The sequence below is a fragment of the Ambystoma mexicanum genome, chromosome 7q (assembly GCF_040938575.1).
Source record: "Ambystoma mexicanum isolate Mex_15411 chromosome 7q, UKY_AmexF1_1, whole genome shotgun sequence".
Lineage (NCBI taxonomy): Eukaryota > Metazoa > Chordata > Amphibia > Caudata > Ambystomatidae > Ambystoma > Ambystoma mexicanum.
Genome location: NC_090941.1, coordinates 352,069,031 through 352,141,119, shown reverse-complemented (window position 1 = coordinate 352,141,119; position 72,089 = coordinate 352,069,031).

Below are 72,089 nucleotides of genomic sequence, written 5' to 3'. Positions count from 1 at the left end.
TCAAGCATCACCAGTATACGTCACAGAAAGCTGAAATGCAGGAAAAGCAGGAGCCCCAGCTAAACAGATAGCCAGAATGCAGCAAACTCAAAATGTGGTAGTCAGGTTAATTGTACAGCTGAACAGAAGGGTTCACATATCTGCCTTTCGAAGATCCCTACATTGGCTGAAGGTAGAGGACAGAATCAAATACAAAGTGTCATGTCTTGTATACAAGTGTTTGAACGGACTTGCTCCGGGATACCTTATGGACAGGATATTCGCTACTGCCCACGCATAGACCTCCGCTCTAGAGACCAATCTAATCTGTGTGCCAAGGTCTAAGTTGGTCTTTGGGGGAAATTGAAGATTTGGTGTGTTTGGTCTGAAATTATGGAACCAACTACCATTAGAGATCAGGTCCTCTAAATCTCTAACACTATTCAGAAAGAGCCTGAAAACCTTTCTTTTTAGATAGGCTGCATTCATATTTGCATAATACACTCTGAATCGATACTCTGAAATAGCATCTAATAGTTTACATCTGCACCCGTATATAGTTTATTCTGTCTGGTGCACACTAGAAAAATTCAAAATCAAAATCAAATGACGTTTTCATAAAAGAGATGCAGAGACCAGATGACGCAAATATTCTACAAGACATCAAGAAAGTATTAAGGTTAAGTGAGATATTGTGATCAAGGTGAAGAAACTTATGCCAAAGAAACAGATGAAGATATTGAGTCATTTTACACATGTACAGATGCAAAAGAAATGCAAGTAGACAAAATAATCATAAGGATATCTTATAGTGAATAGATTGCGGCAAGCGCCAATACATATATATATATATATATATATATATATATATATATATATATATATACCTATGGACAAATAAAGGATGGATGTTTCCACTATGCATTATAGCAGTGCTGGGCATTAACAAGAAGGGCTCATTTCTAGTGTGTCACAGTTAAAAATCAAATTGAATTACAAAGTGAATCTCAGCAGACGAGGCGTGATGGGCGAAGAAGCCAAGGTCTTATCAAGCAGGAGTAAACTGACATTGGATACAAATCATCTGAAAGAACAAAGCCACTGTTCAGAAGACATGAATATAACAAGGAAGATATCAGAGGTTTATTAAACAAAATAGTATTACATGCACAAAAAGGTACAATTTGATGGTCTCCAGTCACATGGAAGCATGACGTTGGACGAACGAGGTGGTCACACCTACGCACGAGGGCAGACTGTGCTTTTCACTCCCTATATTTCTCAGAGCTAAGAACACTCTCAAGGATGAGCTTCAAAGCCTAATTGACAGTAGACCACTGAGGTGATGAAGATTGATATGCTAATTGGTGAGAAGCAATAGTTAAGTCAAGCTCACCAACACCTGTATGGCCAGCCTGCAGGCTGATAGATGTAGGTGGAAAAGTACTGGCGGGGGTTAGAGTACCAACCAATTGTAGAGGACTATGTATTTAGGGGTCCTATAGTTGTGTAAACCAATGGGACATTGTGTATTTAGTGACGTTCATAGTGGTCATTAGTAGGGGAGGGTTTATTTGCCTTACCCGATATTAAGTACCCAATCACATATTCACACTTTTTTAGACTACTATGGTTCGTATACTTAGATATTCACTCTGAGCCAATCACCCATCCGTTTTTGTAGTTTTCCATAGGATGACGTTGGTTCATACGCAGGTTGGACATCATTGGTGACGTGTTTTGCTTATAAGATCTCAGTTTTTACTGAGAACATTGGAGTAAGAGGATCGATCGAGTTTATTGATGTTCGTTATGCTCTCTGTTTTAGATAATTGACATTAAAACAGTCTTCCTTTTGCCAACTACCTGAGTCATCTCTATTATTGATGTATGAATAAAATCTGTATTCCCATCCATCTCCAGGGTAATTGCTACTCATCAGAGGGGTTGCGATAGGCAGTTCAAAATGTTCTGTCATTAAGGGGAGGGATGTTGTGGTAGTTTAGGTCTAAGCAATGCACTTGTGGTAGTGGTGGCATGGAGGATTTACCACATTTTCTGTTTATCTGGACACGATTATTAGATTTAAGATGCCAGTGTCTCAAAAGGTATTCTAGCTGTAATAATATTAGATCTGTTTTGGAGGCAATGGATTTTGTTCTGTCTTGTGTTGAGGCATTTTTTGATAATGATTTATGCAAGTATATTGTTGCCTCTTTTAAGTGTCTGGAAAGGACATTTGAATTCCACTTTTCCCCCCATTATATATGGTTAGAAATGCACATTGTTTTTCCTTTTATTAGCTTTCCTTTTCATAGGGTTTATCTTTTTATTTTGTATTGTACTGCAACTTTCTTTGTAAATAGTGCAAACCGAAATAAAGTATCTATCTTCCAAATGTATTGTTATTGAGTGTGGACCACCCTGATTATATGTGTAATGTATGTAGAGAAATTTTCTATTCGTAGTCAATTATAAACAGTGCTTTAAATACAAATAAAGAAGTGCAGGTACTCACCACGAGTCCTGTTTAGCCATATAAATGTGACAGCCTTTTGAAGAAAATGGCGTGTTTCGCAAAGCTACCACTGTCTGAACCAGTGGATAGCAACATGTCTAGGTTTTCAGGGTGACATTTTTTGGACCTGTGTAAGTGCACTTGTCTGTGCATACAGACTTTTTATTTATCCATAAGTGCTGTAATTTGCACCAGTGTAAAATGAGGTGTACACATTTGTAATTCAAATACTATAAACAAAGGCTCCCCCACATTGAAATATATTCACCTTAAATAGTGTCATATTTAAGTATGTACATTTATCTACAATTTGAATGGCATCTTAAGGACTTTCTTTAGATGTTCAAGGTATTTGATATGGGATCTGTAATGTTACTTCACAAAAACATAGGTGTTACTTATGGTTCTGAAATCAGCAAAAAGTAAATCTTTTAACAAGAAAACAGTTCCTTGTACAGGAAATGGGCAGATTAAGTCAGAAAAGTGTCCACATTGACTCATATGGTGAAAGCTGCACATCTTGTTTGTTTGTGAGAGCGGCAGGCTATCTCATCAGTACATCTTCACCACTTCTGTAACCATATTTTAACATAAGGTAGGGGATCATATCTCGGGATTGGTGGGCCCACACATTTCAAAAATATAACAGAGGACAATTGGCATGTGCCAAGGGAATTTCTTTTTGCAGTTAGATCATTTATGCAAATAAAACTATGTTCATATTCACTGGTAGATAGAGCTTTGGTTTTTACAGCCTTCATTAGTGGCATGGAATCCGCTAGGATGTAGGAAGAATTGCATTCCTAATATTCCCAAAATCCTCTTAAACTATCCATCACATTTACCCTGACAATTGGGCAAATTTGTCACACATCTTTGTCCCCATGCTGAATATAAATTTCTTCTTGCCCTTGTGGCCAATTTGCTGGGTAGAGTACTTTTACTTGTTACATGAGAGTTTTAGTCTTTTCCCTACAATCAGCATCTGACACATTGGTACTTACATGTGAAAACGTTGTGGTAGCCATTCTTGATTTTAAGTTTTCTGACAAACTCCTATAAAATTGTCCAGCATTTATTGCTGGAGATTTACTATAGTCAATGAGTACTCTAAAAGATAAATTGGTGCAGGCCTCCATGGCCTCTTCCTTGTATGGACCAGGGGTGTTTATCATGGACTCAACAACCCTGACGAATCTAGTTAACAATGTGTCTGCATCTGTATCACAGTGTTGCAGCTACTTTGAGAAATGTATTAATTCAATTAAAGCATCCACCATAATGCCAACATTCTTTAAAAAAAAGCACACAACGTTAGAATGTTATCAAGACAAACATATTTTGCTCAGCCTCTGGAATCCCGATTTTGGTCAGCTGCAGTTGTAGAAAACGGATGGTGGAGTGAAGAGAAGCTCTGCCAAACGGCTTTTACACACCTTTCACTAGAAGCTACCCAATAAGTACAATACACACCCAATAATGAGGAATCACTGCTCAATATATTTTGCACATTGCCTCAGTTCCCTTTTTAAGATGTATGACACAGAGAGGACAGCTTATTGAAGAACATTTGGAAATGACTTAGCCCTTAAATCTCTGTCATAACATCACCCACAGCTAGCTCCGAGCAAAGATTTGAGCAGTGGCACTCAAATAAACCTGGATATCGCTTCTGAAGCTGTGTTACAACCCCAACCTGCCCTCCAAACTTGAAAGATGCACCGTCAGAAGAAAGTGAAATAACGTTTGCTCAAAGAAAGTGTTAGGCAGAATCCTGTGAAGTGCCCTTAGGAACCACTACACACAATTAAGACTACAAGTGGTAATACAAGTTCACCTTGGGTACAAGCCTGTACTACACTGTTAAAGTGGTAACAGTAGTCGAGCAGCCAGACTTATTTCAAGAGTAAATGAGCAGTAGTAGAGATTACACAAAGGACCACAATTACTGTGACTGAAGCAAACACTGACTCAAGATTTCAGGTAAAAAATATAAGTACATTTATTTTTAAACCCTCTGTTATAAAACACAAAACTTCTATAAATTCAAAACCACATGTAAAATACACCACACACAACCAATTCCACTTTCTTCAGTAAATTCAAGGTAAGTACATTAGGATTTGACAGACTGGTGTGGTGATACTAACGCGTGCCTGCAGATAGAAATGCTCACAAAGTTAAAACACACTTTGTACTTAAGAATTTCAAACAAGGGAAAAGTGAATAAAAATCATAAGCAATACTTTTTCAAGGCAAGGAGACTCAATGACGTATTCAAAGATACAGATTAAAGTCAATAGGCCTGCGCCATTGTCAATGGAGCAGATGCTCAGTTGCCGAGGATCAAACGTTGAACAGTTCAAGATTCGAGATGCCAAGAATTAGTAAAGATTGTCAAATGGAAGGAAAATTTATAAGAGGGAGGGAAGAAAGAACAAATCTCTGTGGAGGAAAAGGGTTCACCCCGATTCCGGATGGTCAGACGGAGAGAATAACCAAATGTGCACTGTACCTTATTCCATTGGAAAAAAGCTGGTGCAACGGCAGTTGTTCCTGGTAGTTCCTGCAGACTCACGGTTCCTGTGGCTTCAGTCGTGGGGACAAGAAGGACGACGTCTGGAGCGATCTGCACTACCCATGGATGAGGCCAGCAGCAGCGAAAAAGACAACAATGAATAAAAGTTGCGCTCCTTTAAATCAGGAGAGGGCTCTTCTGATGGCTATCCGGACCACTACAGCACAGCAGTGATTTCGACCCAGGAGAGGGTTCTCTGACTGAAGAAAAGACGAGCTGGTTGATCCCACCAGGCTCAAGGGAAGAAGACTCCGGACTGGATCTTCTCTTAGTCGTTGAAAGGGTAGAGAGCTCAGGACTGCAGCAGGGCTTCACTGGGACTCAGGGTTGCAGCAGCCGTCTTCTTCTCTGCTTTTCTTTGGTTCCTTGTAGTTCCAGAGGAGGCAACTCCGACTTCTAGCTCAAGAGTCCTGCCTTTTATGCCGAAATCCCCCATTCACACAGTCTGGCTGTCAATCACTCAGCAGGGGGGTTGTCCAGCCGGACAACCACCTTAGCCAATCAACACAAAGTGTGACTTGGGTCTCCAAGGAGAGCCTGTACAGGGGGTGGCTACACCCCTCCCTCACATTCAGCCCATCTAGACACCCAGATGCCAAAGAAGGGCTTCTGGTCAGAAGTCCGCTAAAGGTCAGGGAACAAAAGGAGGCAAACCTGGTTTGCCATGCAAAGAACGACCCAAGAAGGATGTTAACAAAAAGAAATGGCAATTAAACCCAACTGGAGCCGAAATAAAAAGTATTTGGGCTAGCGGGTTTAAAGTTCGAGGCTACTAATATAGCCTAAAACACTACCATGTTATGTAATATAATCACAGTAGGAAAATTAGGGTAGATACCACTGCCACCAGCCAAGTCTTAATGTTAAGGGAGCAAAACAATGCTCCACAAGGTACAGATAAAAAGGGCTAAGAATTATCCCTTTCCAATACTCCATGTAAGATAGGGTGTACTGGATCTGTGGTTAAATGACTATGTAAAGTTAATGGTAACTTTACCCTTTTCTGGGGGACAGTAGTCAGCCCCAGGAATGGAGTCGGTGGGAAGTCTAAAAGACAACACTGTATCAATGCACTGAAGGTGTGGTGTTAACACACAAAAGACTGGGCTTACTGAAGGGGTGTACTCCAGAGTCCACAATCACAAAAAACAGATGCAATACACATGGCAAAACACAGGTAAGAGTGGGGGAAAAGCTCACACTCTTAGCAGGTGGAAAAAATAAACTCCAGAAATCCAGCAAAGCTGCTGAGGGACTCACTAGGTAAGGGAAATTAGCCATTGAATGAGAATTCTCCCTAACAGAAAGTTCTCATGAAAACCGTGTGAGTGCAAACATTCAATATGGGCATTAACAATGTCAGATGCTGTAGTTACCTTAATCTAAAGCAAGTCAAAATAACAAATATTCACATCAGCATTATTAGCATGCAGGAATAGTACAACTTTCCACTAAAAGTAGTGGATTCATCAATTAACAGACATATTTTTCGTTTATTTTGTAAAATGTCCTTTGCAAGTGGTTCTCTCATTTCAGCTGCAATGTGGTATATGATGTCAGCACAGGAATTGTTTGAGTGTAGCACTCTGCCTATGTTCAATCCATTTAGCTTGTGTACATTCACATCAACCATCATATCTAGATATAGCCTGCCATATTTCCTTATTTTGTAGGCAGTGCAAAAAACACGGAATGACATTTCCTGTTCAGCAACATGCATTGCAACAACATGGTTTTCAATGTTTTTTTTTTTAACATGAGTCATGTGCAACTTGTTCTGCAGTAACACAGGCAACAGAGCATGTATGCTTCTATTTTGTTTCCACAGTGATATCAACTGCTTATTGTTTTCTTCTCCATAGTGTGTGAATGATTCTACTGATACTCTTAAATATTGTGATTTGTTTGCATCCAACGACCTCATTGATATTCAGGCTTTATCAACCAAGCTTTTTGAATCTGATAATGAGACATTCATATTTGTTGCAGAAGTACTGCATTTGCTCGGTACTCCAACAGCCAGGGTTGTCCACAAGCATCTTTATAGCAGCAGATGAACTGCTTTGTAGAATTGGGCTTGCCTCTACAGAACATGCAAGGGCACTTTGGCAAACAGATATGTCAGTATCCTCTGTACATTCAGACTCCATCTGCTTCCTTTTTGTAGCCTGACCAGAGCCCTTCAGGATCCACTGCAGCAAACTCACATTGGTGCTTTTTCCTATGTAACCAACCAATGCCTGTCTTTCCTTGTTGTACTTCCTTACTTACGAGACCATGTGGGTCTCGCACTTCAATCGATCTGAGTAGGATTCTCTGACTTCTGCATTAACAATTTGAAAGATAAAATTATAAAGAAAAACGTTGCTCCGTGGTTTACAGTCATTCACACAATTTCTTGACCAAAAGGTTAGGCATCCTTACAATTTGCAAATACATGTAATAACAGAATCCAAACAAAAAGTGTGCACTGTAAACGATCATAAGGACAATAATAGATGTCAACATTTTGGCAGATGAGGAATATTGCGATTACGTGATCTGCCCAAGATTACAACCACAACCTGGGCCTCCTTGTTATAAACCTAACCTCTTCTGTAACCTGAACCCCATGTTGTAGCCAATCCTCCTCGATTTCGCCATTCTTCTAATGTTGTTAATTTTTCATACTGCACACATCACTGCTGCAGCAGCCTTAAAGTACTATGCCTTCTCTGAATAGAGATGAATTGTGATCTTGCCCAAGGTGGCAGCCAGACCATAGTCTGGAGTGCAAACAAAAGTGTGCCAAGGAGAATGGAAATGAGGAAGAATGGGAAATGTAAAAGACAAAAACATACAGACTAAAGTCACAACATGTGGTACAATACAATTAAGGAGTAATCATTTCAAATTGCAAGTTACTAGCCAGACTCATCAATGTGCATTTCCTTTAAATCAGTGGCGCTTTGGCATTGCTCTGCAGTTATCTGTAATCTCAGAAGCATTGGTGGCGATGTGATATGCAGCCCCCTGTTCTGCTTCTCATAGCAAAACAAGAAACCGATTTTGGCACTCCTCTATTGATATCATCTTTCTGCCATGTTTTCACTGCGCTCCATAGCATCTCCTTTGTACCGCACCAGGAAGAGCAACTGTTCCCTGAATGGATTTGCACTGTCACCTTAACAAAATTCCCATATCTGCAAGTTCAGGTTTAAACCTAAGCCCACTCACAATCCAGATTCAAGCAGACCAGTGGGTGATGGCATACACTGTCTTAAAGATAAACACCCTTTAAAAAAGCTGCCATCATTTAAATGACAAAGAATCCATCTTTAGGTCAACGCATTACCAACTATGTGGCAGCCCTTTTTCATTACCTTGCCTTACTTTCACACAACCTTCACATACAGTCATTGAGCCTGTTGGGTTATTTGCAAGTTAAACAAGTCTTCAACCCCAAAATGCGAACATTTCCCAAATGAAGCGTTAAATTCCCATCCGATCACCAAACAAAGAAAGGATGGCTCGCCCAGGATGGCTCGCCCTCACCCATTAAAACACTTGATAGGTAAAAAGCATATACTACACAATCCTTTCCATAAGTAAACATGAAATGGTCCCCTAATCACAAACTAAAAAAGGATGCCTCGCCCATTAAAACACATTGGTTAAGTAAAAAGCAAAGGCCACTCAATCAAATTGATGGTCATCAAACAAGGAAAGGAAAGAATGCCTCACCCATTATAACACTGCATAGGTTTAAAAAAAACAAAAACGGACGATCCACGCTAAGCACACACATACATGGCACTACGAAGTTGAAATTTAAACTTAGCTAATGCCTGGAGGAGCTACAGCTTTGCCAGCTGGGCTCATGCCAGGCTGCACAGTCCTTTGGAGTACAGTATAAATACAAAGCTCATCAAAACAAACAAAGCAATGGCTTCAGCTTACCTTTTTCTTAGGTGGATCGTAGTGGCAGCAAGCAATGAGAGACTAACTCTGCTGCACTGCTAGAACTGGACAGGTGGTTATCTTCTAACAAATGAAGCGTAGGCGAAACAAAATCTACTGTACTTGCGTTCCTGACTGTATGCATTTATTTGGAAAATTTGCGGGCAAATGCTGCAATTTCCAGGATTTAGCGAGGTCTGGGTTGGGGGCTGACTGGAAAACTATTGTCGATCTGATCCTGCAAGCTGATTGGGCACTGTCCGTTTTGCTAAACAAAGAACTAAGTGACTAATCAGCTTGCAGGAAGAGGCACAGCTGTGATTTCGCTATATAGCTCGAACCAGCCTGCAGAGAAAATCAACGGCCCTATGTACTGGTACACATTTTACTGATGGGAAGTGGCAGCCCTGTAAAGTACATATTTTGAGAAATGCTGGTACTGAGGGCCAGATAGTGCATGCCATTTAAAGTACTGATCATAAATAATTGAAAATCCCTTCAGTTTTCAGTAGCAAAAACATTTCAAGAATGAATGCGGGAAGATAATACATAAAGTCAACAACAGTAGCACTGCTGCTATACGGGTATATTTAATGTTATATAACTTATTATCCTAATTGTATTCCATACTTTTACTTTACTTTATAACATTTGTAATGCGCAGCCATAGACCCGTAGGTGTGAGGGCGCGGACAAAGGACGAACATCATGAGAAACAAGCAGTGGGTATCCTGCGGTCAAAGGATTACCAGAGAGAAGGATATCAAAACATACTCATTAAATAAGGAACGTTTTAAGACCCTATTATTGTACCCTATGATGGTGTGACTGGTTGCACACTGCTCTTTTGCTTCACAACACATGTGCACATATCCCTGATTCTGTATATTTTGTTGGCCTCTAGATGAGTTCCCTTTAAACCGATCTGCACATACAGGCCGATTCATGGAATCAAAGCGCAAGCGTGCCAAAGCCGCGCACATCAATTGATGGAAGTCAGTATGCGTGTAAATGCTGGGATGTGCGCTAAAATCGTGGGTGGTGCAGGCGGGCGCACACGTCATTAAACGGCGTGCGCTACGCGCACAGCGAATGCGCATATAGCGCAGCGCAGACAACAAAAGTGAGCGGAACATGGGGCGTAACATGCGGAATGGGCAACAACATGTGAAAATGTGGGCATTACGGGGGAAGTACAGGAGGTAAATGCTCTCAACGCCCACATGCACGCCAACAATACGTATTCATGGAATAGAACAGGGGAAAGGCGTGCGCCAAAAAGAATGCGCTAATCCGGAAACATGTACGCCATCAGGAAGCAGGTGTAAGCGGCCACGCGCAGCATACAAGTGCGCGCAAACAACGAACAAGCTCAGACGCTACGATGAATATACCGTTCCTCACAGCAGTGGTCGTGGGACACCGCAGAAGGCGGAGGATATCCAGGCCCCGCATTTTTTTTACCCAGGACCAGCCTTTTTGGGATGCCTGATGACCAGGTGTATGGGAGGTACAGGTTCCCATACAATATATAAAGGGGGAATCCCAGATTACCACATAGGTGGTAGCTCTATCTTATTCTGGGAGGTAGAGACTAATTTAATGGGAGATAGATAGCTTAGGATAACAACAGTTATAAGCATTAAACATCAACTGCTATTTATGACACATTTAATATTTTAATAAAGACATAAAAAAGTAATTATACACGTTTGTTGTAAATCACTCAATAAAACACTCTAAAACAGTGACAATATCGTACCCTAATGGGTAGGATTGACATCAATGTTAATCTGATCAATAATAATGCAGAGTATCTAGAGTTTAGTTCTCTGGTATTGTCCTTATTTCGACATTTCTCATATTACTATGGTCAAAAAATGTAACCATTGTGTAGTCTCGACATGTTTCTGTTCGATGTCAATTAATACAGAACTTTCATCAGGAGTATAGTCACTAAGCTTAAAAAACCACAATCTAAACTTTGAATCTGTTAATCCGAAGAATCTTCTGGCTGGATGTGGAAAGTGTACACGACAAATCTGACGTATTTTCAAATGGTTGTAACTGTTGGTAAAATACAATAGAAAAGAGAGAAGCTATTAGTGCTATTATCTCGATTTAGAGAAAAATCTCAAGAGGAGGCATAGGATATTAATTACTGTGTCCCCTCTGTGGAGATAATGCAGAAGCTGGCTTGGTTAAGGCATATTTAAGGCTTCTGTAGTTGAAGAGACCCTTAATAAGGGATAAACATCCTGCAAAAATAGAGGTTGCAAAAATTTAGAATCGTCCTGCGAGGTCGTATAAAAGGGAACACAGTGAAGAAGTCACCCTTAAGGCATTAAAACTAGTTATGCATTAATTAGCAAACTGTCCCCCAGAGTATTTACCTGAAGGTTTAAGATGATAATAGCTCTATAATCCTTACAAAGCGGTCAATTGGGAAAACTTGTTCTGCAGCCCTCAGAATAATTTTTGTTCGGCTGGGATAAGCTGTTAGAGAAAACAAATGAAGTACCTCATTAGGGTCTTCAGAGGTTGGGTTGTATGAATAAGATACCAGGTAAGTTAACCACCAATGGATTTAAAATCTTACCGTGGCTCGTTATAATAAGTCGCCGTATACCTTAGTGTACGCTGAAGTAGAGCCATGTTGACTACAATAGGCTTCTGTGTAGTAAAGCGTCTTTTAAATACCTGCCGGAAAAGAAATGGGGATGTTTATATGCACGGAATCCATTTTTTAGTAAATTATCCGCGTTAGTCGCGAATGCTCAATCTTATTGTAGTTCTATTCTGTGGGGGGACAGGAGTAACCCCAGTCTGTAAAATAAGAAGAAAGGTTTTACCTGAAGTTGGTATCTCAATAGGGCGAGTCTTTTTGGGGACTTCACTATAGCCGGTTGAGTTCGGTTGAGCAAAAATATAGCTAATCCAATGGCGGGGATCGTTTCGTATTAGGGGCGTTTTAACATTTTAACGTCTTGACTATCCGAGTAAAAGCACGGAGGCTTGGTCTTCAGTTAAAAGGCACCGTGAGCATTTAGCCAGCGCCATTGGATTAGCTATATTTTTGTATTTGACACTCACGCGGAGCTGACACAAACAAGGGACCATAGTCCCTATATAAATACCCACTCAAGATGGCGGCTGCCTATCTTTGAAGGAAAGAGGCCGAACTCAACCGGCTATAGCGAAGTCCCCAAAAAGACTCGCCCTATTGAGATACCAACTTCAGGTAAAACCTTTCTTCTTATTTTACAGACCGGGGTTACTCCTGTCCCCCCACAGAATAGAATTACAATAAGATTGAGCATTCGCGACTAACGCGGATAATTTACTAAAAAATAGATTCCGTGCATATAAACATCCCCATTTCTTTTCCGGTAGGTATTTAAAAGACGCTTTACTACACAGAAGCCTATTGTAGTCAACATGGCTCTACTTCAGCGTACACTAAAGAATACAGCGACTTATTATAACGAGCCACGGTAAGATTTTAAATCCATTGGTGGTTAACTTACCTGTTATCTTATTCATACAACCTAACCTCTGAAGACCCTAATGAGGTACTTCATTTGTTTTCGCTAACAGCTTATCCCAGCCGGACAAAAATTATTCTGAGGGCTGCAGAACAATTTTTCCCAATTGACCGCTTTGTAAGGATTATAGAGCTATTATCATCTTAAACCTTCAGGTAAATACTCTGGGGGACAGTTTGCTAATTAATGCATAACTAGTTTTAATGCCTTAAGGGTGACTTCTTCACTGTGTTCCCTTTTATACGACCTCGCAGGACGATTCTACATTTTTGCAACCTCTATTTTTGCAGGATGTTTATCCCTTATTAAGGGTCTCTTCACCTACAGAAGCCTCAAATATGCCTTAACCAAGCCAGCTTCTGCATTATCTCCACAGAGGGGACACGGTAATTTATATCCTATGCATCCTCTTGAGATTTTTCTCTAAATCGAGATAATAGCACTAATAGCTACTCTCTTTTCTATTGTATTTTACCAACAGTTACAACCATTTGAAAATACGTCAGATTTGTCATGTACACTTTCCACATCCAGCCAGAAGATTCTTCGGATTAACAGATTCAAAGTTTAGATTGTGGTTTTTTTAAGCTTAGTGACTATACTCCTGATGAAAGTTCTGTATTAATTGACATCAAACAGAAACATGTCGAGACTACACAATGGTTACATTTTTTGACCATAGTAATATGAGAAATGTCGAAATAAGGACAATACCAGAGAACTAAACTCTAGATACTCTGCATTATTATTGATCAGATTAACATTGATGTCAATCCTACCCATTAGGGTACAATATTGTCACTGTTTTAGAGTGTTTTATTGAGTGATTTACAACAAACTTGTATAATTACTTTTTTATGTCTTTATTAAAATATTAAATGTGTCATAAATAGCAGTTGATGTTTAATGCTTATAACTGTTGTGTTATCCTAAGCTATCTATCTCCCGTTAAATTAGGTACAGGTTCCCACCACACATAATACTCGACCTGGTGAGTGAGTAGGAGGATGACCTCACATCACCCACCCTGTGCTCCCAAGCACTGAGCACCTTGGAAAAGGTGCTCAATGTACTGCACTTCTTGGCTACTGGTTCATTTCAGCGGACAAGTGCCTTAGTGGGGGGGGGGTGTCACAGGCCACGCATTCATGCTGCCAACACAAGGTGTTGGCCATCAAGACTACACTCCCCTCAGTCCGCAGGCACATATACATGCCCGGAACACATGCAGAAAGGCAGGTTGCCGTCCGGGACTTTTACGGGGTGGCACACTTCCCCAAAGTGCTAGGTGCCATTGATTGTACCTATGTGGCTCTACGTCCTCCCAGGGCAACTGAGCACATCTATCGAAACTGCAAGCACTGGCATTCCATCAACGTGCAGGCTGTATGTGATGCCAAGGGAATCATCACCTCAGTATATGCAAACTATCCAGTGTCCACCCATGATAGTTTCATTTTCAGGATGTCACCCCTAAACCGGGATCTAGAAGCTGGGCGGCATGGCGACACATGGCTGATTGGTGAGTATAAATGCCACTGCACATGCATGCATGTCAGATACTGAGTAATGTGACAACCTCACTAATGATACCCATCATCACCTCCCCAGGGGACAGTGCCTACCCTCTGAGCACCTACATGATGACGCCAATTCGGAATCCCGCCACACCACCCAAGGTAAGATACAACACAGCCCATATTGCAACCCGGGGCATAGTGGAGCGTACATTCGGAGTGCTCAAGTCACGCTTTCGCTCCCTTGACCAGTCTGGTGGGCAGCTGCTATATGCGCCCCTAGTAGTGTGCAGGATCATAGTGGCAGCATGTGTCCTGCACAACGTTGCAACCCGCCGGGGCCTGCCGGTGGACATGGTGGTGCCCCACATTCCCAACCACATGTACCGCCGCTGTGTATGGGAGGTGAAAGGGCACGTGGTGAGGCAGCCCGTACCCAGCTGGTGGCTAATTACTTCACCTAAAATCCTACCCCTGTGGAGTGCAAACAGCCCTGGCACATACCAGATGACAATCAATGATGATGACATAAGGGACAGTCAACTGTCACAACCATACCAGCCTGAGATTGGTCACCTGGAAGTGTTACATTGTGTGCATCCCTACCTACTTAAAGACAACCAATTCTGTGTGACAAAGACACACATTCATGCAGCATGAATGACTACCCCCTTGCAAAATACCACATGAAAATAGTGCCATGTCAACCAACCCCTCTCCATCTCAGCTACCCAACACACCATGGCATGGCATGCAACGTGAAAGCAACCAAATGAATGCCCAACACATGACACAAGTGTCACAAAGTGCACTGTCCCTAATGTAAACAGGCCACGGACAATATGCTCCCAGTAATCAATAAGAAACAGCACATATGAACAAATACTTACCAGCAACACAAAAGAGCAACACAGGATGAAACAGTGGCAATATATGACAGTCAAAAATTAAAGTAGTGCAAGTCTCACAACCTGACAAAGCCAGCACATCGACCCCTTCCAACTGCATAGTGTTGCTGTCCGGCAAATGTGTCTGTTTACTGCATACAACATGAACTGCATCTGCAAAGGAGACGGGCTTGTGAAGACATGAAGAAGGTACATGTGAATAAGGAGAAATACATGGATGCACAAGCACATATCAATACATCATGCAGTGTACAATCCAAGAACAATCCCCACTAGGGATGTACACACAGTTTTGACTTCAAAATGCCCACACAGCTCATGGGAGCCCAATGTCACTGTGTAAGTTACTGTCACTTGGTCACACCCTTTTCAAGCCTGTGGAAAGGGGAAGCAGGAGGGGTGTGTGTGTCAGGAAAACAAACATCTAACCCAAAGACAGGACAAGCCTGCATTTGCCCAGCTGGAATACACAGTGGATGCCCACAGGAGCCACACAAAGCAACACACTGTAAAAAAATAAAAAATAAAATGTGCGGACCACGGGGAGGGGGGAGTCCACCCTGGAGTCACGAGGTACAGGGTGCATCCCAACACCCACATGCATGGATGTTGGAAAAAAAATATTCCTCCATGGGCTCATGGCCCGCACAGCTACACTACAGTGGGAGAACTGCCGTCACTCTCTTCACCCTCTGCTGCTACATCAGGAGGTGGCCATGATATGGGAGGCAGCCCACGCAAAGCCCTGGTATGGTCCTCCATGGCAGCAAGCATGCGGGTCTGGAAGGTTTGGTTCTGGTGGATGACAGTACGGAGATCCCATGCAGCACCTCAAGGTTGCCTGCATTTCTGCATGCATGGCCTCGCGTGATGCCCGGATGTCCGCACGGGTTGCCTGGAGCTCAGCTGAGAGCGAACGTGTCAGCTGCTCCAGCTGCTGTTCTGACCTAAAATTCCGGGAAGCCTCAAGTTCACCCAGAGTATCTTTGAGGAACGCCAGTTCCATCCTCGGGGCTTCCCTGTGGGCCTGTGACTCTACAGATATGGCTTCGCGCAGAGCCTCCAGTCCAGCCTGTCGGTCGCTGTTGGACACCAACATGTCCTCCCTGTGTGAGTGGCAAATGGAGTCTGTTGCCTGCCGCTGGAGCTCCATCTGCCTTTCAGGGGGGAGAATGGAAGTGGCCACCCTATCCATTGCCTGAGCCATCATTTAACACGATGCTCCCTGTTTTGCTGCTATACTGTACATGGAGTTCTCCCATACAGTATTGCCTGGTGGTGCACGGCCACCGCGTTGGCGGGCACCACACCTGTTTGGGACAAGGCGATTGGCACCTTGCTGTGCTGGCACTGCCTGAGGCTGCAGGACTGCATTCCCCCTTTGATCTGCTGGCCCAGGAACAGGAGCAAATGTTGTGGAGTGTGACCCTGCATCCGTAACCGCCAAAGGCGGAGTTACCAACACTGACATACCCATAGAGGGGTCTACCCCCGGTGCAGGTGGGTTGGACAGAACAGCATCCCTGCCAGAAACACTCACCTGCGATGGCACATATGTCTCACTGTCCGATTCAGCACCTTATTCATAGAGTTCAGCAGAGGTGTACCCAGAGACACCCATGGACAGCATGGTCTGTAGGACAAATGGGTTTTCACCCACCACCACCCCACGTCCTCCACTGGTGCCAGGTTGTGGCTGTGATTCCCCCTGGGTCTGCACCATCTCCACCTCAACTGCATCAAGTGCCTCATCACCTGCAAAAAAATGAAAGATAACAAATGGAAACAGGCATGAGCACCATAGCACACACATAGGCCTGACAAGCCAGAGATCCAGTACATGAATTGCACATGTCCCACATGACTATAACCCTGGCATGCATGCACTGTCAATGAGGTGGAAGGGGAGGCAAAAAGCAGACACTGAGGATTCCAAGATGGAAAAGCAACACATTTGCTGCATGCTGGATAGCACTGGCATCACACATTAGCCTGTGAGTGGCATGTCCAATACACATTCATGACACATGCCAGCACACAGATGGCACATAGCATAGCCATGGTACTTTTCAGAAGTACAGGCATATGGAAGGAAATAAGTACTGTCACCCAACCATGTGAGATGGACATCATGAGATACAACATGCAAAATAGTTTTCAAAAACACGCATGTGCTACACGCTGCAACAAATCGAGTGTTCAATTATACAGTGATGTCAGGCAGATGGATACATCCATGGTTGGTCACTTCAACATGACAGTAGACAACAGTCATGTTCTACATCCAAACAGGGCCCAAAAATGATTGTGTGCAGGCCATCACTCAATCAGCCTGAATGGTAAAAAACATACCCATAACAAGGTCATAAATGCGGGCCATTGTGGGGTGTAATCTATGACAGAAGCATGTCACATATATGGCAGTAGGACAGAAAAATGCGCTGTAAAAATGGGAAGGATTGAAACAATCAGGTTGAATGAACACAGAATATCATGAACAATGTTGTTGCAAGATGACAGTTCAAGGGCAACTGCAGTAATATGGTGCAAATTGGCTACTGTGGTCAGAAGGGATACTGTCATACCCAAACCCAAGGCTGGTAAATGGTTTGGAGGAAGCACATGGGTGACCCATACCACTCATGAGTACACACCCTCACCTGGCACTCAATCAGTACACATCACCCAAGCAACATACACATGGATTACACACACATGCATGGGCACTCACCGGACAATGCTTCATAATCTGGTAGGTCTCATGTTCAGTGAGTTGGTTGTCCTCTGGTGGAGACCCACCACCAGTCACCAGAGTAGAGGCATGATTGGAAGCCAGCTTGTTCTTTGCTCTGCGTTTCAGGTCATTCCACCACTTGTAGCAATCATCAGCTGTGCGCCTCACAAATCCAAGGGCACTAATGTGGTCCGCGATGGTCTGCCAGTGGGCCCTACGTTGAGCAGGCGTAGTCTTGCAGCCTGCAGTCACCACCATTTCACGGCTATGTGCCAACACATAGGCCACAAGTGCATCAAGTCGGCGTCATTGAAGCTAGGCTTCCTTGATGTGCCGGAGTGTGTAGCCGTGTCTGGGGTCTCAGCCTGTAGTGCAAGAGCACCCTTCTTCTTCTTGTAAGGTGGTGCGGATCCTGAGTGGCTTACGCCGTTCTGGTTAGTAGGGGCAGAAGCACAGGTGGACTGGAAGTTTGCAAAGGCACAATGACCAAAGGTCGTGGTGCAGGCATTGGCTGCAGGGTGATGTCGGCAGGGCCAACGTCGGTGTGATGGACTTGGATCAACACTGTCCCGACTGGGAGAATCAGAGCTGGGGTGGATGGAGCTGCAGCTGCCCCTGCAGCCTCCACACCCTGGCTACTTGGGGCAGCGGATGACATTGCTGCCCCAGATCCACATGGCCTGGTGACAGCAACCTTCACCGCCACACGTGGCTTAGACTTGGTGGCCAAGAAGTCAGCCTGGGAGTCATCCTGTGCCGGTTCAGTTCACAATATGGGCCGGTGTAACAAGGGCTGAGCTGGGATGGTGTTAGCTACATTTGCCCCAACCATTGGGGGGGGCGTAGGTGGCCCCGATTGGTCCTCCACACACTGGCCTCTTGGGCCACCCTGCACATCCTGGCCACATCCCCTACCGCGCCCACCTCTTTGAGCTCGGCCACCTTTGCCTCCCTTACTGCTTGGTCGTCTCCCAACCATGGCACTGATGTTGTTGTGCGTGTGGGAGTTGCAGTTAACAATTGTCCTGGGCAATTGGGGTTAAAGGGGTAGGGTACTAGATGGAATTCGTACCCTAGTGCTCTAGCAAGGCTGTCTGTGACCCCTGGGGGAAGATGACGGGTCACGCAACACACAGGCACCCCTAAAACAAAAATAAATGTGCATGCAAACTCTGGTAGACCACGCGTGTTGAAAAATGAACCCGCACTATGCTGTGGCACCCAGAAACACAAAAATAAGCATACGCATGATACACGCAGCCTACAATGACCTCTGAAGGGGTACGCGACACACGGGGGCAACCACAGTTGGAAAATATGTGCTCGACTCACCGTCTGCCTGGAAAAATAATGTGAAAAATACGCGCGTGTGTGCGTTGGCAACACCCCCGCCAAAAGAAGAAATGAACGCTGTCTGAGGAAACAGGGAGTACGAACTGGAACCGTTGTGAAGTAATCGCGTTTGAACCGACAAGAAGTACAAGAATCACCCGTTCGCTCTCCACAAAAACCACGTACAATAAAATGGCATCATATGCTACCTTTTAAGCCAGCCCACACGTGCAACGTCACTTACGCGCGTATGCGCAAAGGCCCTTTCCTCCAATGGCACGCTGACGTGCATTTTACTCACATGCTGATTCACTATGCACCCGTGTTGTGGGAAACGCCTGCGCGCGTAATGTCACAGATGCGCTTACGCGCTAAGGGCCTTTCCTCGAATTACGCACTGACGTGCACTTTTTTCACGTGCCAAATCACTCTGTATCAAGCTGGCCACGCGAAACCACACGGAAGACCATGCTCCTGCCCAAAAGGCCATTTTCCTGTCCCCAAGAACCCCGAGCATGCTCCCACCTGCCATCTGCTGCTGCCTGCTGCCCACGTGCCCTGCTATTTGGTGCCTGCACGTCAGCCATCTGCAGGGGTCCAGTTGTTGTGTCCACCCCTGCTGGAACAGAAGACTCCCGACTGGGATACCATTGCTCCGCAGCCCAGCCCCAGGAACCAGTTGCCCACCCACACCTGCCTCGGGGGTCATGTCGGGGCAAACATCATCCGAGACCACTGGCGTCCCCCAGCCAGAAAGGCAGAGGGCCACCAGCTTCAGTGAGAAGGAAGTTGGTGTCCTGGTGGAGCATGTCCTGGGGCATTATGATGCCCTCTTCACACCATCGCGCGCCGACAAGGAAGGACAGGAGAGGATCTGGGAAGACGTCATGGTTGCCATCAACGCGGAGGGGGTGGCAACCCGCGACATCAAGCACGTCCCGAAGCGCTGGGAGGACCTCAGGTCCAGGACCCTCAAAAAGGCCTGGCGCCACGTGAAGGCAGAGGATGCAGAGGGGTGCCGGGTCCACCTGAGCAACATCCAGATGAGGGTCCTGGAACGCATAAACCCAGCGCTCCACGCTCAGATCCTTTGGAGGAAGACCCGTCTGGAGTCGAGCGGTAAGTGGCCATGCATTGCTGTGTGAAACAGGGCATGTTGCAGTGTGCTGGTAGTCAGCTACTTGCCTGTATGTGTAACATAGGCCATCTATGGATGTGTGTGCGCCGGGACATCATGGTAATGCATGTGAGACCAGTAATGCGTGAACCACATGGATGGTGCATGTGTTCCAATGAGACATGGGGAGCTGCATGCGGAATGCACACATGAATGCATGCCAGTCCATGTTCTTGGACATGGGTGGGGGGTGAGAGATGGGTGCTGCTCTCATGTACATGTATGGTGTGCATGTCTGTGTGTCTGAGAAGCATGTGTGTGACTTTGAAACGCCTTGGATGCATGACATATGTCCGTGACGATGTGTAGATTCACTCATGCAGTCTGGTCACCGTTGTATCCACTGTGTCTGTGGTGTACGAGCCCTAATTCATGACCCTCTGGTGATGTGTGTGCATGGGATCAGTATGAGCCATGATGTATGTGAGTTTGAAGGCAACATTTATGTTAATAGAGGCCCTTGTACATGCATGCTGATGTTGATTGCATGCGCCGTGCCTGTTTCTGCATGTGTGTTGCCTGCATTGACATGTGTTGTGGAGGGACAGGATGGAAGTGACATTTGACAGTGCCACTCATGTGTTATTGCTTCCTATCTAGGGGACTATTGTACAGTACCCTGATGCTTGTGTTCTATGTCTCCCTCTATGCAGCGTCGAGTGAAGAAGAGGGCGGAGACGGTGCTGTGGAGCTAAGTGGTGGGGATGCCTCCACCGGGCGGCGACGCAAGGCCCAGACACCCTCCCTGGAATTGCCATCATCCGTGAGGGAGGGGACTGGTGCCGCTCTGTCACTACGGCTGTAGCGGAAGGGCCGGGTGAGCCCCCACAGGGGCTTGCAATGGCGGAAGACGGTGCAGAGACATCCAGGTAGGTGGTCTCCACAGAGGAGGGGGAGCCCACTACTGAGCCCCACATGGGGCCTGGTGGGGGTAGTACCACTGGTGCAAGTGGTGAAGTCCAGGGCCAGGGTCAGGAGGCAGCACAGGTCGCCGCGGAGGGGCCTGTGCATGTCGCTGGCACTGACCCTGTGACTACACCACCATGCACCAGCAGGGATGCCCTGTCCCAGGCCCATCCGCAGGTAGGGGGGAGGCCCACGTCATCTGGCTCTCCACTACCTGCGGACGAGGAGTCCCATGACTGTATGGGCTCCGTCCTGATTGGTGTTGCGTTACACACGCGTGTCATTCGTGATGATGTGTGAGCTTCCAGGGGGGACCACACATGCCATCACGAAGAGCTGCGTGGCAACGTGGCACAGTTGGGAGGGGCCATGGTCGGTGGGTTCCTACATGTGTCGCGCACTCTGATGGACCTCTCCTCTTCTGTGGAGACTATGCGCCAGTCCTTCTCCCTGCCGCTTTCCGGCCCAGATTCCACCAGGGCCCCCTGTGGACCTGGCCTGGCCAACACAGCCAGCTTGGTGGAGATCCCATCCCTGCCACAGTCGGGAATCGGTGGTCCAGCAGGGGTGGACACCCCAACAACTGGAGACCAGCAGATGGAGAATGTGTAGGCATCATCGGACAGGGCACATGGACAGCAGCAGCAGCAGGCTCTAGGTGGGAGCGATGATGGCTCGGGGCCATCAACATCAGAGGGCCAGGCATCGGCCAGAGGGAAAGAGAACCCTGGAATGGGAATTTCTTCCGTGTGGCTGCGGTTGGGCCAGCGGATAGATGCGGAGCAGCGGCGGGCAGAAGAGGCGCGGCTCACCATGGTCAGGGCGGAGTTCTCCATGCGTCAGGCATTGAGGCGGGCTGAGCGCCTCGAGGCAACTCGCAGGGAGTTGGAACTGGCCATGAGTGCATCCCTGCGAGACCTCAGGGCCAGGACAGAGTCCCGCCTCCAGGAGATCGACATGGAGTTCGATGATGCCCTGGCCCACAACATCACAGAGTGAGCCGCAGGACTTGCCCACCGCCATTGTATATAGTTAGTAAGTTATAGGTTTGCTTTCTTTTTTTTATTTTGGGACGCTTGGACAATGCCCCACGTTTTCTATATAGTTGTAAATTAGGTAGGGTTTTGTATATAGGTTTCATTTCATTTGTTGGGCTCATGGACCCTTGTTTCAATATTTGTACACAGTTGGACAGTGGAATTTTTTTCTTGCATCATTTACCCTCACCATGGATCAATGGATTTTGGGATTTTGGTTTCCTTTGGATTTACTTTGGTGGACAAGGATTTTTGACAAACTTTATTTTGGATTCATTTGGATTGTGTCATCATTATTATTTTTTTTTTTAACATGCCTTTTTTTTCTTGTTTATGATTATTTACATGCTTTGAATCATTTTTATTATTTTTGTGCACAATACATTTTGATTTCTTACTTCCATGTGTTGTATTTGCTCTATGGTTTACTGCATGTCACAATGTGGGTTTACACAATCACTCGCACCAAGTGTGTGTGTGTGTGACGGACATGTGTTGATGTGCATATTTGACTTTTGGTTAGTGACAAGTAATAGGCCTTTCAGTGTGGGGTGGATGGGAAACTTGATTGTGTCTAAAGACAGGGGTGGCGTGCAGTGGGATGTTGGTGGACATGAGGCCCATGAATGTGCATATTTATGACATGTTTGGTGTGGACCTGAGTCGGGGCCTGCTGCCAGGTGCCTGTCAATGCTGGGTGGATGGGGGTGCTGGGGGACATGAGTCGGGGCCTGCTGGCAGGTGCCCGTCAATGCTGGGTGGATGGGGGTGCTGGGGGACATGAGTCGGGGCCTGCTGGCAGGTTCTTGTCAATGCTGGGTGGGTGGGGGTGCTGGGGGACATGAGTCGGGGCCTGCTGGCAGGTGCCCGTCAATGCTGGGGGGCTGGGGGTACTGGGGGACATGAGTCGGGGCCTGCTGGCAGGTGCCCGTCAATGCTGGGTGGATGGGGGTGCTGGGGGACATGTGTCAGTGCTCACTTGAGCGTGGTGACATGTGGGCTGGCTGAGGGGCTTTGCCAGGGTGGATGGGCTGCCTGTGGGGCATGGCCAGGGGCACAGTGTGTTCCCCTGTGTTGTGGTCTGCCTGCAGGCCCTGGGGAGGGGGGAGAGGGCACACCTGGGAGGACACACACTGCCAATTCGTTGGGGTACCCCTGTAATACACGTACCCGGCTCACACAGGGCCTATCATGTGTAAAACTTCCTGCGCACCCCCGAAATACACGTACCCCGCTCGCACAAGGCCAATCGCGTGTGAAACTTCCCGTGCACCCCCGAAATACATGTACCCCGCTCGCAAAAGGCCAATCGCGTGTAAGACTTCCCGCGCCCCCCCGAAATACACGTACCGCATTCGCACAAGGCCAATCGCATGTGAAACTTCCCGCGCACCACCGAAATACACGTACCCCACTCGCAAAAGGCCAATCGCGTGTAAGACTTCCTGCGCACCCCCGAAATACACGTACCCCGCTCGCACAGGGCCAATTGCGTGTAAAACTTCCCGCGCACACCCGAAATACACATACCCCGCTCGCACAAGGCCAATTGCGTGTAAAACTTCCCACGCACCCCCTAAATACAAGTACCCCGCTCGCACAAGGCCAATCGTGTGTAAGACTTCCCGTGCACCCCCGAAAATACAAGTACCCTGCTCACACAGGGCCAATCGCGTGTAAAACTTCCCACGCACCCCCGAAATACACGTACCCCGTTCGCACAAGGCCAATCGCGTGTTAAACTTCCCATGCACCCCCGAAATACACATACCCCGCTCGCACAAGGCCAATCGCGTGTAATACTTCCCGCGCACCCCCGAAATACACGTACCCCGCTCGCACAGGACCTATCGCGTGTGATTCTCCCCGCGCAGCGGGGTACGTATATTCGGAGGGGTGCGGAAGGAGTTTTACAGATGTTTTTGTGGTTGGAGGGCTGTTTGCTGGTCCACTGGCCTGTGCACCATGTACGGGATTTATTCGCTGTTCATGGCGCACGGGGAGGGGTTGGGGGCATAACTGGTGCTGCTGCAGGGTTGCTGCGCCACTCTGCGCCACGTCTGATTATAGATGTTAAAATCCATGAATACGCTGTGCGCGGAAATGGATTTTGACACTCGCGGCTGGCGCAGACTGCCGCACGCGCACACTGTGCACCAGCCGCGTGCGCCACTTGTGCGCTGAATTCTATCAATTACCCCCATTATCTTTTCAATTGGCTGACTTGCTCACAACTGGGAGGAGTGGCTAGAGGCGTGTTAAAGCAAATTGACAACATGAGGCAGACGTGTTACGTATTTTTCAGGAAGATGCTTTTTTAAAATGTATTTTATTTATAAGGCGCTGGGACACGGGGTGATGGGCATAGCACTGTGGACAGACAAACACCAAATAACCAAAAGCAAGAATCAGACACCTGAATTCAGGCTGAGGATCAGTTTAGTTTTGGGAGTAGGCAAGTTCATTGAAACTGAAATGTTTTCATACAATGTTTAAACATCCCCAAAGAGGAGCAAGTCCTTAGGCCCAAAGCTAAGGTGTGCCAGAGGCGTGGGGCTGCCAACGGAAAGCACCCTTTTAGAACCAGGGAGAGTTTAGCTTTAGGGGTTAGCAAAAGACTGGCATCATTGGATCTCAGACCCATTTGGCTGGGAGCCAGCTTAGCAATGAGGAAAGATAGTTCGGACTCTTACCAAAGAAACAGGCATGCACAATGCATAAAGTGTGAAATGAAAATATGTTCCTTATTGGCGACCAGGGTAGAGCTTTTCTGGCCACTGAGATGTGATCTGATTTTTCATGTGACAGACAACTCGAACATCATTATTCTGGACCACCTGAAGATGCTTCAGTTCACCCTGTGCAAGCCCTTGCAGTCGGCTTGAACAGTAATCCAAACAAGAACCAATATTGGAATGAGCTACTGTGGCACAGCTGCTCTCGCTAAGGAAGGGACAAATCAATGCTAGAAACCTCAGGTAATATAAGGAACAGGAGAGTAGGTGGCCAACATGAGCTTTCATGCTCAGTTCCAGATCTAAGATGACATACAGTGTCTTGATTTTTGGTAAGGATGTTAGAGTACAGTTGGCCACCTTAAGGGACTGAAATGTGGGGTCTAACCTGTGCAGCTTTTGGCTAGAGCCCAAAACCATAATCTCGGTTTTTGCATTGTTCAAGGCCAGCCCGTTGAAAAGCATGCAACTGTGAATGAGATTGTAGGTGGCATTGAAAGTTACGGAATGTGCTGCATGGTTACCGGTGAGGAGGAAGAGACACTGAGTGTCATCCGCATAATTTGCGTATGTTATTCCTTCTGAGTCCAGCATCTCAAACAGAAGCAGGGTGAAGATGTTAAACAGTGTCAGTGACATTCATGAGCCCTGTGGCACCCCACAAGGGAGTATTAAGCCCTCTACAGTCGGCTTCTCACTATAGACCCTGGACATCCGATCAGAAAGGAATGACAAGACCCAGCCGGCAGCTTCCTTGGAGAAAGAGGCAGTTTCCAAGAGCCTAAAGACTAGAGTGATCAACTAAGTCAACAGCTGATTTAAAGGTCCAGAAGCATCAGGAGAGAAGATTTACCCTGAAACATAGACATCATGATGTTCACTTTTAGATCTATTAAAGTAGACTCAGTGCTATGGTAGCTTCTGAAACTAGACTGTTTGGGACCTAAGATGTTATACTGACTCAGGCCATCCCTACCCCCTCTGGTCCCCCCGTGATCTTCCCTTGTGCCCCCCCCTTCTCACACACAGATGTTGCCTGTTTTGCCTGATTCTTCTACCCGGCTTCCAACCTACTTCTGCAGGAGTCTGTCCTGAACACATTCTGGTTTCACCATCACAGTCTTCTGGCCAATGCTGGATTTGACTTTTATGGACTTCATTGGTTCACAGTGTGTCACCCTTTCTCAACTCTCATGCTGGACTTCCTTTGCATCTTGTACTCATGGTGACCCTGAATCATGCTGTTCCTGTCTTCATCTTGTATCCTGGCTTGCAACATGATGTGTTACTACTGACTTCAGCAACTGTATTTGCTCTCCCCTCTTGCTTCTCCACTCTTTTTGACTGCTTACTCTCTGTTCTGCCCTCCTCTCCCTTCTCCTATCTCCCCCCCCCATACTTTCTTCTATGCACTTACTCTATCAGAATTGTCCCTGGATCTAGTATGATAGCAACCTTGTCTGTATCCTCCCACCTCCCCTTACTGTCACCCCCACCCCCCTTCCAGCACTATCTGAAATGTTGTCAGGCCTAGTACGACAGTCGTTTGTTTTGTTCCTCCGCTCCCTTTCTGCACCCCTTTCCCTCACCTTTTGTTTTTCTCCGGCTCTACCAGAAATGTTGTCAGGCCTAGTACGGTAGTCGCCTGTCTGTTTCCATTTCCTTCCCACTCTCCCCCTCCCTTCCTTATCTATGTCTTAGCTCTTGCAATATCTGAAATGTCGTCAGGCCGAGTACGATAGTTAATTTCACATCCTTACTGTTCATGGTCGTGTAAGAATGTCATTGTATTTTCTCTTGTTCCCTTCTCTTGCCTTGAAGCGCTTTGAAACACATTGTGTATAGGCGCTATATAAATAAACTATCATATCATATCATCATAATCCTGGATTTGTTGGCGAGCGATTTTGTAAAGAATTTTAAGCAGGAAAGGAGTGTTAGCTATGGGGCGGTAGTTACTAGCCGCTGATGGACCCAGGGATGGCTTTTAATAAAGGAGGGAAATCCATGCTTGTTTAATTGGTATTGGTAGTATGGCGACTGTGCTTGTTCTAAAGGAAAAGTTGACAAATTTGGTGATCAATGGAGCAAGTGTACTAGCACATGTTTTAACAATAGCTGCAGGGCAGAGAGCGCCCTTGCAGTTGGTTGGATTCAGTGTGCTTAGTGTGTTTCGGATCGTTGTTTCTGTTACTTCCAAAAACACAAAAGGTGGATTATGCACCAAGCGCATTCTTGTGGTCCTGATAGGCTGTGTTTTGGGCAAGGAGGATAATTTGGCTGCAATGTCCACCTTGATGTTTTCCAGTTTACAGCAGATGGAGTCCTGGATGAGTTGACACCATTGTTCATTTTTATTAATTAGTGCGTAAGGTGGGCAGGGGTCCTCCAATTCACGTACGATTTTAAACAGCTCACTTGAGTTGAAAGCTTCCTTAATCCTTTTCTCATGTGAATGCTTATTAGCATCAGAAATAGCTTTTTTGTGATTCCTTACCCACTCCAGGTCTTTAACCTTGTTATTAACTGTGGGAGATTTTTGCCATTGCTTAAAAGCTTTATCGTTTATGACTTTCAGTTCATGTATCTCTGTAGAATGCCATGGTTTTGAACGCTGGGTTTTACCCATTCTCAATTTAAGAGGTGCCAGGGTGTTTACTGCCAACAGCATCATATTGTCATAGGCTACAGCTAATTTGTCTGCTGAATCCAGGCCATTGAGATTGTTTACTACAGGGGAAAAGAAGGGTCTAGTGCCTGCGGAGTAAGTATACATAAGTTACGATAGAGGGTATTTTCTGGTATAGTACTCTTTTTCAGAGCAGGTAGTATTTTTGGTAGGCTGAAAGAAGATAAGCGAATGGTCAGACCAGAGGCCATGATCAACTCTAATGTTATCCACTGATAAGCTATAGGTGGCCACCCGATCCAGAGTCCTGCATGCATTGTGTGGGTTATGCAGAATATATTGATCAAAGTTCCATTCCTCCAGTGACGTCTGGACAGACTGAGCTAGAGTATCCTTTGAGACATTGAATCCTAAATTGAAATCTCCTTATACCAAAACCCTAGATTGGGGTTGAAGAGTAGGGGAAACACAATCCTTAAAATGCATCAGAAATCTGGCATACTCTGTGGAGGGTGATAAATAAGAAAGATGTTTACCATGGTATTAGGATCAAGTGGCATTTTTATGTGCAGGGTTTCACAACCGCCAATCCCCACTGAGTCTGCTGTGTATATTAAAGGTTTTACGAAAGAAAGGAGCAACTCCTCCTTCCTCAGCTTCTACTCTATCTGCCCTCAAAATCATATAGTCCTGAGGAATGGCTAGCACCAAAGATGTCCCTGCAGCATCATGTAGCCATGATTCAGTTAGGGCACGAAAATCCATTTCATACTCCAGAAGAAACTTAAAGAATTGAGGTATTCAGAAAGTCACTCAGCCCGGTTTTGAAAAAAGCTCAATGCTGAAACGGGTGTTAACCTAAGGACACATTTCTCCTATTGTATCTACACATATGTAGAATAAAAATGCAATATACTAAATAAATGTGCAAGAAAAAAACAAAAATTATTCCAAACTAATCTAATTTTGTGAGGTTTGTCCTGGCGCCACCTGAAGAGTACCGAGGTCCTTAATACTCCAGAAGAAGGTCTGCCGCTTCGGTGGAGTGATTTAGTAGTGATCCGGTATTCAATAATACTGCTTTATGGTTTGTTATCTGCAGTCTTTGGTGCAGAGACTTATTGCTCCTACTAATTTTGATATGTGATTCCTCAATAGTAGAAAGAGGAGCTGATAGATTCTATGTCAAGACGGAGGCGAGCATTAAGCTTTCTCTTCTCTTTAATTTACTCTCCAGAAGTTTCAATAAATAAATCATATTTCGTGAAAACAACATTTTTTTTTTCAAAAAACTTCAAGTCCCATCATTCCCTGTAGTTTCAGTCTCTAGTGTCTGTGCCTTAGCCCTTCCTGTTCTTGTGTTCCTCCCCTTCTTTTCCTGCTCTCCAGATAAGTACACGTTATTTTAGAGCTCTGTGAATTGCATGCTTATAGAAGTAGGATTGTATGGCGTTTATTGTTAATGACAAGGTCTAATGGTAGGGGTTCATTGTGGAGCCCAGGGTGAGCGCAGCGCAGCGTGCGGTGGAGAAGTAATTTGTGTCACTGAGGAGAATCGGCAGCCCCGTGCCGCATTACCCGGCACATCAGGGGCCTGCCGATCTCCTCATTCAAGCCCGCAGCGCCCCCCAGCGCGGCAGAGTGCGGGCGGCCCCCACCCTTGGAGGGGCGGAGCAAGCAGCGCGAGCGGGAAATCTTGCTTTCCCGCTCGCGCTAGAGAGTATAGAATAGCCCCCACCCTTGTGGGGGCAGAGCGGAGTGTGTGCACACACAGAAGCTCGCGCTCCCGAAGGGAGAGTTTTCCCCCTCCTTTGCGAGGGAGGAGCACTACTCCCGAGCGACTAAGCCAATAAGAGCGTGAGCGCTCGGCTTGAGGAGTCCCCCACCCTTGGGGGGGCAGAGTCAAACACACGGCACAGAGATATCTTCACCTTGAAGTGATTTCACCGCGCTGTGTGTTACGGAGCGTTAATAAGCTCAGTGGATTGACATTACGTGTTTAACACAAATACATTCTCATGCAAGCATATATCCTCGCACATAGGGCATAGATTTTAGCCCTGAAGATCCCTGCACATCAAGAAATTAGTGCAGACAGGTGCAGCCTTATTGAGTGGAGCAGTGGACGTGCCCCTACACCTGGAAAGGTATTTGAAAGGCACCTAAACAGCACAATAATGTCTAACTTTGAGTGGAGTGATGAGGAGCAAGAGGCAATCTATCCAGAAGATTTAGCCTACAGCTTTAAGGAAGTGCTGGGAGACTCACTCACAGAGGCAGTAGTGCACGGTGTGAGACCCCTGCAAGACAAACTACACACCACAGAACTATACCTGAGCACAAAAGGTAAATGCACCCATGATAGCACGTCCACCAGGGTCGCAGCAAAGGATCCCAAGGGGTGTAACAAGGCCCGGAAGAGCAAGGACTCTTCTGACCCCCCGGGCCAAACTGAGGGGGCAAGTACTTTAGACGCTTTTACCAAACTAAGAGAAGCGGTCTTACAAATATCGCAGGTGCGGAGCCTCAAAACCCCCTACCCAGGGGATGATAATATGGGCAACATAGAAGGAGGTTTCCCCGAAGAGGAAATTCCAGAATCCCCTACCTCCTCACAAGATGAAGCAGACAACGAAGGGGACAAGAGCAGACAACCTCCACCGAGGAAGAGGTTCAGAAAGCTCAACAACTTAGAGAAGGAAGAGACCTCCGATATGTTTAATCCTGAAGATATCAGGAACCCAAGATCATCGGAATGGGTACCATCACCAAGAGTGGCGAAATACATGACGCAGAGATTGCGAAAAGCCTTAGAGAAAGAGGTCAGGCAGAGGATGAGGGCAGAATGCCCGAAACCGGAATTACCAGGCAAGCTAGCAGATGCTCCGGAGCTCGACCCCAGAAAATGTTATCATTTGTCTCAAAATCTAACAAAGATCCAAGGAAAGGCGTAGATCGCTCTTGGTAAAGCTGTCAAGAGAAACTGCTTGACATAGCGGGACCATTAGCCAAGATTATGGATCTCACCGAACGAGCAAAGGACACAGTGGAAGAAGTGGACCCAGGAGTCCTGGCAAACTGGGCCCAGAGGGCAGTATGCCTTTTAGGCAATGTGAACTGCGCAATTTCTTCTGAATGCAGGAAAGGCCTGCTACTTAAGATTGATCAGAAATTAGGAGACCTGTCATCCTATGAAGCAGGCAAAGCCGCCCAAGGCCTTCTATTCGGTGAAACCTTCGGTAAAGAAATGGGGATGTTTGTGGGAACATACACCGCCCAAGCATCCATGAAAAAGATTTTTCCGGGAAGAATTTTTGGAGGGACCGGTCGGTCTAGAGGCCGAGCGATCGGTCGCTACCAAGCATTCAGGAGGCCTCAAGGTAACAGAAGTAATTACTGAGAAAACAGACCGCCAGACGCATTCTTCCAAGGGAGAGGACACAACTTCTCAACAGGTGAGAGTCCCAAATTATCCACCAGGGGAGAACAGCAGTATTCTGGGAGAACTGGCATGCGCTTTCCAGCGACGCCTGGGTTTTACAGACAGTAAAAGGCATGCACATACATTTTATAGAGACTCCCACTCAAAGTCAGGTACCCCGACCTCTAGCAAAAACACGGATAGAGCTAGATCTTTTACACGCAGAGCTACAGAAGTTAGCGGAGAAGCAGGCGATAGAGCCTTGCGAGACTCCTCCCAAATTTGTGAGCAACATGTTCTTAGTCCATCGAAAGGACAAAGTGAGACCCGCAATAAGCCTAAAAGACATGAACAGATGGGTAACGTACAACCATTTCAAAATGGAAGGAACCCATCATCTCAGAGACACACTCAGGCAAGAGGATTGGTTTTGAGGATAGACCTCAAAGATGCTTATTTGACAATACCAGTTCAAAAAGATTTTCGCCCGTTCCTAGCATTCTACTGGGGCGAGCAATTATGGCAGTTTGCCACGATGCCATTTGGCCTGGCATGAGCGCCATGGGCTTTCACGAAGATCATGAAGCCAGTAGCAGCAGCGATCATGGGGAAGGGGATTCGTATGATTATATATCTAAACAATATCCTTCTGATGGCCAGCTGCAAGGAGACGCTCCGTTACCAGTCCAGCTGGGTAGTGAATCTCTTGACATTGCTGGGATTCCTAGTGAATCAGGAAAAATCGGAAATGACACCAAACAAGAGAATAGAATTTCTAGGCTTCATCATAGATACCAGGTCAGCAACACTGGAACTTCCAAACAGGAAAATAAGAGACATAAAAAGGGAAATAAGATTATGTCTCAGCAAATCAGTGATATCACTACGCACGATAGCACGAGTGGTGGGCATCCTGGCAGCCTCAATACAAGCGATATTCCCGGGGCCACTACACTATCGAGCCCTGCAAAGACTAAAGATAAGACACCTCCAACAGGGTCTGAAATATCAGTAGCTGATCCACATCGACCAGGAATCCAGAAAAGAACTGAAGTGGTGGCTAGCAAACATGGAAGCATGGAACGGGAGAGCCATTTTCGGCGATCGTCCAGACCTGATTATAGAGTCGGATGCCAGCAGAGCAGGCTGGGGAGCCCGTTGCGAAGACCTGCAGACAGGAGGGAAGTGGAGTTCGGAAGAACTGAAACTTCACATCAACTGTCTAGAACTACTAGCCAGATCATTTGCGATCAAGGCGTTTACCAAAGGGAAAGTGAACTCCTGTATTCTGTTGAAAATGGACAACATTTCAGCAGTAAAATACATCAACCACCTAGGTGGGACGAGATCCAAACTCCTGGCGGAGATAGCCAAAGATTTCTGGCACTCTTGTCTGGAATCAGGGATCTCGGTAGTAGCAGAATACCTGCCGGGATCACAGAACGTGATAGCAGACTGGAACTCCAGGTACCTCTCGGACTCCATCGATTGGAGGCTGGACCGAGAGGTTTTCCGTCAGCTGGAAGAACGTTGGGGACCGATTCATACAGATCTGTTTGCGTCCAGACTGAACGCACAGAAAGAGAAGTTCTTCAGCTGGAGGTTAGACCCAGCAGCAGCTGGAGTGGATGCTTTTCTGCAGGACTGGTGTGAGCAGATACTGTACGCCTTCCCGCCTTTCCTAATGCTGAGCAGAGTCCTAGCGAAAGCTTGCAGGGAAGCAGCAAATCTGAAATTAATAGTTCCAATATGGAGATCGCAAGTATGGTTTCCGGCACTCATGGAAATGTTAGTAGACTACCCGAGAATGTTACTCCAAGGTGTGAGCCTGTTCACAGACCCAGTTGGGTCATTTAACCCTCTGAGAGTGAAGGGGACGCTGCCATTGATGGCGTGCAGGATAGCAGGATACGCTGGAACCTCCCGGGCATTTTGGCTCAGGCTGCAAGCCTCATCGACGAGTCATGGGCACCTTCAACCAGAAGGAGCTACGACGCAGCTTGGAACAAGTGGTCGTCATGGTGCAGAAGGAGAGATTATAATCCCGTTTCTGCACCTTTAGTCGAACTACTGAACTTTCTAGCAGAACTTCTGCAAGATGGCAAAGCATATAGAACCATAGGAGTTTACAGATCTGCGATTTCAGCAGGTCATATACCACTAGATGGAATACCAGTGGGTGAGAACGTGGCAGTGATTAGACTCCTAAAAGGAATAAGATTTAGGAAACCGCCACAGCCTAAGTACAAGGTGCTATGGGACGTATCAGTGGTACTGAAACTGCTAGCAGACTGGCCTAGTAACAGATACTTATCTCTAGAACAATTATCAGGGAAACTAGCCATGCTACTGTGCATGGTATCATGCAGGAGAGTGGCAGACGTGAAGGCACTGGAGATAGATAGAAAGACATATGGGCCAGAAGGAGTACCTTTAACCTGGCAAAAAGAACGAAAACAGATTTGTCTACAATCGCATATCCATACATGCAAGACTATCCGAAATGGTGCATAGCCTCATGTATAAAAGAATACGAAAGTAAAACGGCAGAAATGAGACCTGTAGAGACAACCCAACTCCTTATAGCACGCAGAAAACCACACAAAGGTGTAGCATCAGCCACGATAGCAAGATGGGTCAGAGATATCATGGGCCTAGCGGGTATTGATTTGTCTACATTTGGAGCGCATTCAGTCAGAGGAGCAATGGCTTCGAAGGCACTAAGGCAAGGCGCAGCCTTACAAGACATCATGAAAGCAGCGGATTGGGCGAGTGATAAAACGTTTAGGACGTTTTATTTTAGGCCAATCAACACGATAGCAGGAGCAGTAGCAAAAAGCTTTGAACAAGCTTAATGCTCGCCTCCGTCTTGACATAGAATGAAGATTCCCCCTGCTAATAGCGCAGGGAGCTCTTGATTCTATTAAAGACAAGGAGGCGAGCATTAAATTCCCGACCCAAATACACAGGAAATGGGAAAAGTTAATGTAATGAACGAAGTATGCATTGTAAATAACCAGGATTATCATTTTCTCCCCAGAATAGGGTGTGTATTCCCAGCCCTAACATATCTCTATTGTTCTTTTCTGACTTAGGAGATGATCAAAAGAACGGTTGAAGTCTTTTTGAGGAAGTTAGATTGAGAAGATCGAATTGCAAGTTCCGAAGCAAAGAGATCGATTCCGCTGAAAGCAGGAAAACCAATGTGTTGGGCCCGTTGGCAAGTTAATATTACAGAAGATTGCAGTTTAAAGCAGTCAAAGAAGAGGAGGAACACAGGAACAGGAAGGGCTAAGGCACAGAGACTAGAGACTGAAACTACAGGGAATGATGGGACTTGAAGTTTATTGAAAAAAAATAATGTTGTTTTCACGAAATATGATTTATTTGTTGAAACTGCTGGAGAGTAAATTAAAGAGAAGAGAAAGCTTAATGCTCACCTCCTTGTCTTTAATAGAATGAAGAGCTCCCTGCGATATTAGCAGGGGGAATCTTCATTATGAGTTGTTCTCAGAGGGTCATCATGCCTTGAACTACTAAGAGAAGAAGGGGGCTTCAGCTGACCTAAGGGGACTGGAACCTCTTCGGATAGACTTGCTGTACCCTGAAGTCCAATGAACGCCTCAGTGATTTGATCCTGCAATCCTAACTGAGTACCACTTCTACAGCAATGGGCATCAATGGGTGTGTGGTCAAGAGATAGAAAGGATACACCCTCACTAAGATCTAGCAGGGTGGTGGTACTGACCTGTCTGTCCTTCAGAATGAGTTGCATGAAAAATGTATTTTCCAATGCTGTAAAAGTGCTGCCCAAGCAAAGGGGGATGATTTCATTTTTTCGCAGGATATTTGTGACTCGCCTATTTTTATGGGGAGCTAGCAGTAACGGGACAGGCATAGCACAGAACAATTAAGATGAAGTGGATGGAGAAGAAAGAGTTTAGGTGAAGCCCACCGATGCCTGTTGTGAACCGGTGATAACCGGCCTCTCAAACGTGCAGGTGCTAATGCACTGCTGATGCTGTTTTGAGGGGTGTAAACCCGAGAATGTAGTTTGGAGGAACTATTGATGACACAGACAGCACAGGGCTGTCGGGAGTATGTAGTCAGCGAGTGGCAGAATGCACTGCTCGAAAATGGAGGAGGGACAAATCGGCACTGCCAGCTAAACCAAATCTAGGTTTTCTCTAAATATATGTTGTCCCTAAAGATATAATTCTCTGATTGCTGTAGCCAACACACTGTTTTGCAGAAAATAGTGAATAGCAGTCCTTACTGCTTGGAAATTAGTGTTGTAGCACACAACAAATGTAATACAAGTTCGCAAACTTTGCATAGAATATGTCTCTCTGGAGAAAACTCATGAATAACAGTAGCAGAAAGTGATTTTATTTTTCAATTTTGTATTGTTTCATTTAATTACACCTTTCACAATCAACATTAACTAATGCACAAACTAAATGAACATCATATTCAGTGTTATAAAATGAGCTAGCTTATCAAGTTATAAACAAATACGTCCATTAAAAGTTCACCTAGCCAACATATGGATTTTAAAATAAGCAGAAACATTCTAGATAGGAAATGGTACTCATAATACTAAGGGACATATATAATCAAGCCACAAAATCCCACAAACTATTTATCAGTGTGTACAAACAAAATGTAAAGTTCTTCTCTAAAATATCACTACAATTATAAAGTAATTATGTATAGCAGATAGATCCTACAATAAGACAATTGCATATCACAATGTCATTTAAAAAAAGGCTTCTTAAAAGCAGGTGTTTCCATTACTTCTTTGATTGACTTTTGGACAACCACTTCAAAATAATTAATTGGACCTCTGTTGGAAGAGTTGATCCAAAGTCCTCTGCACATGATCTGAAGACTGAGAGTTCAAGGCAGAGGAATGATCTGTCTCCTAACCATCCCAAAGACTAGCCTCTTTGCTAGCTACAACAATACCAAGGTACTCACCAGGTTGAAGGACCCTTGCAGTTGTGTGTCAGCCTCCTCTGTTTTTTGGAGCCTGAAAACAAAGACTAATCATGCCAGTTGAACTGCTTTTGAACCAAGTTCACCATATCTCAAGCCACAGGACCTGCCGGTGCTAGCTTTGGCACTCGACCAAATTCTTCCAACCAATGTGCTTGCATCTTGACGCTGCATTGTGCCTTGCAGGGCCTGTCACCAGCTCGGCTCATTGCCGGATCCTAACTAGAACCACTAGAGTGTCACTCATCGACTCAAACCAGCTCTTGCACAAACGGCTCAACCCGGCTCAACCTTCATCTGCTGCTTCGTTGAACTGTGCACCTGATCATCAGGAACACTGCTTCAAACCATTGAGTACCCTCAACCCAAACCACGGGGCCGTCATCACCAACCTTACCCAGAGTTTACAACACTGACTGAACCAACTCTACCCGAAACTGATTCTGGTGAGCGCTCCAACATGAATCACTCAAACACTTCATTCAAACTGCTTATTCACTGCAGCTTGATGCCAGCTAGCTGCTTGGATAACCAGAACTCATTACAACTGAAATTTTCTCAGACCACTAGCACAACAGCTCAAAGCCATGAATCGCAAAAAGGTACTATTGACTGCTAACTACCCACTTAGTCCAGTTTTGAGCCCTAGAGACTGCTTAGGTCACGTTTATGTTTTTTGCATGCAAGAGTATATCTTTTTAAAGAACATTGCAGCGTTTGCTTGGCTTGTGTCCCTGATTCATTACCCAGATTGCTGTCTCTTTCTATTGTTGCTGATTGTTATTTCTGGAATCACCCAAAAAGACAGATTAAAAAAGACTGAATGGGAGATTTTGCCGAATTTCAGCCGTTCAAAAATACTGAACATCTGAAAAGTTTGACCCAACCCCCCATTCAGTGGCAAGGTTTGGGGGGGGGTGTCCCCCGCACCCTTGCTCACTATATTGTGAGTGGGGGTTGTGGGGTTGTACCCCACAGCCAGTCCCAAAAAAAGTTAAGAAAAAAAAAATATTTAATAGGAAAGTAAACTGCGGCACCCGTTCCTGATCAAGGAAGTGAAAGGGAACAGGTGTTGCAGGGACACAGCAAGTCGGTGGCACACAACAGAGTGTGCTGCTGCAAGGTAAGTAGGGGTGGGGGTTGGAGGTGTGGTTAGAGCAGTGGTGCATGGTCCAAAACAGAAATGTTCAAAGGAGAAAAGACCAAAGGTTATTTCAGAAAAATAATCTTCGATCTTTTCTCCCACGAACATTTCTGTCACTGGCTTTCAACCTTGATCCGTTATTTCTACAGGAGTGGGTTTTGTAGTGTTTTAATGTTAGTTATTATTTTACATACCACCCAGGACCTCAAAGATGACATCACAAATGTCATTGATGACATCACCGATGACAACACATATCTGGGCCACTTCTTTTTGTTCACTGAAATATCTAGGTCACGTGGTTTTGTTCACTGAAAGAGACAACTTGAAAAATAGAAAGGAGTTACATATGTAGACATTAACCTTATTGTATATTGTTAAGGCACTTTCATTATTATTTGGCCTCAGGTCATGGTGTGCACACACATGTGGAAATAACCAACCCTCAAACACACAATGTATTTGTGTGCTTGATGATAAAGGAGTAAGTATTGAATTATTAGCTATTAGCTATTTATTCCATGTTTATCATTACTCAAAACTCTGATAAGGTACCATTCATTATTTTACTATCCAAAATTAACAGATTAAAAAGATTGTACTTCTACAGCCATTGCCTCTTTGTATGTATTATTAGGTTCCTCTTTTAACAACAGCACTCCAATATCAGGTTTTGTACAGATGAGTACATTATTTAATACATTAAGTAGTTCCTGATAGGTTTCACGATCACCCCTGACATCTTGTTACAAACCTTATAAACACAACTGCTTTCAGAGACTTTTTTATCAAAATTCATGTCATGTCTGATGTCATCTGTGATGTCATCCTGACATTTGTGATGTCATCTTTGATATCCTGGGTGTTAGTCTTAGCAGTGCACCTGGTGGCACGAGTTATAGTTACTTAGCTTACCATAACTGGCAAATCTGAATGGTTTTCGGTTTTACTTGTAACCATGACGTTCCTTTAAAAGTTATGTATTGATTGAATTTCAGGGGGCTTTGTTATCGCAACTTAACCATAACATCCCTTAAACACAGTGTTTTCAATTCATTGTGTAGGTTTGTATTAGTACAACCTAACCATAACATCCCTTTAACAAAGTTTTTTCAGTAAATTTCATAGGTTTTTACTAGTGCACCCTTAATCTGCTACACGCTCCTTATATTATACTCACCCACAATGTTGCAGATATGGAGTCCGCGGACAGTGCGGTAGTCTGCAGAAGTCGTACAGCATTTTCAGAGCCCAGAATCATAGGGGAGACCCAAAAAAGTTGTACCCATCAACCAAAAAACAGATGCACATAACATCATTACTGATGTTTATGACACGGAAATATATAACTTTTTGTAAAAACAATTACTTTAAAATACCAATTCTTCTTTTCATTTAGCACACATTAAAATTGAATGGACAAAACAGAAACCATAACTGTACACTTTATATAATCTCCTCAGTAGAATGCTGCATACAGATTGAGAAACACAAGGTGATTATTGGAAAAAAAAAATTCTCACTAAATAGTAAGTGTATTGTATTTATTTCTCTATTATTAGCATTCATTATATAAACATTTGGTATAAGACAGGAACACTTTTTTTTTCACAGAAATGGCAAACACACTTGAGTGGCAAGAGGAGAACTTCCCAAAAGAAGAAACGAGTGACGATAACATCTTTAATGGTACACAATACATATTTTAATTTAAGCAAATAATGTAATTTGTGCATACCTTACTAAAATAATAATTTCTGTTTTTCTCACAGTACATAGTTTTCATGAAGAAACCATGCCCCAAATGAATTATACACAATCGCAAGAATCACAAAGATAAGCCCTATCCCAAACTGTACATAATGAAATTTTGAACTTGTCTTCAAAATTAAATGAACTAAGTAATGGTTTTAAGGAACGTTTACAATATATCAAATATAATGTAATTACAAATGTTTCCTATCACCGTCCTTCTTGCACCTGCCCCCCTTGACCCCAGCAATCATCCCCATCAAATTCCCAAAATGTAAATGAAAGATGTATTTATAAAACCTCGCTCCCTTCCTCCCCTCATGATTATTGTATAGAAATTCCTAATACTCCCATTTATGTTTTCCATTCTGATTCCCTATCTCTTTCTTAAATATATGTATGTTTTATATTGTAAATATTTGTGTATCCTGCTCTGTCACCCTTTTGTTTTTTAAAACCCAATTTTTATTTGGTGGTCACTACGACTGTTCAGGGTGTCAACACACAAAACGTAGATGCCCCTCGACAGGGGCGCTTTCCGGATATGCCTGGTTTCGCTTGACGCACTTTTAGTCAGCGTAAACCGCTCCTGTTCTACGGCAACCCAGCGCATGCACACTGCATTTCATGCCTGATTGTTGACCGCAGATGGCCGCCGTCATGGCTGCGGACATCCTTGGGCATCATCATGTGTCCGCACCCATGTGGCATGACAGGGGTGTCTGCATATGGTATTTATGGTATTTATGACTGTGGACAGTTTAAAACTAAATGTTCTGCCAATCTAGGGTGTTTAAAGCTGAACGTTTACTCTTCTAGAGCTCCTAGACCCATTGTCTGACAACTTTTTACAACTTTACAACTTTCCAAAGCCTATTTTTGACTCAGTAGTCTGTGGAAAGTCACGCGGTCTGCGGACAGCTCAGCTGAAGGGACCAATCCATAACTTTTCCTCATTCTCAATCTGGCTATCCAGGAGAGAGCCACCTGCTTGCAGTTACTATCTTCGTGCTTTTCTGCTTTGCAGATTTGTTTTGTGGAGACCATCATGGCATCTGCTAAGGCCACTTCTGCTCCCCAACCACCCCCATCATCACAACAAACACCATCTGGTGGGCCTGGAGGAGCGAACAGGCGCAGTGATACAGAAGAGGAGGATCAAGAAGAAGATGAAGTTGAGGTAGAGGAAGTCTCTATCTGCAGCACCCAAATTGAGTCCTGGGTGTGGCAATTTGACACCACCATGCGGGGTGTACCAATGGCTCGGGCAGCCAAGGTCAATGTACTGAGTGTAAAGCTGTACTCAGTCATGGAAAACTGGGCTTGTACTACTATGGGACCACCTCTGAGTGGTGTCACACCAAGACCAACCACCCGGGTGTACTGAGGAAGGTGTTACATTTCTAAGGGAAAAGAAGGTTGATGCCCTCTACCCCATCTTCTTCAACTGCTCCTGTCACCACAAGGGATACTTCTTTGGGGAAGAGGATCCCTGTGGCCCCCTCGCAGGCCATACAGAATTCTGTTGACCCTTACCTTTTGAGGATCACAGTACTTTGTTTGTACTGTTAAGTAATGTCCTGTAGGGAGGAGCAGATTCAGAGTGCTTTGGAGGCCGCGGTCAAAGTGCACAAGAAACACTGCCACCTACCTGATTAAGTCCCTCCCAAAATCTTCCTCTCTCCACCTGCCCCTTCGTCCCTGTGGTTGGTGCCCCTTCTCTCCCTTCCCTCCCCTACCTTGCCTCTCCTGAAAAAAAAATATTACAAAACCAAAAAAACACAAAAATAGTTTCCTTTAGGACCCACCTTTAACAGTTGAAAAATAGAACTGAGAAAAAAAGTCACAGGCTCCTGTGTAGCTGGCAAAGTCTGTGGACAGTGCGGTAGTCCACCGACATGAGAAAAATGTCAGGCTTAGGGGCATGAAAATCATTTTAAATGTTTTGCATTAAAAATGGTGGCTCTTAACCCCTTAACTGCCATGTGTTCCCTCCCCCCAGTGGCAAGGCCTTTTTTGGTGATTTTGGTATGTCACCATTCAATCCCTTGTAACTTTTTTGTTAAATAAGATATCTTGGCCAACAGTGCTCTGTTACATTCCTCTGACTCTTCCAGTTACAAAATGACACATTTTTCATAATGTTTCAAAAAACAAGCAACACCACAAGCCAAAAACTGAGCCATGGTACACAGGATCGTTATGCTTATGGCCTAAACAGACAAACTTAGCATGTGTAAATAAGGGAAACAAATGTGGTGAGGAAGGGCAAGCATACATTTTCTGAAAGAGCATAGGCAGACCTTTTGAAAGGTAGGTGACTTGTTCAGGTTGCAAAAGTGTATAGTGCCTAAAGCAGCAAATAAATGTAGGTAACATTTGGGAAATGAAAGGGTTGTGTGACAAAACATTATGAATAGCACACACACAACAAATGTCATACCTTCCCCCATTCCCACAGTTGTCCTGGCAAAAACGGTACCTCACATGTGTGGGTGCACCTACCTGGGCGCAAAGGGAAAAGGCTAAACCACTGGTAACCCCAAGTTTTTTGGCAAAGTAGATTTTGAGGAATTGTGTTCTTGTGGACAACCTACAGATTTGGGCCTGGGGTGTCGCAGTCACCAAGGAAACAGGGAACCTCAGGCATTTCCAAAAAAGAGGACACCCGTGGAAATCCACAGAGGTCTGACTTGCGCGAATCGCCCCAGAATTTATTACCCACAATCCCCGGCAAAGTCAGAAATTTGATGAAAAAAACACAATTTTCGGATATTTCACTCTTCCCACCCACCGAAACAAGCCGCCAACAACACATGTGCTACCTTCCTACGTTCCCACAGGTGTCCCAGCAAAAACAGAACCTCACATGTGTGGGTGCACCTACCTGGGCGCAAAAGGAAAAGGCTAAACCACTGGTAACCCCAAGTCTTTCTGCAGAGCAGATTTTGAGGACTTTTGCTCTTGTGGATAACCTACAGATTTGGGCCTAGGGTGTCAAAGCCACCAAGGAAAACAGGGAAACCCATGCATTTCTGAAAAGAAGACACCCATTGAAATCCACAGAGGTCTGACTTGAGCAAATTGCCGCAGAATGTATTACTCACAATCACTGGCAAAGTCTGAAATTTGGCCAAATAAACACAATTTTCAGACATTTCACTCTGCCAAAACCACATGGCCTACCATCTCGCGTTTCCACAGGTGTCCCAATGAAAACGGTACCTTACATGTGTGGCTGCACCTACCTGGGCGCAAAGGGAAATGGCTAAACCACTGGTAACCCCCAAAGGGTTTGGGTAGCCAACCTACAGATTTGGGCCTCGGGTGTCGAAGCCACCAAGCAAAACAGGGAACCCCAGGCATTTCTGAAAAGAAGACACCCATGGGAATCGACAGAGGTCTGACTTGTATGAATCGCTCCACAATTTATTACCCACAAGCCCCAGCAAAATCCAAAATTTGGCAAAAAAAACTAAAACATGTTCAAACATTTCCATGTGCCCACCAACCGAAACACGCCATCAACAAAACATGTCCTACCTTCCCTCAATCCCACAGGGGTCCCAATGAAAATGGTAGCTCACATGTGTGGGTGTACCTACCTAGGTGGAAAAGAAAAAGTGTCGACCATCCACAAGCTCTACGGCAGTCCCACGGAGCACCGGCAGGGTCCCCAACCTTTCCTGGAGGGAGAAGCTGCAACACAGGCCAGGTACAGCTTCAGGATAGTGAGGGGTAATGTCCCTTCACTTGGGTGGCCGTCTCCCATATGGTTTGACCATACCCAAGCCCAGCAGAAGTTCCAGATAGCCACGGCAGGGTCCCCGACATTTCCCCAATGGAAATTCTGTAATGCTTCCTAGCCAGAGCTCCAGGATGGTAGGGGGTGATGTCCCTTGCCTTGGGTGGTTGTCCCTCATGTGGGTTGACCGTCCACAAGTCCAGCAGCAGTTTTAGGGAGCCTCAGTGGGCTCCCGTACTTTCCCAGAGGAAGAAGGTGTAATGCAACCCAGCCAGAGCTCAAGGATGGTCGGGTTGATGTCCCAGGCTTGGGCATCTATCACTCATGTGGGTCGACAATCCTCAAGCCCAGACTGGACCTCTGGTTGGAGTTAGAGCTTCTCCCACCAGGAAAGGTCAGGGACCCTTCTGGGGCTCCCTGGAACCACTGCTGAGCTTGGGGTTTGTCGAACCACATGGTAAACTGGTGCCCAAGGACAGGAACATTACCCCCGACCATCCTAGCCCACTGGCTGGGCTGCGTTACAGAATTTCTGTCGGGGGAGGGAGGGGAGGGAAGGGGACCTGCCGGACTCCCTGGAGCTGCTGCTGTGCTTGGAGATGGTATACCCACATGGTAAATGGATGTCCAAGGCAAGGGACATCACCTTCAACTGTCCTGGAGTTCTGGCTGGCCTGAGTTACAGCTTTTCCTTTCGGGGAGGTATTGGCATACTGCCGGGACTCGCTGGGAATCCATTTCCCATGTGGGTGGACAGTCCCCAAGCACAGCGGCAGTGCCAGGCAGCCCCTGGCAAGGTCCACTTCCCCTTCCCTCCCCAGGGGGAAATTCTGTAATGCAGCCCAGCCAGCACTCCAGGATGGGCGAGGGTGATGGCCCTGGCCTTGGGCGGCTGTCTCCCATGTGGTTTGACCATACCCCAAGCCCAGCAGCGGCAGTGAAAATTACTTTCTGTTTCACTGCAGCACTCATTATGCGTGCTGACGTGAAACTGACAGAATCCAACCCCTGGGCTGGAACCTCGCCCTCACATAGCCTGGGGGTTAAATTTCAGTTTTGTGTGATCCCTGAAGGATCGCACAAAACAGCGTGCCAAAAATGTTCATCTGGCACTGTAAACTTAATGTCAATGATGAAATAGCTCATCCTTGGCACCTAAGAAGTTAAAGAACCTTTTTTTGTGTTGTTTGTCATTTATATATATATTTTTATTTTAGGTTTAATAAACTAAACTAAGAAACATTTTTACTGTACTTAGTTATTTCTTTAAACTTTCACACAAACTGCTTCAAAGCATTTTGAAGGTTTTCCAGAAAAATCTGATTACCCACATCAGTTAGATGGACTCCAGCTCTTTTAAAAAATGTTATAATGTTCTCATTATGAAAAGATGTCATGCCAACATCTCGTAGAAAAACACACACAACTTGATTGATATTGTGCCTCGCTTTTTCACTTTGTGGACCAAATGAACTCTAACGAATCCACATCTGCCTCTGAGCAATGCGAGAAAAAAAAATATTTTTGAATTTGGGAACATTTCCTTCAACTTTCCCAATGTCTCCTTCATTGCAAACTGCAATGAAATTCCAGTCACATAACCCAAACTGTCGCCTCCACAATGAAGAACAGGCGTGGGTAGGAGTGTAAACTCAATTTCAGTTATTTATTCTTTAGTGGTGGGTCAGCAAAGAACCTTTTTGTGGGTGGGGGGTGTTAACAAACACCTTATTTTCCTTGTTTTGCATTTATTAATAGTACTACTGTGCACTCTACAATGTTCTTACAGGAACTTTTTTCAATGCATTCCTAACATTGTAAAGAAGAATTGCCTTTCCAACATCTGAGACTTGAACTCCATCTTCACAAAAATAATTCACACCATCAGACCTTATATTGTCATTCTCAAAAGGTGACATTCCTGCAGCATATACATAAGCAAGTACAGCTTTATTGACAAGCTGCCTTGATTCTTCCATGAGTGGACTGAAAATATTTGTTGGACATCTCCATGTTTGCCTTTGATTTGTTTCAGAAAAAAATAATCTTGGCAGCAGGAAACAGTTCCATTAGACTTTGAAAGAAATCCTTCAGGGCAACCAGCAAATAGACTGGATTCACATACCCAAACAGCCTCCTCCACAATGCAGAATTACAATGTCTGGACATTTAAAGTGAGCCATACTCTCACAGAATGATAACAAGCTTGCCCAGTTTAAGCTGCAAATTGCATTCCACAAAACATCCTCTTCTGCCAATCCAATTGTCCCACAATATGCCATGATTTTTAGCATACACCTTCAATGACTGATTTGAAGAATCCGCCAAAATCCATACACTCTGCCTTCTCAAACAAATAGCCATTTTCAGTGCTCTCACGACTCCTGCAAACACAACTGCTGCTACTGGCTCTTCCTGTACACCACATGCAACACACCTAAGTGTCTGATCCCCACAGTCCCCTTTCCGTGCTACGCATCCTCAAAAGACCTGGATGTGGCACGTGCCTTCTGCAGACTACCACAATGTCTGTGGACCTCGTAACACAGGGACAGCCCTTCTACCCTTTCCACTCTCATGTTATCAACACTCCCTCATTGGCTGCTTTCAAAGAGTTACACATCCATCCACCAATCACACCCAAATCCTTCACAGCTAAACCTGTCATCTCAGTTCAACACTTCAGATGTACACTTAAACTCTGAGAATACTTATCTCCTGTTAATCAAAGGCATCTGCATCAAAAACTACGGTGAAAACTGTCCAAGATTTCTATTTCCAGATTGAACAAGATCTGCATCTAACAAGAGACAGTACATGAATGTTTATTATAAGGATCTGGTCTTATCCTGCATCCTAATGGAATCTGGAGTGAGTGTCATGATTGACAATGGAATGTTACTGGTTAGAATGTTTATGTGTGACTGGTGTTCTCTTGAGGGAGATGAGAGATGTAGCATGAGAGAGAGGATGCTGGTGCTTGTCTATGAGATCTGGACTTTACCATCTGAAGAATGACTCTAGAAACTGGATGTTATACTTGGAAACTGATTAAAGAAGTTGCTCATCCACACCTTGATGTCAGAGTTATTTTGCTAAAACACAGAACTCTACATTGGCGATGAGGATGCTGGCTGTGCTGGGGGGACAGCACAGAAGAAGAGACAAGCACCGCCCCCAAAACCAAGGAAGACCCTCTCTCTCAGGTAGGAAGAGCGCTTAATGCTGTAGGTGCTGGAGGGCCCAGCGTAAAGGGCACATGCGCAGGAAGTAAGGAGCTGCACCAGAGCCAGGGGCCAGCTGACCTGTCATCAGTTAGACAGGTCAAGCATAGAGAAAGTCAAGAGACTTTGGCAGGGCTGAGGGCCCAGAGACAGTTCTAAGGGTTTTGGGAACCCAAGCTGTGGCATGGATGGCTTGGATCCCAAGGTAGTAGCAATTGAAGAGGCCTGGGGTGTAAGTTACGCCTGGATATATAGGAAGCCATGCTGCGCAGCTGGGGGTTTGGAGCCCAGGGCAGCAGCATCAGAAGAGGTTGTGAACCTAAGCTGCACCAAGAAGTGACAGGGAAGTTGTTTGAAGGAGTTTGGGCTAAGGTACAAAGCGTCTGGAGCAGAGGAGGGTACTGGGGGCCATTCCAGCGTTTGAGAGGGCTTGGAGCCCATACCTGCACCTTGAGGGAGTTGAGAGATATAGCCTGAGAGAGAGGATGCTGGTGCTTGTCTATGAGATCTGGTCTTTACCATCTGATGAATAATGACTCTAGAAAATTGATGTTACACTTGGAAACTGATTAAAGAGGTTACTCATCCACACCTTGAAGTCAAAGTAATTTTGCTAAAACACAGAACTCCACATTTATATTTTTAAAAAAGTGATGTCATCAATGACATTTGTGATGTCATCTTTGATGTCCTGGGTGTTAGTCTTAACAGTGCACGGTGGTGGCGCGAGTTATGGTTGTTTAGCTTACCATAACTGGCGAATTTCTGGTGTTTTTTGATTTTACTTGAAACCATAACGTCCCTTTAACAAAGTCACTGATGACATCACATGTCTGGTTCCCTCTTTTTTCCTATACTGACATATTTATGCCACATGGTTTTCTTCAGTAATTGTCAGGAACTAAAAATTCAAAAGGTACTATATTGGTAGACTTATCCTTCAAATATGTTCTTACAGTAATTCCCTTAGTGTCCACTCGCATCATATGAAACATATACATAGGGGAAGACTCAGGCTTGAAAGACAGCAATCTATGCATGAAGATACTCAGTAAGGTTATCAACACTTTCTTATAGTTCTGCAGTTTTTATTTATTGCTGTAGTTTCCCTGGATATGCTCATATTTGTATACTTTGTACTCACATTATTTTCCTTATGTTCCAGTGACATCATGTGATACTTATAAATATGGAAAGTAGCAGCTTTGAAGCAGAGCAATCATTTCTGTGGATGAAGATAATTAGTTAGGTTACTAACATTGTTTGGTAGTATTGCTGCTTTTTTGCTTACTTCACTTTCTCTGTATATATTTATATTTGTATGTGTTGTTGTCTTTTTGTGTTTTGTCTGTACTAATCAATTATGTAGTAAGGGGGTTTTATTAGCTACTTATGAAATGTTTCACAGTACGCAAAAGTCTAATTAGAAAGCATTTATCATTTTACTATTCAACGTGGTAAGGTTATTAATGTTGCACCTCATCAAGTGTGCTGCACACAATGCATATGTGTCTACATGAGTAGCTTAGTATACTGGAAAGAACTTCATAATAGAATGCTATTTGTATCAATGCATTGCTTGATGTACTACGTACCTCATGATTTTTATTCCAATGATCCTTGACACTTTTTTATCAACATTACAATAAGAATCCCTTGTACAGACTTTTCATGAAAAGCAAAATGCTCATGATATGTCATCAGTGATGTCATCAATGACATTTGTGATGTCATCTGTGATATCTTGGGTGTTAATATTAGCAGTGCACGGTGGTGGTGTGAGATATGGTTGCTTAGCTTACCATAACTGGCGAATTTCAGGGGTTTTTCGGTTTTACTTGTAACCATAACATCCCTTTAACAAAGTTTTTTCACTGATATATATGGATATATATATATATATATATATATATATATATATATATATATATATATATATATATATGTATATATATATATATATATATATGTATATATATTCAGTGAAAAAAACTTTGTTAAAGGGACGTTATGGTTAAGTTGCGCTACTAAAAACCTATGAAATACACAGAAAAACTTTGTTAACGGGACATTATGGTTCGAAGTAAAACCGAAACACCCTTGAAATTCGCCAGTTATGGTAAGCTAAGCAACCATAACTCGCGCCACCACCGTGCACTGCTAAGACTAACACCCAGGATATCAAAGATGACATCACAAATGTCATTGATGACATCACTGATGACATCACATGTCTGGCTCACTATTTTTTCTTTTGCTGACATATCTAGGCCACATGGTTTTCTTCAGTAACAGTCAGAAACTAAGAATTTTATTTCATTTGTAGACGTATCCTTCTAGTAGGTTCTTACAGTAATTCTCTTAGAGTACAGTCACATCATATGAAATATATACATATGGGAAAACACAAGCTTGAAAGACAGCAATCCTTTTTGTGCATAAAGATAATCACTAGACTTATGAGCACTTTCTGATAGTTCTGTTGTTTTTTTTATGGCTGTACTTTCCCTGTATATGGTCATATTTGTATACATTGTACTCAGACTACTTTCCTTAGGGTCCAATCACATCAAGTGATACATACACATAGGTTAAATAGCAGCTTTGAAACAGAGCAATCATTTATTTACATGAAACTAATCAGTTAAGTTATGAATTGTTTCTGCTACCACTTGTGCTTTTTTGCTAACTTCACTTTCCCTGTATATACCCATATTGGTATGTGTTCTTGTGTCTTTGTGTTTTGTCTATAGTAATGCAATTATGTAATACATGGGTTTTATTAGCTACTAATTACATATTTCACAGTACACAAAAATGTATTAAGAAAACAATTATCATTTCATTATTCAACATATTAACATTACGAATATCATACCTTCATCTTGTACGCTGCACACAATGTTATGTTTCTGTATGAGTAGCTTAGTATACTAGATAGAACCCCATAATAGGATGCTATTTATATCAATGCATCGTTCAATGCACTTATTAGGGTATATTTCTTGCAATTATTCTTGACACTTTTTTCGCAACATAATAAAAATCCCTTCTACACATATATCATGAGAAGTACATACACATGTGATGTCATCAGTGATGTCATGAATGACATTTGTGATGTCATCTTTGATATCATGGGTGTTAGTCTTAGCAGTGCACGGTGGTGGCGCGAGTTATGGTTGCTTAGCTTACCATAACTGGCGAATTTCAAGGGTTTTTCGGTTTTACTTCGAACCATAATGTCCCGTTAACAAAGTTTTTTTGTGTGAATTTCATAGGTTTTTAGTAGCGCAACTTAACCATAACGTCCCTTTAACAAAGTTTTTTCACTGAATTTCATAGTTTTTTAGTAGCACAACTTAACAATAATGACTTTGACTTTATATACATGTCATATGGAACTGACTAGATCTCTTCTTATGAACTTGATGTCCGCGAACTTATTTAATGTTCGCGGACATGTTCGGAGAACAATACCACCACCTAAAAACTCTGGGGAGGTATGTGTAATAGTTATATCATAACATAGGAACATTTAACACATTCACAAAGCAGCACACATACAAAGTATATGTAGTAATACTTAAACAATGTTACCCATATATGTAACACACTAACCATTCATGTAAATACAATATGTTTTAAAAAGGAATATACCAAAAGAAGATAAAGTGGCTTCCACCATAATTACCTCACAGACGCTCCACAACCAACAGCAAGACCAGACGTATACACTACTGATTACATATCTCACCAGACATAGTAAGTGCACTTCTTTTTACTCATATATTTATAAACTTTCTATATTAGAAAAAAAAAACATATTACTTTTTCGTTTTCTCACAGAAATGTGTACTACTCTCGACTGGCTAGAGGAGCATTTCCCACGAGAGGAAATGTTAGAAAATAGTCCACCTAATGGTACACACTTTACTATATAAACCAATTAATAAATATTATTTTGTATACATTCAACATATACATTTCTTTTATTACAGACCATACAAAAATTCCAAGCATCTCACAACAACAATCAGAGGATATCACTCTACAGCAGATTCATCAAAAAATGGACGACCTTATGCAAAATTTTATGGATTTGAAAAACTTTGTGGAAAATTATGTGAAACCCCCAACAGCACACCATTGTCCAACCTGCACTTGTCCCCCCTCACCCTATCCCACGCAGTTAACCCCAAACCCTGTCTATGGACCAAAGTGTTTCGATGACATTTCCTTCCCTTCTTCACCTGATCCCAGTTATCTAGAAATCACTAATTCTCCTGTTTTTGTTTCCGTTTCTGCCCCACCTTCCCAGTCATAATTGTATATATATATGAAATAAAGTTACTTTTCTTATATTGTGTTGTAATTACTTGCAGTTCCTTGTAATAAAACCAATTTAGGTGTCCACGGACACCGCGGTTGTTCGGAAATGTTCGTAAAGAAACGAAAATGTAACTGTCCTGAGGACACTACATCTGTCCGTAATGTTCTCATGCAAGTTGAAAATGTTCTAAGAACACTCGTAGTGTCCTGAAATGTTCGTAAAGAAACAAAAATTAAAGTGTTCTAAAGAACACTATATCTGTCCATAATGTTCCCTATCAACTTAAAACTGTCCTAAGAACACAATTGCTGTCCTGAAATGTTCCTAAATACACGAAAATTATGTGTCCTGAACAACAGTACAACTGTTCGCAGTGTTCGCTACCCAATTGAAAGTGTTCTAAGAACACAATTGGTGTCCTGAAATGTTCCTACATAAACTAAATTACACGTGTCCTGAAGAACACTATATCTGTCCTTACTGTTCGCTACGAAGTTTAAACTGTTCTAAGAACACACGCGGAGTCCTGAAATATTCGTTTCACGTGTGACGCACTTTTAATTACTTCAGAACCCGAACAGTGTCCGTAGGACATCAATGCGCATGCGCTAACCAATCTCCGTGCACTTGGTGTCCTGCGGACAGGCGCTTCCTTCGCATACTAGTTGCGGTGTCCTGAAATATTCGTTTCACGTGTGACGCACTTTTAATTACTTTAGAACCCGAACAGTGTCCGTAGGACATCAATGCGCATGCGCTAACCAATCTCCGTGCACTTGGTGTCCTGCGGACAGGCGCTTCCTTCGCAGACTAGTTCGCAAACAGATCATATGACCGCGCCCACGCTCATCGTGTGTCCTAAAATGCAGACACTGTTCGTGTCCCCGAACAATTTAAAAGTACATTTTCAGTTAATCCATAATATTTTTCAATAAAATCTCACCATGCCACAAGTCCCACATAGCAATCTTGACTTTCTATATACCTTTTGAAACTTTCCAATCCTTTTTTTTGAGTTCGATCCGTCCACGCACAGTGCGCATGTCTGCGGACCGCGCACAAGCACCCCTATAAAAGACCACGCCCAAGAGCTTATTCCCATTGTGTTTCTGGCTATTCTTCAGAACACAGTGATTTTTGCTGCCACCTGCAGACTACACCATCATCAACATGGCATCCTTGGCTGCTGAACTGCCACTTGGTGCTGCACCTGCTTCAGCACCACCACCACCCCCTCCACCACCACCACCTCCCCAAGGGCCTGAAGAGGGGAACAGGAGTGAGGATGCGGAGGAGGAAGAAGAGGATGATGAGAATGAGGTAGAGGAAATCCCTACTACCCGCACTAGGGGTGAGTCTTGGGTGTGGCGGTTATTTACCATTCATGGGAATGGTCCTAAGGCTCGTGCGAACTATGTTACCTGCAATGAGTGCAAAATGATACTCAGTCGCGGGAAGCATGGTAACTACAGCCTTGGGACCACTACTATGAAGCGACACCTGAGGTCATTTCACTCTGGGGCTATTCGCAGGATTGTACCTTGCGAAGAACGTAGCAGGTTGATTTCCTCTACTTCATCCTCTGTTTCTGATCCTGTCACCACAAGGACCACCTCTGTGGGACAGCGTCTTTCTCAAGCTGCCTCACAGGCCATACAGAATGCTGATGACCCTTACCTTTCGAGGGTCACAGTTGTATGTATGTACTGTGACACAGTACTCTGCAGGGGGGAGCGACTCAGAGTGCTTTTGAGACTATCGTCTCAGAGCACGAGAAGACCTGCTCACTACCCTAATAAAACCCACTCTACATCTTCCTCTCTCAGCTCGCCCTTTCTTAACCCTGTGGTTGGTGTCCCCCCCTTTACCCTCCTTTACCCTCCTCTCCTACTGTGTCGTGTCTGAAAAACCAAAAAAAATACAAAATTACAAAAATAAAAAAAAAATAAGGCTCTTTTCAGAGCCGCCTTTCCCAGTTAAAAAATAGAAGTGGAAATAAATGAAGCAGGGCTCTTTGTATTTTTTAGAAGTCCGCGAACAGTTCGCGAACATTAAAAAAATTGGGTTACTACTCCTTCACAAACATTGTAATCTTCTCTGGAAAGAAGTGGTGGCTCTGAAAAGAGCCTTTGGGTGGTGTTTGTAAGTCAAAAATTGTAAATGCCTAACATCTACTTCAAAATCGTTGTTGTAATTCCAAAAAAGGTCGCAATGCATTTTGTACATTTCTCAAAAAAATCTGATTGCCAGCATAAGTAAGATGGACTCCATCTCTGCGAAAAATGTATGTACTACAAAGATAATATTTTCATTGTGAAAAGAAGACATGCCAAAATCTCTTAGAAAGCCACAAACAGCCTTATTAACATTGCGCCTTGCTTTTTCCATTTGTGGACCAAATGAAGAAGAACGAATCCACATTTGTCTCTGCGCAGTCCGTGAAAATATCACGTGCGAATTAGGAAACATGTCCATAACCTTCCTCAGTCCTTCTTTCATAGCAAATTGCAAATAAATTCCAGTCACATGCCCTAAACTGTTCCCTCCACAATGAATTACAATTATGTATGGATGTTGCTCTGTCTCCAAAGTAGCACAGAGAGGTAGCAAATCCAACCACTTCATTCCACGTACTCCATGCCAGTGTACTACCACATGTGGGAATCCAAGATCTACAGCTACTCCACAGCTTTCTGCATGCACCTTCAACCAATGTATCCACGAATCTCCTAAAATCCAAACAATCTGTTTTCTGAAACACACAGCCATAGCTATCTTTTGTTCTCTCAGCAAAAAGGGTATCTCAAAAAATCTCTCCTGGCACAACACACCCACCAAACTTTCCTGACCAATCCCTTTCAGTGCTTATTCTCATTTGCATGACTTCTGAACCCAAAAATCCCCGGATGTAACTCCCGATGTCCTGGAACTACCGCCATGTCCGCGGACATATCGTAACATGAACAGCCCTTCTACCATTTCCACTACACTCTCTCTGCCATTCCCTCATTGGATGTACCTCAAAAATCACATGACCATGCACCAATCACATTCAAGACCTCTACATCTAACTGCATCATCATAGATCAGCACTGCAAATGTACTCTGAATCTCTCTGAGTACAAGTGTCATATCATTGGCAAGCAGCATCTTCCACAAATACTGTACAAATCTTCAAGATTTCTACTTGCAGCTCCACGCATATCCATATGCATGAACACAAACTTCAGGTATGCACATTTTCTGTATAGTACATGACATAGCTCTCAACCATTTTTGTTTCACAGGCGGGTGAAATCACCCGATTTTGTTTTTAGCCGGTGAGACGCCCATTGGAATGAATGGGCGTGCAGGAGGCTTGGCGGGTGAGTCGGCCCTTTACAAGGCGTGTGACACCCGCCAAAAGCGTGTGACTTGAGAGCTATGGTAGATGAACACATTTTCAAACAGACTTTTACCTTGTAAAATCTGTTAAATGAATTTACTGTACTTTTTTCAATTTCCTAAAATCAACTACCACTTATACACCTTTATACTTTTTACTTTCTTTAAACACACACACTCAAATCATGTTAAACTAACATTTTTTAAATGAAATATATAGACTACATATATTCAAACAAAATTGCATGCAAACACAATCTATGTTTAAACCTTTATAAAAATACTTATACAATTTCATACTTTTTGTTTTTATTTATTTATTTACTTAATTACTTTAAATTAGGCATGACATTGAGGCGCTATTACCTAGAACAGTTTACTTACAGAAATAGTGGTATTCACTAATATATTATAAATTTCGCAAGACATAGTAGAGATATCTTATTTTTGCTACAGTTAGTCATTCAATACAATTTGTTCATTAAGAACATATCATATACACTGAACTGATGCAATGTATTTTATGTAAATAAATTAGTTTCATAGTTTTACAGAAGGCACTGAGGATTTCAATTAAAAAAATCAATATCTAAATTAAAAACAGTGCTATATACAAACAAAGTTACTAATTTGAAGCTTTCACAGTTGCAGTGAAGAGCAGTTTCCTGAAAAGAAGCAGCCGAATTCGAAGAAGAAAGAAAAACTAAGAAGTTACCTGTTAATTTTAAAAAAAAGTAAGTAAAATATCACCATATTATTTATATTATTAATCAAATATACTATAAAATTAATACCAGCTATTTTGGTTTCTTAAAATAGAGATTTTGTACCATTTTGTCCAAAAATGTCCATGTCGTAAACAGCGATTTACAACCAGAATGGCCCACAAATTTCTATTTTTGGACACACAAATTAGCCAACTGAACCACTACAATTTTCATATTATAGAACAAACAACTGTTTTAATTGTATACATTACATTTAGTATTTGTACTTTTCCACACCACTAGCTTACTTTTTTTTGTCATCTGAACCCCAGTTTAGTGACACATAAATTCAAGAATACCTACCCCTACTAGTTTTAGTTCCCAATGCACAATCAGACACCATTACATACATCTTTATCATCTTACTCAAACACTCATGCACACAGCACACATACATTCCAGAACACCCCAACCCATATCTTCTTTATTTTTTTCAACAGACCCTAAAGAATGCCTAGCAAAAGACAACTCCGTAGAAAGCAACGCAAAATTAGAGCAAATGAAAATTAAGGTGTCCAACATAAGCATCCATCTCTAGCAGAATTTGTAAAAAAAAGTTGAAACAAAACAGCTAATACAATCATTTAGTGAAACACAAAAAGTTTCAAGTACAACAACTTTGCTTCCTCTATCAAAATGTAAAACAAACCAAAAAACAATTAACAGAAAATCACCTATCAGTACAGATAAAACTACTTCTTCAAATTTTAATCTAGTGCAAAGTAAGCATACCAAGAAAAGTATTTTAGTCAAAATATACTGTCACAAAGTCCTTCGAAATCTTATAAAAACAGCAGAGAAATCAGGTTCAAAGCTTAAAACATATCGTAGGAAATTGTCCTGTTTGGCCGATTCCGCTAACTCCCGTTCCTCCCCACTCTCCTCACCTGATTCAAAGTCCTCTGGTTGCAGTTGCCTGTGAGAGAGATAGTCCTTCTCCTTTTTGTGTTGAAAGTATCTGTCTCGAGAGGAAGCCACAGTGAGTGCTAAAGTATAGCAAACCTGGGGCCCCCTTCCCGAGACCTGACAGTACGAAGGGAAAAAGCCTGTTCAGGCAGAAAAAAACCCTCCGAGGAGTGCAGCGGTTTGAGAGGATCTGGAGCAAGCAGTTGTAGTGGAGTTGTAGTGGAGTTATTGAGGCAAGTAGCTGATGGGAGCAGGCGAAGCCGGACATCCAAAGCAAAGAAGGATCCGGAGAGAAAGAGACAACAGAGAAAACAACTCCGGAGCAACAGGAACCAGGGCGGCTGAATGACAGCGCAGCCGAAAGGTAAGGCAGAGAAGGCGGGCGTGGAGAACAGCGCACCGTAGAGCTGAGAAAAGAGGCGAGGCGAGGGAAGGAAGAGAGAGAGAGAGGTAGTCCGGGGAAGGCGGACCGAAAGTACAGATAAGTGACCGAGGTGGTCAAGGCTGGAAAACTAGCGTGTAAACCCAAAGGAGCGAGCTAGCGCAGTAAAGGGGGATGCAACGCGGCGATCGCTGGGAGAGGAGGAAAGAAAGACTACCAGCGGCGCCATGTTGGAAAACCACTAGACCGTAGGGTGCGTAACAAAGAAATCACGTAGCGGAACCTCCGCACGCCCTTCCAGTGCGTAACCGCCAACGCGGATACAAATGCCAAACAGGACGGCGAATGACAGAAATTAATCTTAGAAGCATTGATGGACAGTGCAATTCTTCTCAAAAGAAATTTATTTATTTTACTGTTAAACAAAATGAAACCACTAACAAAACTAATAACTAAATTACAAAAAAGACTTCTCAATAAGCGAAATGTCAACAGAAAGAACTTCTTAAGTATCTGCGGAGGCGAATGGAATCACACTACGAGCACAGAACCATATTTTAATGAAGAAGCGTACAAACAAAAGCAAACAAATAGAATTGCCATAAATAGCAGTGGTCGAGGTTATGAAAAAGTGAATAATACCATAATGGAACAAGAAGTACTCTTTACAAAAATATGCCCTGAAAACTTAGAATTACCGCTCCATTCAACTGAATCAGAACGTCTAGTGTACAAATGGCCATGCACGTCAATGTGTAACATTCCCAAACAATATTTCAAATCTTTACACCAATTCCTCAATAAATATGTAAAAAGCAAAGGCAAAATCAAAATTATATTACTGCAAAATATAGATACCTGTCTAGTGCGCAAGTACACAGGACTACAAGGACATTCATTGGCCTGCATTACAGGACCTACTTGTAAAACCACTTTCCATGATATCAAAAGGATATCAACACATCATTCAACTATAAAAAATCTAGTCTATAAACTGTACTATGCTAAAAGTCCTGCTTTAGCACTAGCAAAGTTAAATAACATCCTTCTACATGGTACAGCAAAATACCTACTTGAAGAAATTCACTATATCCAGAAAAAAATATTTTGGAAGTGAAAGCCATTTCCAGAATGAAATACCTTTGAACCAATTAAGCAACAATTCTACACACGGCAACCTTTTGCTAAACACATACAAAAAAGAAATACTAAAATTTAAAAGTACATCAGCTGAAGTACCAAACCATGTATGTGTATGTTGCCGTAGAATTTTTTTTATAAAAGTAACACAAAAACTGTGGACCTATCATACAAAATAGAAGACAATGAAGATTCTAAATGGTTTGAATTAGCTCTCTACCTTCTAGCAGAAAACAAATATGAAATAACTGAGCCCTTAATACTTTGCAGTTATTGCACCACAAAACTTGACAACAACCAAACTCCTTCACGTTCTATCACAAATAATTTGGAATTATACCCAGTACCAAAACCTCTACAACAACTTAATTTATATGAGAGCATCATAATTCAAACAGTACACCCATTTCAAGCAATAATACGCCTTCAACCAAAACAGCAAAATTACCTCCCTCTGAATTGGTAAAAGGCATTTGTGGAAAAGTAGTTTATTTACCATTAAATCTAAAAGAAAATGTGCATACTCTAGGAGTGCAACATCCAATGCACCAATCTTTAAATATATTAGTAAATGGAGTACCTACAAAAGACAAAAAAATATGTCAACAGCTGGTAGATTTATATAAAGTTAGACAAGCCTTCCAATATCTTAAAGAGAATAATGAATATTACAAAGAAATTATTATTGAAGAAAACTTGAAAGATACAACTGAAATAATTCAAGAAACACAAGAAGCTAGTCAATTTGAGCTACTAGATCCTGCTACAATATCAAATACTTTAGACCAGTATACAATTCATCCTTTGCACTGTAATGACACCGTACAAGATGTACTGGAAACTTACCAAATGCGTCAAACAAAAGGATTGCCAATCAGTATATGGGAAAAAAGTATAGAAGCACGTGCTTTTCCTCTACTCTTTCCAACTGGCAAAGGAGGAAGATATGATGATAGACCTATTCAAATATCAGCTTCAGAATACCGCTCATTACGGATGTATTCTGAAGATCCCAGATTTAGACAAAATGTGGAATACATATTCCACCTACTCTTTGAAAGTGAACTAGCAACTTTATGTTACGGAGTGGCACACATATTAAAATCAGGATCACACTTTCAAAATATGACAGCTACACAATTATTAGAGAAAGTGCAACAAAAGGATGAGATTTTACAATCAAATATTACAAATCTATTAGCAAATATGCGTGGTACGAAAGAGTACTGGTTTCGACGTCATGGAGATGTACGTTGTATGATCAGAAACCTTGGCCCATCCACTTGGTTTGTTACATTAAGATGTGCAGAATATGCATGGGAAGATTTACATGATTTCCTACGCATATCAAATAAAAACAAAACAAACATAGATATTCTAACACCTGGAGAATTTGTTCTTTGGATCCTGTTAATGTTTCAAGATATTTTCACCATCGCTTCATTGCTATGCTACATTTTATTTGTAATAAAACTGTTCCTCCCCTTGGAGAAGTGCAACACTTCTTTTGGAGAAAAGAATACCAAGCCAGAGGAGCACCACATATCCACATGCTTTTATGGATTAAAGATGCTCCTAAATTTGGTCAAGACAGTGATACCACTGTTTTACAGTTTATTGAAAAATATGTCACTTGTCAAATTCCATCAGAAGCCACAAATAGTGATCTTTGTGCACAGATTTTACAATTCCAAAGACACAAATGTGGAAAATATTGTCGTCGCAAATACAAAAACAAAGGCAAATACTACACCAAATGCCGATTTGGTTTCCCTAGACCAGTTACAAATACAGGTCAAGTAAACAACCTCATGTCTTCAGTTAGACATACTGTTAAAGGAACGTTACCTAAAAATACATATTACATAAAAAGAAAAGAAGAAGAAAAATATATCAATGATTATAATGCAATCATTGCCCACTTATGGAATGCAAAAATAGATGTGCAGTACATTGCAGACAATTCTACTGCAGTTGCACGATATGTCACAGCATACTTAACTAAAGCAGAAAAGACAGAGCTCCAAGACCTCTGGAATGACCTGTCATCAGATAAAACAGTATCTCAGAAATTATACAGATTGGACATAAAAATGCTCACCCATAGAGAATGTGGATCTTATGAAGAAGCTGATCGTTCAACTGGTACTTCATTGTATGGTAAATCTGAAAATATAGTATAGCTAAGTCTTGGTCCAGCTAAATCTAGAAAAAGAGTTCTAAATCATATGAAGATATAGAAACAATAGCCAAACATGATCCCAACAGCCAAGACATTTTAAAAAACAATTTATTGGACACATACTACCCAAACAGAAGTAATACTTTGGAAAACATGTGTCTATACCAAATAGCCCAAAACTACACATACAAAAATAATATGAAACCCGATGAAAAAAAAGGTAAATATAGAGTGACAGACTGTGAAGGCAGCTTAGTTAAACTCACTAAACCAAATTTAATTAATCATATCAAATTGTCATTGAAGACTCCTCAACATAAAGAAGTATATTACATGTCCCTGCTACAACTCTTCAAACCATGGAGAAAAGAAGAACAATTACTAGATAACTATGACTCATATGAGGATACTTTCAAAGCAAATGAAAGCACTATAACTGATGTAAACTTTACACAGTATAAAACAATGTTGCACAATGAACAGCAACATGAAGAAGAACTCCAAGCTCAACTAGATAAGGATACTCCTGACAGTAGTCAACCTTCTGCAACAGGAAGCCAAGAACCACTGGGAGAACCACTAATAACAAATGAGGCAAAATTAGCTATGATAGAAGTAGAAAACACCATGTGTCAGTATGACGATATGGAAGACTTAACTATACTACAATCAAAACTAAACAATGAGCAAAGTAGCATTTTTCAAGAAGTAACAAAACAAATTGCACATGGTGTAAAACATAAAAATAAAGAAGCAGTAGTTTGTTTGTGCCTACACCTCTTTGCGCCAAATTTCTGATGTAAATGAATAAAAGTACGTAGTGAAGTTTCTTCAAGTATATATTTTTTAATTTATTTGCCCATATGGATGACACATGTTTCGGCGTTTCATTGGCGCCTTTTTCAAATCCGGACATTATTGAATGTAATGCGAATCTCCCTTTCCTTATTTCTGGGAATTAGTTTTTAGTTGAAGTGTATCACGGTAGTTCCAGGGTTAAATCCCACCTACAAAATTCTCTTGCTCATGCCTCAAGCATCGGGTAGTTCCAGGGTTATATCCCACCTACAAAATTCTCTTGCTCATGCCTCAAGCATCGACCCCCGTGTGCCAGTTTTATATGTTGGCAGTACATGGATACATCCCAACATCACCCATTCCAATCTATAGGTGGTTATTAAGTGTTCGTGTTTTCCTTTGCATTTAGTCACTTCCAATTCCACTTTTCCCATGAGAAAACTCAAACTACAAGTCCCAGATGCAAAGAAAAACAGGACTGGACTTGAACATTCGAAACTGTGACATGTATATGAAATAAACATAAAATCATATGAAATAAACATATACAATGCTGTGCATTTCATATTAGTGGTTTTTGGAAGCATTTTTATGAAAGTTAAAAATTGCATATGTGCATTTATAGCAGCACTGTGTCACTTTCATATACAACCCCCACAGATAAAATAGATCTGTAGACTATCATAGTGTGTGCCATTTTAATATATTGACAGTACATGTATACTTCCTAATATAACCCATTCAAGTCTTTAGCTGATTATGCAGTTATTAAGTTGTACAGGCCACACAGAGCTGGTGAGTCTCAATTTCAACAGTTGTATTTCAGATCCATACAGAAGCCGCAACCTCATCAGGAGGGCAATCAGTTTTAAATTCAAAGGCTCACATTCTTCTTCTTGAGCCAGAATGTTTCTCATTCCATACTGGAATGCTCATCCATCCCTTTTCACTAGCAGAACTACTTTTACAAACCCTAAACTGCTATGTTCACATGTGAGTCATAAAACAGTTCACATGTGAGTAATACAGCATGAAACTGTGCTTGAATGAAACTGTGCGTGCATCCATGCATAAAATAACACCTTCTCTTTCAGGACATTACACTTTAAGCATTTGCCTGTTATGCCAAGCAACTGCCACTCTTTCTTTACTCAATTTTTCTCAATTGCTCAAAATCACAGTATTCCCTAAATCCTTCACCACATTCAATGAAGTTGAATATTTCGTAATACCTTTGTCCACTCTCCTAACCTTTTTAACTTTTACATTCATATCCTCCTTCAAGACACATACCTTCACAAAATCCCTTTCATCGTATCTCTCTTTCCACTTCCTTTGGGCATCTAGAATTTTGAGCTGCAGTGCCCCCACTTGCACTTCCTCCCGAACACTAGCAAAGTTCTTCATCCAAACTGGATGCATCTGCAAATTAGGTACTCTTTTTCTTAATGGTTCAAATGGGGAAACTCCCATCACCTGGTGTGGAGCAATCCTATACTTCATTACATGGTCCATCACTGCACGTTCCCAATCTCCGCCCAATGCAATGGTGATCCAAATTGCATCCATCAGCATTCGGTTAAACCTTTCCACTGTGGCATTACCATTAGCATTTTACAAAGTAGTCATGTTATGTCCTATGCCATTACCCTCCAGAAAGTCTCCCATCTCTCTCCCCACAAACTCTGGGGAAACCCTCCCTCCAGAACACAGATTCCAAGAATTGTATAGTCCTGCGAGAACTAACATCCCCCACAATACACACCTCCAGCCACTTAGATAACAAGTCTAACAAAACAATTAGATACACATTTTGTGTACCCCGGACAGGTATGGGACTCAAAATATTCATGGTACCACATCCTAGACTGAACTCAGAGGCTGAACAATCTTCATAGGCGGCACTGTGGTGTTTGACACCTTCTCACTGTCCTTGCAGACCTTGCATTCCTTTACAAATATTTCAATAGATTGGTCCATACCCGAGCACTAAAACTTTTGACGTATGAGACACTACGTTTTGCTAACACCAAAATGCCCCTCATGGGCAATCTCTAACACAATGCTTCTCATGCCCTTCGGCACAACCATAAACTCACCCTGAGGCAATAATCCCTTTTCCACACTCAATTCTTGCCTCACCTTCCTGTATCCCTTTAATTATTCATCAATTACATCTTTTGGCCACCCTTCCTAGAAAAACTTAGTCACTGTCATATAGTAAATCCTTTTCACACTGCTATGTCCAGTCACCTTCCTTGGCAATTTTGCAGTTAGCAAAGACCTGTCAGGGTCCATACCCCCAAACATCAGGTACAGACTAACCTGCCCAAGGCATTGGGTCCCATGGGGGCCTTGAAGGCCCCAAGGAATCTTGCAGGGGCTTCCTGGACTCGGTCCTGGCGCCGTTGGCGCCAGGCTCATACTGCCATCACCAACATGGCACGTTTCAGACCCAGAGTGTCACGTGCGACCCAATATGAGGCAGGGTGAAGGGATTATTTGCTGTGGGACTATTTGCTTGAGTGTGGTTGCTGGAACTACTTTACCTGAGAACTACTTTCAGAAGACTATATAAGCCACACCCTTCATACAGAACACACTTCACATTATTCTGCACTCCTGCAGCGTTACGCTCACCGTGTCTGCAGCTCCAGGCCAGCCATCAGCCACGCCCGTCCAGTAGCCTCGAGTTACCTGCAAAGAAGAGTGAGAAAGAAGAGCAGAACAAGATACTTACCAGTCTCTTCATCGCGGCCGCTCGGGAGTCCAAGCTTCTTCCGAACTGAAAAGGAAAGAACATCAGATTAGCCTTGCAGACCACATGCTCCTCATCGCAGTCCAGCGCCGCACTAATACTTACCAGCGAACCATCGGAACGTCATCACTCAATCTCCGCTTCATATTCCGATCGCCGCTCCGGGACTGCCGTGTCTGTAAAACAGAAAGAAGACATCAGGTTTGAAGAGCAGTGGGAAGGCCTCATTCTGACTTATAATCCTGCATGAGGCAGCTCTAACCTGAAGGCAGCAATCCTCACGGGCTCTCAATTCTTCTTCACGCAGCCTTGTTCAGGAGATTCCGGACCTGCAGAATATAAAAGCAGCAGGTTAGTTGTGCAGAAAAACAGTATCCGGTGGAAAGACTTTTGCATAGCACTGGCGCAAATCTTACCTTGGGAAGCCAGCTACCAAGAACCTCGCTGCATCGTATGCACGAAGAGGGAATCTGTAAAGAAAGGTACAGAGTGAACTTTTGCAACTTGAACTCTTAGCTATCCATATCTTTGGAATAAGACTTACCATAGAGTCATAGTTGTCTGGAACTTTCAATAGGATCAGTGAAGTAACTAGATCCTAGAACTATGACGCACCCCTGCGAACAGTGGCAGGACTGAGACCCAGCTATTCGTAACACAAAGGTAGATATAGCGGGAGTGCAAGAGGACGCCACGGGAGGCGGGAGTCACCCTCATCCACATGGTTGGGTAACCTGTGATTTACCTTTCTAGGCAAGCCTGCTTTCGTATCGGAGGGGAGTACAAGACACCACTCACCACCAGATCATCCAGCTCCGTTCGACGCCCCTGTGGAGATCAGGTGAGCGTAACAAGACCTCACCTTCCTACTCACAGTCTACACCATTATCCTCCTCTTTGGGATTGTGAGACAAAGCATCAGCTATAACATTTAGCTCACCTTTCACATGCCTCACTTCCATGTCCAGACCCTGCATGGAGGAAATCCACATGACAATCCTCCTTGAAAATCCATCCAACCCTTTCCTGTTAAAGATGCCCAAAAATGGCTTGTGGTCTATCACCACAACAAATTCTCTTCCCCAAACACATTGGTTGAATTTCACTATTCCCCACACACGGGCTAAGGCATTACACTCGACAACTCTGCATTGCCTCTCAGCTTCCTTCAACACATGTGATGCAAAGGCTACGAGTGTAGCATGCCCCCTCTCATCTGCATTAATATACATCCAAGGCCACTGCTCTTGCTTGCATCTGAGTACAACTGTACCTCCCAATCATTTGTAAATCCCTTTAAAATGGGTGCACTTAGGATATGTTATGATATGATATGATATGATATGCTATGATATGATATGATATGATATGATATGATATGGCATCTGTCTTGGGAGGATAGCTCAGGGGCAACATTCTTGCGTTGGAAGCAAGACAGTTTCAATCCTCGGATCCGCACTTAGAAACGTCTCGGTATTAAGCGTGATAAAAATAAACTATCATTTATAACACGCCCATAAACAAGTGTTTCAAGGTTTGAAGAGGCAAGGGAGGGGAACAGAGGGAAGACAGAGACAACAATCTTATTAGGCCAAGTGACATTGAGATCGTGCAAGTGCAGGGGAGGAAGGAAGGGAAAAGTGCAGGGGGGGGAAGCGGGAGGGGGAAGTGCAGTACATAAGATAATAGTAAAATATATAAAGACAAAAGATAAAATAAATAAATGTGCAGCCCGCTGGTAGCAAGTGCAAGTTTCAGTGCAGACATCAGGTTTCAAGTGCAGTTAGGGGGCTGTAGGGATACAGAAACAGTCCCCTAGTGCAAGGGTTTCCAGGGGGGCAGTGGAGGTGTGCAACTGGCAGACAGGGGACCTGGGCCCGCGATCAGAGGGTGGCCAGGTAGCCAGTTCCGTTTCAGTTTGAGCCAGGAAATCAGCAAGGGAGAGGAGGAGAGAAAGCATAAGCAAAGAGGAAGGTCTTCAGGTACTTCCAGAACCAGAGATTGTTCTCCCCAAGGCAGAGAGGGTGTTCCAGAGGTAGGCCCCAGCAGATGAGAGATCTGCAATCAACTTGTTGCTTTGAGAAGCGACTGACTCTGAGGAAGTTGGAGGCGGATGAGAGAAGATCTCGAGAAGGAAGATCTTTAGGAAGAGATAGTTGAAGGTATTGAGGCCTCACATGGCCTTGTGGACAATGCAGAGGGTTTTGAACTTAATCCTTGCCGCCACTGCGAGCCAGTTTAGAGATTTTAGTCCTGGAGAGATACGATCCCTGGGCTTGAGACCAAGGACAAGTCTTGCAGTCCTGTTTTGGATGAATTGCAGAGGGCAGAGATTAGACGCAGGCAGATTTAGAAAGAGTTTGTTGCAGTAGTCCAGCCTAGAAAGAACCAGAACTCTGGTGACAGTGAGCTTCTGGGGGAAGGAGAGGAAAGGAAGAATACCTCTGAGGAGGTGCAGCTGGTAGGGTGACTTCTTAGAGGTGTGAGAGATGTAAGGAGAGAAGGAAAGTGTGAAGTTAAAGATGACTTGAGGTTTTTAGCCTCACGGGTAGGAGCAGGAAGAGGGCCAAGAGAGGCCAGACAGAGAGCGACAGGAAAGGAGGGAGCAAGGGTGCTGATGAGGAGGATCTCCATCTTACTGGCATTAAGGCAGAGATCATTGCAGGCACACCACTTCTGGATAGCAGACAGACAGTCAGAGATGAGAGAAGGAGAGGAGGTTGAGGAAGGGAGCCTGAAAATGAGTTGAGAGTCATCCGCATAGCACTAAAAGTTGGGACAGAGAGTGGCAATACAGTGACCCAGAAGTGCCAGGTATTGCATGAACAGCCTGGGAGAGAGGTTAGACCCCTGGGGAACACCACAGGTAGAGATGATTATAGACGGAGATGAAGGACCCAAGTTTAACCTTGGAGGGTTGATTGGAGAGGAAAGAAGTCAGCCAAACCAGGGCCTGATCGGTGATACCCATGTTATCACAGAGACGGTTGAGCAGGATGGTATGGTTAACCGTGTCAAAGGCAGAAGAGAGATCAAGTAAGATGAGGACACGGGGTGTTGGAATCAAGGATGGAGAGCAGGTCTTCACAGATGTTCAGGAGAGCAGTTTCCATGCTTCTGGCAGCTCCAAAGCCAGACTGATGGTTATGGAGACAACCAACAGATTCAGTGTGAAGATTAAGTTGGGAGATGGGCAGCTTTTCCAGGAATTTGCCCAGGAAATGAGTGATGGAAATTCTGCCATAGTTAGCTGGGCAGGAAGGGTCGGCAGAGGGTTTCTTAAGAAGAGGGTGCACAAGGGAGTGCTTCAGGGGGGGAAGGGAAGACTCCAGTGGTGAAGGAGTGGTTACTAAACAATCTCTAATGTCTTCAAACTCTCCAACACATTTCTCACAGCAATCAAATCTCAAGCCTTTCTCATCTAGGGTTCTCAGTGGTTTTGTTCTCTCAGCCACATTGTTTACACATTTCCCATAGAATTCAACCAACCCCAGATATGAGGCAAGATTTTTTTTATCTATCAGAGCTTTCATCTTCTTTTTTGCTTCCATGGTTGCATACTTGGGTTTCACACGATCCGCAGACAACTCATGCCCCAAATACTGAACTTTCTCCAGTCTAAATTTGCAATCATCCATAGATAATATCAGACCTGCTTCTGCTATTCTACTTAACACTTCCTTCAGTAGCTCATCATGCTCCTTCACATCCTTGCCCCATACCAATATGTCATCCTGATAACAACACAATCCTGCAAGTCCCTTGAGAAGCTTTTCCATGACCTTATGACATACATAAGACAGAGATACCAATCCAAATGGCATACTTTTACATCAGTACAACCCAATGGTGTTCTAAAAGCAGTCTGGTCCAGAGAATTAGGATGCAGCTTAACTTGATGATAAGCTGCCTTTACATCGAGAGTTGAAAATATTGCAGCCCCACCAACTTTCACCAAAAAGTCATACATTTTTGGGAGCAGGAATCTATCTGGCAACACACTTCTATTTAGGTCCCTTATATCAATTCACAGTCTCTGAGTACCATTTGGCTTTCGTACAGCTCCTACAAAATGTATACATTCAGCTGCATCCACCCCCTCTATTATCCCCTCATCCATCATGGGCCCCAGTTCTTTTTCCACATCCACCAGCATTATAGTGTGTGCTCTCGACCTTACCGGAACAGCCCCTGGATTTATTTTAATCAAGTGGACAAACCCTCTCAGACATCCCATCTTCTCAGCAAAAAACATTAGGGACCAATGTTAGTACTTCAGACTCCTTTACATGGACAGTCTACACCTTTCCTGCAATCTTTTGCATAACTACTACTTGTGAGGGATGATTAGGGTCAAGTCTCAAACCAAGATCAGCTTGAGCATCCCAGGATAGTAGATGTCCACCCTTCGAAGTCACCCTCACAATGCCTTGGGCTTTGCTCCCATGATAACTGAACTGAGCCCAACACTCTCCCACAATACTGATGGGAACATCCCCATAGGCATGCGCACATACAGTCACCTCCTGCAAATCACAAGCATTACATTTCTTTCTCCATGTTTCCAAGTTCACTAGAGTATAATCTGCTCCACTGTCAATTAATAACTTCACTGGTTCCGCATTCACTGTTATTTATGCATGTAGTTTGACCTGTTTGGGGAGAGCTTCAACTGCATTTACTACAGAGCCCTCTTCCCCATCACTCCCCTCATCCCGCCTAAATACCATGCTATCCTGTACCATTTTAATAGTTCCAGGTGTATTCCAATGCTTGCAACAACAAGACATATGGCACTCAAAACACTGTTTATGACTAGCAAGATGATCAGTGTTTCCTCATCTTTTAACAAGCAACTTCACATCTGACTTTTGTTTGAAGTCCACTTTCTTTTTCCCCATCTGTTTTATTTCTTCCTTGTGACCCTTTTGTTTGCGTGCTTTCACTTAGTCTACAGCATTTGCACTAGCCGGAACAGTTCTGTTAGACTCTGTATCAAAAGCCTTAATGCATTTCTCCATCTGTTAAACCACTTTAGCGATTTCAATCACCCTTTCAGGGAAAAATCTGCGCCTCTGGCTACCTCTCTCCATAGAGCTTCCCTAATCTAGTGATCAGCCCACTTTTCATCAGCTGATCCCTAATTTGTTCATCACTGCTGTGGCTGTAGTCAAACTTAATAGCCAAGCCACAAAGAATGGTAACAAACTCCTCAATTGATTCACCAGTGATATCTGGCCAAGAATGTATTCTCTTTAACAATTAAATGTCTGTCAAGTTTCAAGAGACTCTGCTTCATGAGCCTGGAAGTCTGGCAATTTCTTGAATACTGTTTGCCCTTCTTGGCCCAAACAATGATCAAGGAGGGAATCATTTTGATCAGATGCAAAGTTACTTTGATTGACCCAATGCAGGTAATGCATAAAACCCTCTTTCGAGTCTTCCCATTTGACGAAGGGCTCACCTGGATGAACTAAGAACAGAGCTGGCCCTGGGATGTTAATTCTACACAAGTGCTTTTTTAGCAAATACCAGCAATATTCTCAGTACAATAATCTTCAAAGCAAATTGGGTCTGCACATGTGGGATGCAGGTAATCAGTACTTCATGGTTGAGTTGAAGTCTCTATGAATTGTGCTCAGGAGTTATTTTGTAGGCTTCCCCCAGTGCAAGCCTGTATCCATAAAACCTGAATTTTCCTGACCTCAAAATGGTGATCTGCACCGTGCCATCATACTTGTCCCAGGTGTCGCCAGACTTTAAGATGGTGGCGAGAGATCCCACGAGATTTTGCTCGCTGATGGGATTGTGGCAAACAGCTCCATAACAAGCAGGAGAGCGGCCACGTTATTTGTGGGCTGCACACCAGCCCCAAGAGTAAAACACCAACCTGGGAGGCATTGCAGCAGTTAGAAGCATGGCACTGCCTTCACACCCTTCCAGCACGGACAGGCACTGGCAGATATGCAGGGAAGCCTGGTGTCAACTCCAGGCTGGGGCTGCTGTGTGTCTCTCGATCCTTGTAATCCTCGTCACCAGTAGTAATGTGTATGTATCACACAGAGCTTGTGAGTCTCGATTTCAAGAGCTTTATTTCTAATCCACACAGCAGCCATAACCTCATCAGCAGGACAATCAGTTATGAATTCAAAGGCTAACATTCTTCTTCTTGAGCCAGAATCGTTCTCATTCCACCTTGGAACGGTCATGCTTCCCTTTTCACTATCAGAACTATTTTACAAACCCTAAATAGCTAAGTACACTTGTGAATCATAAAAGATGAAACTGTGCTTGCATCCATACATAACAGCAGTCCTAATGTTTTCTCTACAATCTGGGACTTGTATTCCAACTTTTATAATGTGAAAAGTGGAACTAGAAGTCCCAAAATGCAAACAAAAAATCTAGGACTACATAAACACCTACTGATTAGAATGCATCATGTTGGCAAGTATGGATATATTCCTAACATATTAAATGTCCATACACCAAGTGCCATTTAAAAGTGTACTACAAATCTTTTCCATTATCTTTTCCTCTCTTTTACAAAATGTTACACACAGCACTTCTATAAATTCAAATACGCATTTCATAACTTTCATGAAAATGCTCCTAAAAACAAACATTTTTAGATGTCCAGCAATTTCATTAACTGTTTTCCCAACAACTCCTCCTATCTTTTTAAATAACAACCTGGCCTACTAAAAGTACTTCACCATTACCACATATCCCACTAACTTCTTTTTACAATTACAGGAAAGAAGCACATTGCCAAAGACAAGAACTGTAAAAAGAATACCTTTCACATCCCATAAAGTAAGCACATGAATGTACCATGCATATGCATGTAATTACAACAGCACTGTTCGACTATATATTACTCCAGAATATGCTTTTCGACCCAACGTTTCTTTCACTCTAACTCATTAAATTTCACCATTCAAACGCTTCCTATTCCCATCTAAACACTGCCGTTGCAACACCCACTGTTTTGCGGAAAACAGATGTCCCTACTGATTCAAGCACACCACCACTCCCTTAATCACTAACCCAATGCCATCACACTTCTACAGACTCTTACTCTCACAACCTTCCCAACCACACCTGCTATGCCACCTCACAATCAAACAGCACTGTATTAAGCTCTCCAGTCACACCCACACACCCATTCACAATACATGCATATACATTGCACAACTTTCAAACCCAAACTTTCTCTTTTTCCAACAGACAAAACAAAAAGTACTTCTAAACATGTGCAGTGTCAATATAGAGTCCTTTTCAAACTTCTGTGATGGTGAATGGATTCACACAAGCAGCACAGAATCATATTTCAATGAAGAAGCTTATAAACAAGAACAACAAAAAACAATTGCCATAGACAATAATTGTCGATAGTGTGAAATGGAAAAAGACACCAATATGGCAAAAGGAACCCTTATAGAAAAAACATCCTCAACAAACTTTAAACCAAATGCTCCTTTCAACCAAACAAACCATCCAGTGTACAAATGAACATGGAACTCAATGTGTAAGGTACACCAACAATCCTTTAATTCTTTACAGCAATTCCTCAATCACTATGTGAAACTTACAGACAAAAGTAAAATTAAAACTTTACAAACCAAGGACTCTTGTCCAGTGTACAGTGACACTGGAAATCAAGGACATTCATTAGTCTGCATTTTAGGAACTGCTTGCAAATGCACATTCCACCACATCAAAATGTTAGCAAGACACCATTCTGCTATTCAGAATGTTGTGTATAGACTATACTTTGCAAAAAGTCCTGTTGTAGAACTGTAAAATTTAAATAACATTCTCCTACATGGAACAGCCACAGAACTGCTTCAAGAAATATAGCACATCCAAAGTAGATACTTTGGAACTGAAGTTGACTTAGAAAAATTCTGTAATTTCAGAAAACATTACGGAAAACCTGAAACATCAACATCCTAACAAAGACATACAAACAAGAAATATCATAGACAACTCTTTGAGTCCATGCGCCAAGTTAAATAACCATCACCAAAGTGTAATGGAAAATGCCCTTTGGATGACACATGTTTCGGCAGTTTGACTTTATCAAATATGGGCATATTTTCTTGTATGCAAGTTCAAAACTTAACTGAGTATAACTTCATTACAAGATAATGTTTATGGGCAGAAATTGAAGTCATATATGTAAGCAAATGGGGAGATTGAACCAATGTTAAAAATCTAAAAATGTAAATATAAGGTATATGACAGACATATGAGGTTGGTGATGGGGAGGAATTAGAGGGAGTTTTAGACAAAAGAAAAATACATATAACATTAGTTAGTATAGCATTTTGGTTGTTGCTGAAATACTTAGATTCATAAACTTTCTGTGTCATTGCTTAGCAATATGTGTCTGCTTAGTGATATCCTTAAATATGGTTGGTAGTAGGTAGCTAAAGAAAAACACAGTCCATACTGGTTTTCTGCAAATATATGTACCTAGATAAATACCTTGGTCCCCATAATCTAAGACTACTTTGTCTAGAAGAATTAGCTTAGTTTTCTATAGTCTCTATTAATAAGCAAAAACAAATAGTAGCAATCTTACCATCCGTCTTCTATATCCCTTATTTCTGGCATTAGTTAAATGGAGGTAAATCCCTGTCAAAACAATTTAAATATTGGAATAAGTTTTATATATGTTTCCCTGTTTGATTCTTCCTTAGGTTCATATTTTTCGTAGGTGATTCATAATCAGATGGCAGTTTTCCGTGATATGGAATTTCTTCAGTAACTTTGAAAAGCTCTTAATACTTGTGCTAAATATTCAGAATGGATACATTCTGAAATAAAATGCTCAAATGCTCATCCACTCGATTGTGTGCTTGGTGCGTGACAATTCCACACTGTGGTATGTTTCAAAGCCGCCGATCATCTAGTAGCTTAATAGTGCTATGCTTCTATAAAGGTTAACTTAACTCTGTGAGATAACATATAATAAAGTGCTCATTTGCTCAAGAGTGTACTTAATGCCTATCAAATCCAAACTGCGATGTGTTCCGAAAGCCGCCAATCATTTATTTGCTCACTAATGCATATACTTCTACAAAGGTTAACTTAACTGTGCGAGATACCCGTGTCGTTATAGTCTATAATAAAGCACTCATCTACTTGAACGTGTAATTATTATGCGACAGAGCCAGACTGTGACGTGTTCCGACTGCCGACGATCTTCTATTAGCTTATAGTTACTCATACTTCTAAACAGGTTTGGTTGACATACCCACATGCCATTTCAATTTGAAATTGATAGACATACCTTACCTTTGTCTCTGCATCTAAGTCATCCATGTCAGTTCTTCCTATTATGCAAGATGCCGGCACCATTGTACTAATGTTGTGTTTGCTACAATAGTAACCATGAAACCCACTCACCGTCCTCTCTTTCCACACTCTGATTGCCTGCGCATTGTTTTGGGAAAGCATTCCATATTGGTTCTTTGATGCAATAGGCAAAAGCCCAATCTAATGGAATCTGAGCAATGTGGGATGTATTAACTCACTTATGCTTTGCCCTGCAGCATCACTGTGTCCTGGTGGTGCCAGAATCATCAAAATGGCTGCAAAACACCTATGCGC